The sequence below is a fragment of the Carica papaya genome, chromosome 6 (genome assembly GCF_054855325.1).
Source record: "Carica papaya isolate Zhongbai chromosome 6, ASM5485532v1, whole genome shotgun sequence".
NCBI lineage: Eukaryota > Viridiplantae > Streptophyta > Magnoliopsida > Brassicales > Caricaceae > Carica > Carica papaya.
The window spans coordinates 12,227,227-12,299,315 of NC_142314.1; the positions used below are offsets into that span (position 1 = coordinate 12,227,227).

Genomic DNA, 72,089 nt, shown 5'->3' on the forward strand with positions numbered 1-72,089 from the left:
AACAAAAAGGTGTCTTGATAAGTGGAAAATGTACCTTGACTTAAAAAGTGGAGAATTTTTCTGGTGGATCAAGTAACTTGTGCCAACACCACAGAATCTGGCTGTGGATCTGTTTCTTCAGCTCTCATAGACATTAATATGCTCATCCGGGAATCTAAATTCATCATCAGCATTCCTGCATTCCGTTTGCAGCGGCAAGCATGCAATTGGTGCTAACTAGAAAAAGACAGGACAAGAAGCCCCTGATATCGTTTCCTAATGTTACATGGAAACCACTCTTCTCTCTTGGATTTTGCTTTTTCTTTTTCTGGGCGCTGGGGTTTGATGAGAACTTGGAATGGGAGAAAATGGCACAAAAAAATTGACAGAATTGTGAAAGTGGTGATGAATATGCTCATGGCAATCATCAATTATATCGGAGAAAAAAAAAGGACCAACTGCACAAGATTAATTAATCTTTGATATATTACCACAAAATAATTAGAATATTTACAGGTGGCTCTAGTTGCCGTCTCTGCACTTGGATACAAAAATGCCCTCGTGGTCCTTAAAACCTCAAAAAACTTACCATCAAAATATGCAAACTCATATCGCCCAAGTTTAGCCACAGTAGGTAGGCATGACAAGTGCAGCCACAGATCTCTTCCTTATCAAAGTTAACAACCAGCCCTTCCAGACTTTCATCCTATACAAAGCGTGATCAAGTATTTGTGAGGGACTTGAAACAGAACAGGTGAAAATAGAGCAGTATATGGGTCCATAATGAACATTTGATATCTTCCAATGTTAGTCAAGTTACTGCTGAGTCCCCAAAAATAGATATCTGAGATCTTCCACAGTTAGTCGAGATGCTGAGCCCCCACTTTGATCTTCACCAAAAGCAGATGCAACCATTTTCCTTTTCTCTTCCTGAGAAGAGTTAAAATTGATCCTTCGATCAGTCAACGTATGCCTTTTCTAACATTAAAATCATTGCTAAAACTTGAAAAAAGCAAACAAATGGGTAACATAAAGAATGCAACAGTAAAAAGACAGAATTGATTAGTTAGCACCTGAAGAGCTAATATTCTATCTTCTACAGTATCTTTAATTGTCATCCGCGTTACAGTAACTGGGCGAGTCTGCCCAATTCTATGTGCTCGGTCAACAGCCTGATCTTCCGTTGTCGGATTCCACCAGAGATCCAAGAGGATAACATGACAAGCAGCAACCATGTTCAAACCAAGGTTTCCAGCTTTCAGCGACATCAGCATTACAGTAACCTGAAATAAGTGTCACTTGGTTAGATTTATAGAGTGAAGACCAGATACAGGCAGTAAAAGAACTCGATATCTTTAATGTAGATGCTACTCAATTCCTAAATATAATTCTTATGAATTTCTGCCCAAAATGGAAATTAAGAAACAGATTAATGCAGGCTAAAAATGACTGAAAAAATTCTTTTGATTGCTTCCTGATGTAGCTGACCAACCTCGGGATCATTATTGAAATCTTTGACAGCCCTGTCTCTTGCAGGTAGAGTCATTGTTCCGTCGAGCCTCCTGTACTCTATATAATTTTCATTCAATGACATCTCAACTAAGTCCAGCATGCCAGTCCACTGAGAGAAAACTATCGTTTTTATCGGCCCATCAACTGATGGGTTTGAATGCTCTGTTGAATGCTTCGCAGCATTAACATCAGAAGGGCGACTCTCTGTATTTGTCCTTTCAGAAGCAGACATTTGATTGAATTTGGAGGAATCATGTATATCTGAAATCGGACTCTTTGATTTACAATGTGACTGCAGAATCTCAATAACAGCTCTGATTTTAGACGAGCTGCACTCACTATAATGAACCACCGATTTTTCACTAGCCAGAGAATGTGCTGGACTGCAATGTAGATCATCGGCCATACAACTTCTGAGAGTAGCTTTGGAGAAAACATTATCAGTACCAAGCTGCTCTTTGCAACCAGGTGCAGGGCACATGTTATCGTCCCCTGTCAAATATTCTGATACACACTGATAGCAAAAAACATGACCGCACATGGTAACGACAGGGTCTTCAGGAGGATCCTGCACAAGCATAAAATATCAAAAAACTAGGTCATTCATGAGCAGGAAAAATTTGATGACTTTTTAACATAGAAGTACACAGAAATACCCAAACAGACATGCATGTCAGCATGTGCATATATACCGACCAACCAATCCACAGGCCATCTATCCTAGCATAATATTACCAGTTTATTGCCTCTAAAGCAAAGAACCATTCATATCAAGAACTTCCGTGATAACAGATTAAAAATGCAACCAATTCTCGAGTTGCAAACTATGTTGACATTTAACCATTTACCATAAACCAATCAAACAAAGCAGAAGTGACACTATCAGCTGACATGCATCAGCAAACCCCAAAAAGAAAATTAAATAAAGCTTCTACAAGCAAAATCCCGCAAGGAATGAGGATCCACTTTCTTGGAAACTTACATCACATACAAAACAGATTGCATAGGAAGCTTCCAAGCAACTCAACAGATTAACCACCATATCTCTGGGAAGTCTCTTTGCCATGTCTGTAGAAACTTTCTCAACAGAGTCTGAATTGTATCCTTTCACAAGAAGTGGGTGGTCACAAGCTTGACGAAGGCGCAAAAGCATCAAAAGAATATTTGCATAATTTTGGTTTACCGTGCCAGCAGCAGCATAAGCCTGGAAAACACAAACATATATGATAGATTCCTGTTGTTTCATGAGATTATCCAAAATCAGTAATTCATAATTCAAACTTCTTGATATTTTTTTGAAATAAAAAGTATGAATATATTAACAAAGCACCAAGGGGGTGCAACCCATGTACAAAAGTATTACATATTGGTTAGGCAATTAGTTATACACCCAAAATCATCCACCCTATACAAATCATACCCTAAAATTAAAGATCCAAATATATAGAACCATCTATCTCTAATCTTAGTGAAAAACTTGTCGAATATATAATCCACTAGGAAACAATAGAATGTACTAGAAAAATTAAATAAAATCCACCAGAAAATAAAGACATCTTGAAATCCATCACGAAAAGATATTATATACATATATATATTTGAAATAATGTTATTTATTGGAGAATCAAAATAAGTTACACTGAATTTATTTACAAGTCATGGAGCTTGCCTAGTTATACATAGAAAAAAATATCCAATAGAGGAAGGATATATTACTAACTATTACTTACAGATCCAAACAACAAACTTAATAAAAGGTTCAACCAGACCTTGAACCAAAATAACATTCCAACTAACTGTAGGCCCTTCCAACCTAAATTTAGCATTTGTGGATTCCATACCTATACTCTGTACCATGATCTGAACATAAAATATTTTAGGTTATTATGCACCAATTTCTTCTACCCTTTTTTTTCTTTCTCTATCTTTTCATGATCTGTTTCGACTTGATTGGTTCAAATTCTTCCCCTTTGTCCTCACCATTGCTTAAATTCTTCCGAAGTTCTCCCCTCTCTTCCTCATTTATCGCCCTTCTACCTCGATATTTTCCTAAAACAACATTGTCCACTACCTTTTTCTCAGTGATTGCATAATAGTGAGAATGTGTCAATTATTCATCTCCAGCCTTTATTCTTCACATCTACAAGTAGTAATTTGTATTACCTTCAATTTCCAATCTTCCCCACTAAATTGTGTTGGAGGTATTGCTCACCTTGTTCCTTGAACAAAGGGAGAGTGAAAGTACTCTCCTCTCTACCACATGATCACCAAGCAATTTTGTTCTCCTAGATCTCATCAAATTGGGTGTTTATGATCCTTAACTTCTTTACTCTCTCCCATTCATATACTCTCTCCCTTTCTCACCCAAACTAGACACCCTCTAGTTGCTTTCTAGTCCCCATAGCAAATCTAAGAATTTGCATGCTTCATTTTCTTAGCACTATGTTTAGGTGAAGGAAAATAAAGAAAAAGGAAATAAAAGCATGGGATACCACCATCCTTCTTTTGTTGGAATAAAAACTAATAAAGAATTAGAAAAAATTGATTGCGAGAATAGCTCACTTTTCCTTAAAAATATTTCCCATATCTCTAAATTGGGAAAAAATGACGAATTAAAATTTTCTTAAAGATAATGTATCTATTTTATTTTCAAATATCTATTTTCATTTTATTAACAGAAAGGATAAATGAGATATTCTTTAATTAATCATTTCTTTTCTTTTATGCATCTTAATTAAATAAAGAATTAAGATACTCTTTCCCTATACTTTCTCAATATGCAATCTAAACAAAGGAAATTAATTCATTTTTGTTCTTTTAAAAACCTCTCATATCCTTTCTTTTCCTCTTCTTTTCTCCACTAACTTTCATCCAAACATACTGTAAAAGTTACTATTCATGGATTCTACACATTCATAGACTTCTCAAGTCATTTAAGAAGAAAGCCATCTTAAAATCAATTTAAGCATAAACTAGAGTAGGGTTCCGGTAACAAAATGAAGATACCTTGAATTGAGAACGTGAGTCAGCTTCTAGCTGTCTATAGAAAGCTCGCTCCTCAGCTGAGAAGTCCACTTTTGTCAAGCGTATGCTCTTTGGTGGCAACTTAACAATAGGCTGCCCATCAATTTCCGTTCCTATTACCAAAAAAAATCACTATATTAGAACCAACCAGTAACAGAGATTTGCTTTTCAATCCAACATGGAACATACAAGCTAGGGCATGACACGAAAGTGATTAAATATGGACTACAAAGCCAACTTCTCTGAATAAAGTAAAAAATATATAAATAGAAAATTTTTATGCACAGATCAATATCAAAAGAAAGGAAAAAAAAAATTAGCTGCCTAAATAGTCAATCAGTGCTGTGCACATCGCATAAATAATAAAGAGGGTCAGGCACTTTCCATCATTCTTTGAGTCGTCTTCTTGCTAGCATTAGAGTTAGTAAGTGGATTAAGGGATAAGATGATTAAGGCTATTCTTAATAGCATCATTTAGAAGTAAGGACTGTCCTTCATCCATATATCGGACGTCAATGGGGTACTTGTTAATTGAGTTCTGCGTGAATAAGGGAGTAAGATTTATAGCATCTCAAAGTATATATAGGGAATAGGAGGAAGCACAGAGTTTGCATGCCGGTGGGAAATACAGGGGATGGAAAGAATTGGACATTCAGTTGGGCCAAATTTCAGACTGATGAAGTAAGCTGAGATTGGATGATAGCGCAGAAAGGGGAGCAGACAGAGATAAAGGTAACGGGACAGAGAGAGAGCCAAAGGTGCCATCCAACTCTCGGCAGAGAATGAAGAAGTTTCCCCAATTTGGAGGGAGTGCAGATTCCATTTCTCAAAGAGCTAGAATCTGACCTCAAAATATGATGTGGATTAATAATAGGAGGATAATGATGGAGGAAGCAATAAAGGAGGATCAGATTTTATTAGAGAAATATTCTCTTATTATTACAGTTGACCACAATGATTATACGAAAGTTAGGTGGATAACAAGGGGTTTGAAATTTCAAAATATTTCCTTCAAGAATGTTTTTCTCAATAGGCTGCCAAATTACAAAAATAACACAGGCTCAAGTCTCTTTAACAGGTCACTATTCGGCCCAAATTCTCGAGGCAGAACAGATCCCAAAAACAGAGCCATCCATCGGGTAGTCAAGAACTACAAAAAAGGCTTTGTAACAGTCCATAATGAGAGAGCTGGAACAGGCAATCCATCAGGGTTCGTGGCTCATAGGTGGAACAAGGTCAAGAACAAGGCAGGTAAAGATGACATTGCTGAACGATTTACAAAGAAAGGATTTTCGCAAGTGGAATTGACAAGGACAGACATCTGAAATTGATCATTATGTGGCCTGCATCATTAGTAGGAGGTAAAGAAACAAAAGGAATATATTATAGAGACCAAACAGAGTTGGAGAAGGAAAGGGAGAGGTCTGCAGTAGTCGTCTGGCACTAGAGAGAGTAGTGAAATTGGAAACAAATATGCCACTAGGCCAAGAAGGGAAGGCGCGTGATAAATTGGAGCTCAGGGATTAGGAGACAACAAGGCGCAAGAGGAGGATGAGGAGGTAGACTCAATTACTACAGTGTCTTTGCTTGATTTTCTGGAGGTGAAGAGGCTAAAAATTAATTCACGTTTGGGTATCACATATCTGAAAATGTGGAGAAGGCTGAAAGGAAAAAGAGGGAGAAGGAATTTAAAAGGAGTACAAAATATGTTCAAGGATCATATGGAGGGAGAAGAGCAAGCAAAGGCTACAAATGAGCAGCAATTACTTACCGACTATGTGACAAGATGTGGAAAGTTACAAGAGAAAAATCTTGAGCATTTCCACAAGTACATTGGTTGCCCACCAAGTTCTCTTGATAAAAACCCTAACCTATCTAATTACTTTTTTTAAAAAAAATAAAATTATAAAATTATTATTAAAAATTGGCAACAAAAAGGTGTCAACACATTTACAAAGAATTTACGAATCTACCAATATGCCAATAAGGTTAATAAAATCCTCCATTGAGTAAAAAAAATGACTCAAGAATAAAAAAAAATCAAGAGTCTGAAACCATTTATTTTTAATAATGTCAAAATTGATATCTTCATATAACCCCTAAAAAGCTCTTCTATTTCTCTCATTCATGACCGTCTAAAAGATGGTTGGCGGAATGAGATCCACATGTTTCCTTCGTCCGCTAATACCCTTCCACACCCAGATTTCATCTCTAATAGAACATCGTTATCATTCAATTGATACCCAGAAACTATAGTCTAATTACTACCAATCTAATTACCATGACCAAGATTTTGTTTACTCAATGACAGGCAACATGAGAGGTACGAAGCATTCTAGTGATAGAATCCTACCAATTTCACACGAATACAAAAAATTTAGCACTTTTCGGGTCACAAATAACCAAGTGTTGTGAGAAAATGTCATAGTTTTGAAGTTGATTTTGACAAAATCTAATCATGAAAACCCAACCTTCCAAAGTGCTTGGTCTTTAACAAGTCTACCCTAATTGACCTAGTATCCCATATTATTTACATCCCTCTGCATTGACTTTCCTATTCATATGTACATCTTTAGTGACATTTCTATTCTTATCTCCTTGACATTTTCTCTATCAGCTTTACTCAACGTGAATTAGAAAGGTAGATGGTGGTTCACATGTGTTTATGGTTGAAAAGACCCAAAAGCTCTTACTTTTCAGAAGAGTTGTCATATATCTCCAAATTCTCCAATGTGTTGTAATGCATGGGGTGATTTCAACATATATAGGTATCTCTGTTGATAAAAATTTCACGTTAAATAAAATATTATATTAGTTAAAGTTCTAATAATATAATTATATCTTATAATTAGAATCCAACTAGAATAAGGGTAATCATTTTATATATTTTTTAAATGTAAACACAAAATAAAAAATAAAATTAAAAATTTATTTTCTCCAAAAACTTCATAGTATCAGAGCCGAAGGAAAACTATTTTAGGATTTTGAAAAACTCTTAAAATAAACAAAATAGACCAAAGTTGGTACTCAATTACCAAAGAAATCAACCCAACATCACCTAGACGGAATCGCTGCTCAACCCTAGCCAGAACAGCCATAGTTCCGCGCACGTTTGCCACACGCGCCACTGGCAGCAGAGGTGCGTGAGCCACATGCGCTACCGGCTTCATCCCATTCGGTCAAAACAAACGGTGGAATACCGTCAGAAATGCCCGATTGAGACAAATCTGGTTCCTTTCCGCACAGAATCCGACTTGATCGCGATTATCCGGCCTTTTCTTCACGCGGCTGCGCGCGTTCAGAAGATCTGTCGTTCTGCGCCTTCCGCCGCTCCGATCCAGTCTATCCGCATCTAGAGACGGGTCGACTGATCCTCTTGCACACCATGCTGCTCTGGTCGCGTGCTGAGTCACGCTACATTGATCGGACAAAGCCCTCCCTCGCGCCAGTTCGCTTTTCCACGCACGGGACGTCTGGTGTGGCCATTCCACGCGCCATACCACTCCGACTTGGTCCGTCTGCGCTTGAGCAGAGTTGTCTGCGTCCGAGCCGTTGCCATGCCGAGTCGAGCCAAATCTGGTTCCGGTTTTTATGTCCTTTTTTCAATTTTTTTAAGATCCATTTTAACTCCTTAGTGTAGATAAGAGGTCCATTTTTCATTACTGGGTATTTTTTCTTCTTATTTTTAGCACTCTAAGATGACAGAAGCAAAAAAGATATGTTACTAGCTTTGATAACCCCTTCACTACAAATTAGTCCCGTAAAACTTGATGGAACTAATTATCTTACTTGGTCGACATCTTATTTATTATTCATCAAATTTAAAGGATTGCAGAATTACATTATTGGTGAGGTGAAGAAATCAGATATTGGTAATTTAGAATATAATAGATGAGACTCTGAGAGTTTATTTGTAATGTCATGGCTCATAAATTCCATGCAACCTCATATTACTAGAACATTTCTGCTGCTTAACACTGTCAAAAAAATATGGAATGCAGCATCTCTTACATATTCACAAATAAATAATGACGCTCAGATTTATGAACTCCGGATTAAAGTTCATGACACAAAGTATAGAGAGAGAATTATTTTTCAATATTTTTCTGAACTGAATGGATTATGACAGAAGTTAAATTACTACCAAGATTTTCAAGTACAGTGTCCTGCAGATGCAGTCAAATTTCAGAAATTGTTAGAAAAAAAATGAATCTATAATTTTTTAGCTGGTCTGAACACCAAATATAATCAAATACGAGTCCAAGTGCTTGGTAAGTATCCCTTTCCTTCATTAGAATAAATTTATACTTATGATCAACAAGAAGAGAGTAGAAGAAATATCATGTTTCATATTGCACCAGTTGAGAAGGCTGGATTAGTGGCTCAATCTGATCAATCTAGATATATATGAAAGTGTGATTATTGTAACAAGCCAAGACACACTAGGAAAATTTGTTGGAAGTTGCATAGAAGACCAATTATAGATCGGGGAGAAAGAAGAGGAGGAATCACAAGAGCTTAAGCAAATTTTATTAAAGTTAGGGAAACACCTGCTTCACCATCCGTTGGAGCCTTTTCTACAAAACAAATTCAAAATCTGAAATGACTTCGAAGTCAACTTAACTCTCCATCAACTGTTGGTACATCGAATATGGTAAAATCAGATATTGTTCATCTTATTTTCACTCCTATTAATTGGATTAAAAATTTTAAAGTTAACAGACATATGATAGGCTCTTGTACAAAATTTTTAACTTATTCTTCTTGTACTGAAAGGGATAATGTCCGCATAGCAGATGGGTCATACACCCCCGTGTCGGGAACAAGTTCCATTAATTGTACTCCTCCTATTACACTGTCTTCAGTTTTACATGTGTCTAGTTTTTCTGACAATTTTTTATCTATTAGTGTCATAACTAGAGATCTCAATTGTAAAATTAAATTTTTTCTTAATCATTGTATCTTTTAGGATCTTCAACCGGGAAGAGCATTGGCACTGGTAGACTGCAAAATGGCTTATATGTCTTAAATAAACATCTGAACTTAATTGGAAATCAAGCAACCATTGAGAATAAAGAATTTAATATAGAGAAACTACAATGGCACCGACGATTGGGACATCCTTCCTTTTTTGTTTTAGAAAAATTATATCCTAACTTATTTAAAATAACTTTTATAAAGTGTTTATTTTGTTATGCATGCGAACTTACTAAATATAAGAGGAGCTCTTATCATTTAAGTAATAATAGAAGTATTGATCCTTTTATGACTATTCACTCTTATGTGTGGGGACCTATTCAGAATATTTTTCTTTTTGGTTATAGATGATTTATTATTTTTATTGGCTATTGTACTAGATTAATATAGATTTATCTGTTAAAAGCAAAAAGTGATGTATTTTTATGTTTTCAATCTTTCCACAAAATGATATGTACACAGTTTGATGCTAAAATTAAAATTTCATAAACTTACAATGATACAAAATATATGAATAGTGGGTTCCGTGCTTACTTGGAGTCAAATGGGATAATTCATCAGATAAGTTGTGCCTACACCAGTAAACAAAATAGGATTTCTGAAAGAAAAAACAGACAAGTACTATAGGTAGTTCAGAAAAAACAGACAAGTACTATAGGTAGCTCGGTCACTAATGTTCACCATGAATCTACCAAATAATTACTGAGGAGATGCAATTCTCTCAGCTATCTATCTTATTAATAGAATGCCTTTGCGGGTCCTGAATTTTAGAAGTTCTATGGAAGTTTTGCAAGGAAAAAATTTCTACATTGTTCCCACAAAAGTGTTTAGATAGGTGTACTTTGTTCATGCTAAAAATGTGGGTAAACTAGAACCTAAATCTCTTAAGTGTGTATTTGTTGGATATTCTTCCACCCAAAAAGCCTACAAGAATTATCATCCACCATTTAAAAAATATTTTATAACTACAGATGTTACCTTTAGGGAGAATGAGTCTTACTTCAACTCAAACCCAACACTTCTTCAAGGGGAGAGTGAGAAGGAAGAAATAATACCTAATTGGGTAACAATTAAGAGTCATACTCAGGGGAAGAATTTTATTGCAGAAAGTCTTAATCAAGAAGATAATGTTGGACGTCTACATAAACCAGACTTGAAAAGGTATTCAAAAAAAGAGAAGTCCGAAAAAGCCATCATGCAGTCTATCTCAGGTCAAGAATCTTCTCTAGTTCCAGAAGATACTGGTGAGTTCTCTTCCTTTTGTAATTTATCAAACAAACCTATTGCTGTTAGAAAAGAAACGAGAACTTGAACAAAGCACCCTATATTTAACTTTGTTTCCTTGACTTTCTATCTCATTCCTATAGAGTATTTGTCTTGTCTGTTTCCTCTGTGTCTATTCCACATGATTGGAGAGAAACTCTAGGAGATCCCAAGCGGAAGAAATCCATGATTGAAGAAATGAGAGCATTGACAAAGAATGAAACACGAGAACTTGTTTCATCTCCACAGGAAAAAAAGATAATTCGTTGCAAATTGGTGTTCACCGTAAAACACCAAACAGACGGATCGATCGAAAGGTACAACGCTAGATTAGTGGCTAAAAGATTTACTCAGACCTATGAGATTGACTATCAGGAGACATTTGTACCTGTTGTAAAGATAAATACAATTAGCATACTTTTGTCTTGCACAGCTAACCTTGATTGGGATCTACAGCAGTTTGATGTAAAAAATGCATTCCTATATGAAGACTTAGAGGAAGAGGTGTACATGCAAATTCCACCTAAATTTGAAGATGAGAGAATGCAAGAAAAAGTTTGCCAATTAATAAATGCCTTATACGAATTGAAGCAGTTTCTAAGAGTATGGTTTGAACGGTTTAGAAGAGTTATAATCTCTTTTATATATCAACAAAGCAATGCGAATCATACCTTATTTATCAAACATCATGAGGGTAAAATCACTATTCTCATTGTTTATGTGGATGATATTGTAGTGACTGCAGATGACACAAAGGAGATGACTCGATTGAAGGAACTTTTCACTAAAATATTTAGGAAAATTGTAATACTTGTTGGGAATTAAAGTTGTCAGATCTAATAAAGGGATCTTCATTTCTCAAAGAAAGTATATCATATACTTATTAGAAGAGACTGGTATGATGAGTTGCAAGCCGACAGAATCACCTATTAAGAACAACCACAAATTGCAAGCAGGTAATAGTACGTCAGTTAACTTGGGGATATACTAGAAACTAGTGGGAACGCTCATTTAACTCTCACATACCAGACCTGATATAACATATACAGTTAGTCTTGTGAGCCAGTATATGCATGATCCTTGTGAAACTTATTTACATGTTGTCTTTTGCATCTTACGATACCTGAAATCTGCACCAGGAAAAGATTTGTTCTTTTCTAAGAATGATCACCATAAAATAGAAACATTTACAGATACCGATTGGATTGACTCTCTAGATGATAGAAGATCAACTATAGGTTACTGCACACTTGTAAAAGACAACTTAATTACATGGAAAAGTAAGAAAAAAAACATGGTTGCTCACTCCAGTGCTGAGGCACAATATAGAGCAATGACATAAGAAGTATGTGAATTACTATGGTTGCAAAAACTAATGAAGGAGTTAAAACTGCTTAAAGACGGAAAACTACCCATGGTTTGTGACAATAAAGCAACAATAAACATTGCTCATAGTCCAATTCAACATGATAGAACAAAACACATTGAGATTGATCGACACTTCATAAAAGAGAAGGTGGTTAGCCGCTCTCTATACTTATATCATGTATCTTCTAACGACTAGGTAGCTGACATTTTTACTAAAGGATTATGCAACAAATCTCTTTAGAACCTGATTTGTAAGTTGGGCATGAGTGATATCTTTACGCCAACTTAAGGGGGAGTGTTGATAAAGATTTCATGCTAAGTAGAATACTATACTAGTTAAGAGTTCTTATGGTATAATTATATCCTACAATTAAAGTGTAACTAGAATAAAAATAACTACTGTATATATATCTTTTAAATGTAAACATAAGAAATAAACAATAAAATTAAAAGTTTATTTTCTCTAAAAACTTCAATCTCCAAAAGAGATTATGAGGGACATGATCCAAAAAATTAGTGAGGAGCATCAATGATCTTATCCAAGGCCATGAGTTGACAGATATGCACCTAGCAAATGCACAACATACATGGTATGTGGTTAAGAAAGGGACATGTTCATCAAGCATAGAGCGTTCCTAGTCTCTACATCCTGGGAGAATAGATTTTCAAATTTGATACAAGAGATTCTTCGTTATCTTATGTTAGATCATTTTACCATCATGCTTGTATTCCAGCATGTTACGTTGGCTTGATGAAAACGTGTGGCCACAACAACAAAATTTTGCATCGAGAGTGACGGAATGGTGACAAGAATGAGTGATGGAGGGATACAAATTTGTGAAGAAGTTGCAATATATATAGGAGAAATAAAAAACATAGAACAAGGAGGTATAGAACATAGGTCTAAGGAAAGCAAGGACACTGGAAGAGATGAAAGAGTTGAATAGATTGGCTTCTAAGGATGACATTTTGCAAGCACAAGAGAGTAGCTTATCTAAGTTAAAACCTGACTTGAGGAAGTGCTCTTAGTGGACAGGAGTTTGGAGGCTAAAAACAATAATCAAATGAGTTAAGGAAGGAGACGCTGATACAAGATCATATCATAGAATAGCAATGCTGAAAGGAGAAAGAGTAATATTAAGAAGTTGGATCGACAGAATGGGATGCTAGAAAAGGGGAAATAGTACAATAGGGAGAGAGACTACCCAATGCAATCAGCAGTGGTCCGCAGATAAGGAGTTTGGATTATTCATAGAAGTGACTTATTAGAAGTCGATTCTAGTCAGAAAGACCCTTTGAAGGAGTCCAGAGAGCAAGTTTTTCTATGGGTACTGACAAAAGCACTAAGTCGGAGTAGTTTATCTGTAGCCTTTTTCAAACATGTTGGGATATTGTCAAGGTAGAGTTAATAAAGGTATTTAAGGAATTTATTTTGAATGGAGTAATATGTAGATATTTCCAAAAAAAAAAAAAAGAATGGAGTAATATGTAGAAACATGAACTTGACTTCATAACCCTAGTTCCTTAAAACGATAAATCAAAGAAGGTATCGAACCATCATTCTATTAGTCTAGTGACAAGTGTGTACAAGAAAATCACTAAAGTATTATCCTTGAGACTTAGTGATGTTCTAGATGACACAGTGTCACTTAACCAGAGTGTCTTCATGGACAACTTTTGGATGCCTCTCTTGCAACTGTATTGGTTGAACATCCCAAAAATCCTAGGAAAAAGCATTAGTCCTTAAGCTAGAATTTGTGAGGGCTTATATTATTGGAGAAAAAAGGGTTTGCGGAGAGATGGACAAGGTGGATTAAGAGATGTCTATCATCAACCTCTTAGCTACAATTGCCAATAACATGCCACAAGCGTGGTTTGAAACTCTATAGAGATAAGGCAAAAGATTTGTTGTCACCTTTTACGTTTACATTAGTAGTGGATATATTAAGTAGAATAACACGCAAAGAGAGAAGTGGCCCAGGATTCTATTGTGGGGAATGATAGAATAGAGGCGTTCTATCTGCAATTTGCGGATGATACAATCTTATTCATAGCACATAATAGTAGTTTGATTTCAAATGCGCTTACACTTGTTCAAGTGTTTGAGCATATCCCAAGATATATGTATCAACTTAGCAAAGAGTTGGTTGGTAAGAACTAACATGACTGGAAATATGCTGACGGATCTAGCACAGATAATAGGATGCACTAGACTCACATGGCTAATTATTTACTTAGAGGTTTAGTTGGGTGGTAATCCTAGGAGGCAATCATTTTGGGACAGAATTGTTAGTAACGTTTCTGAAAGACAAGAATGTCCAAAAGGGGGAATTTGTTTTCTCTGGGGGGAAGAGTCGGGTTAATATAAGCATGTCTATCTAGCATACCACTTTGTTATTAATTTTTGTTTTAATCGTTAAATGAAAAATTTGAAGGAGAAAATTAAAAATTAGATTTATTCACAGCACTTAGCCTTTCAATTATGTTTCTTTCTTACTTTTCCTTCGCTTCTTTGGGTTCACTTTCTTCTTTTATTTACTGAGAAGGATGTCTTATTCTCCTTTTCTGTAATTCATTCACTCAATTTCAATAAAGTCTCCTTTTATCCGGAAAAAAAGAAAAGATCAATTGGGTGGCAGAAAGTACAGAAGGGGTGTATGAGGAGGTTTTACGGGCAGAGCCAAGGGAGAGAAATAGGGATCATTTGGTAAATTAGGAGATTGTTGTTGGTCAAAGAAAAATGGTGGCTTGGGAATTGGGAACCTTGTAGCAAAAAAGTTCCTTTACATTGGCTAAATGACACTGGCATTTTTTGTAGGAATTCTTAAATATGAGACTATAGGGGCGCATTCAATCGTCAAAAAAGAGGATGTGATTAAGTATCGAGGAGTCAAAAAAATTAAGACAAAATACCAAATGAAAGTAGATCGCTTTTTTTTCATTCCTGAGGAAGTGCATAGTTTACCCGAATCTTCTTCCATAATAGTACGGAACAATAGTATCATTGAAGTAGATACATGGATCACTTTAAAGATAAGAAGCCAAGTAGGCGGATTGGTCCGAATGGAAAGAAAAAAAAAATATTGAACTTCAAATCTTTTTTGAAGATATTTATTTTCCGGGAAAAACAGATAAGATATCAGGACACAGTGGCATCTTGATACCGCCAGGAAGGGAAAAAACAAACTCTAAGGAATCAAAAAAATGGAAAAATTAGATCTATGTCCAACGGATCACACCTACCAAGAAAAAGTATTTTGTTTTGGTGCGATCCGTAACCACATATGAGATAGAAGACGGTATAAATTTAGCGACACTCTTCCCACAAGACCTATTTCGGGAAAAGGATAATATATGCAACTTCGAGTTGTCAATTATATCCTTTATGGAAATGGCAAACCGGTTTGGGGAATTTTTGACACAAGTATTCAATTGGTTCGAACTTGTTTAGTCTTGAATTGGGACCAAGACAACAAAAGTTCTTCCGTCGAAGAGGTCTATACTTTCTTTGGAAGTGAGTACAAATAGTCTGATTCGAGATTTCCTAAGAATCGACTTAGTGAAATCCCAATCCCATATTTCATATATCAGAAAAGGAATGATCCATCTGGTTCAGGATTGATCTCTGATAATGGGTCAGATCGCATCAATTTGTTTTATTACAAGGAAAGGATTCAACAATCACTTAGCAAAAATCACGGAACTATTCGTACGTTGTTGACTAGAAATAAGGAATGCCAATCGTTGATAATTTTGTCATCATCTAATTGTTTTCAAATGGGTCCATTCAATCATGTAAAATCTCACAATGTAATAAAACAATCAATTAAAAAGGATCATCTAATTCCAATTAGAAATTCGTTGGGCCCTGTAGGAACAATAATTCAAATTGCAAATTTTTATTCAATTTACCATTTAATAACTCATAATCAGATCTCCGTAACGAAATATTTTCAACTTGACAATTTAAACCAGATTTATGAAGTAATTAAGTATTACTTAATGGATGAAACCAGGAGAGTTTATAATCCCGATCCATGTCGTAACATCATTTTGAATCCATTCAATTTGAATTGGTATTTTCTCTATCAAAATTATCATTATTATTATTGTGAAGAAACATCCACAATAATTAGTCTTGAGCAATTTATTTGTGAAAATGTATGTCTAGCCAAAAATGGACCGCACCTAAAATCGGGTTAAATTTTAATTGTTCAAGTTGACTCTGTAGTAATAAGATCAGCTAAGCCTTATTTGGCTACTCTAGGAGTAACTGTTCATTGGCATTATGGAAAAATCCTTTACGAATGAGATACATTAGTTACATTTATATATGAAAAATCGAGATCTGGTGATATAACACAAGGTCTTCCAAAAATGGAACAAGTGCTAGAAATGCGTTCGATTGATTCAATATCTCTAAACCTAGAAAAGAGAGTTGAGAGTTGGAACAAATGTATAACAAGAATTCTTGGAATTCCTTGGAATTCTTGATTGGTGCTGAGCTAACTATAGTCCAAAGTCGTATCTCTTTGGTTAATAAGATCCAAAAGGTTTATCGATCCCAGGGGGTGCAGATCCATAATAGGCATATGGAAATTATTGTGCGTCAAATAACATCAAAAGTGTTGGTTTCAAAAGAGGGAATGTCTAATGTTTTTTTACCTGGAGAACTAATTGGATTGTTACGAGCAGAACGAATGGGGCGTGCTTTAGAAGAAGTGATCTGTTATCGAGCCATCTTATTAGGAATAACAAGAGCATCTCTGAATACTCAAAGTTTTATATTTGAAGCAAATTTTCAAGAAGCTGCTCGAGTTTTAGCAAAAGCTGCTCTCCGGGGTCGTATCGATTGGTTGAAAGGCTTGAAAGAGAACGTTGTTCTAGGGGAGATGATTCCCGCGGGTACAGGATTCAAAGGATTAGTCCACTGTTCAAGACAACATACCAGCATTATTTTGGAAACAAAAAAAAAAAAAGAATTTATATTTATTCGAGGGGGAAATGAGAGATATTTTCTTCCATCACAGAAAATCATTTGACTCTTGCATTTCAAAAAATTTACATAATACATCCAAACGATCTTTTATAAGATTAAATGATTCCTAAAAGCGAATTCATCGTTTTAATTTAACTATTTCTTGTTTACTGTAGTCATTTGATTTGTTAATTTATTAAAAGCGATAAAGATAATAACGAATAGAAAGTAACGAATAGAAAGTAATGGCTTGGGTCGTATATAAACGGCCAATCTCCGGTAGAAGAGAAGGTTCCATCGGAACAATTATTTATTTCAAGGTACCTCGTCTCTCTTTTTTCAAAGGAAGTGTGAGGAGAAATGGCAAAAAGATATTGGAACATCAATTTGGAAGAGATGATGGAAGCAGGAGTTCATTTTGGTCATGGTACTAGAAAATGGAATCCTAAAATGACACCTTATATCTCCGCAAAGCGTAAAGGTATTCATATTACAAATCTGACTAGAACTGCTCGTTTTTTATCAGAAGCTTGTGATTTAGTGTTTGATGCAGCAAGTAGGGGAAAACAATTCTTAATTGTTGGGACCAAAAATAAAGCAGTTGATTCAGTGGCGCGGGCTGCAATAAGGGCTCGGTGTCATTATGTTAATAAAAAATGGCTTGGTGGTATGTTAACAAATTGGTCCACTACAAAAACAAGACTCCATAAGTTTAGATATGGGACTATAGGGGCACATTCAATCGTCAAAAAAGAGGATGTGATTGAGTATCGAGGAATCAAAAAAATTAAGACAAAATATCAAATGAAAGTAGATTGTGCAAGATCGGTAGCAATGTTGTAGCATTAAGCTCATTAACTCATAAAATACACAAAAAATCTTATTCCATGTCGAACATATTTCCTATCTTTATTCGTTTAAAATTGGGAGATAGCTCAAGAGCCTTTTCTGGAAGGATCATTTAATTGGCAAGCTAACCAATTTCCTTACTTTGACAATCTCATCAAGAGATAAAGCACCCATGGCAGTTTTTGTCTCCAACTTCATTCCTCATTAATCAACACCAAATCTAGCTCATCATTTAGCTCTAAATAATTTGAACTTTGACACGTTAAGGGGACCAAGATAGATCATTCTTGACTCGGGAATTCACAGGAGAGGAGATCTATGAGGGGCTCGTAAAATGTAGAGGGGATAAAGCCCCATCTGGACAATTTCAATATAAGTTTTTTCCATCATAAATAAGGAATCATGAAAGAGGATCCACCAGCTCTGTTTAAGGAATTTATAGCTCAAGTTCTTTTATTAAAGGCCTAACTTCAAGCCCTCTGGTCATAATTCCAAAAGTTGAAGGTGCCTCAGATGTTAAAGATGCCAGACCAATTAGTTTGGTTGGGGGGGTATGAGATAAAAGCAGAAGTATTGGCGAAGAGAATGAATGTATGGGCGAGGAAAGTGATAGACGACTGTTAGCACATATTTGTGGGGGGTAAACAAATCCTAGATGCGGTCTTAATTGCTGACGAGATTGTTGACAGTCTCTTGAACAATGTGGAGAAACGGGCTTCGTCCAATTTGATATGGGAAAGTTGATAATCTCTTTTACATGCTGAATAGATTAGATTCTGAAGATAAATGGTGCAATTGGATAAAGGCATGTATTACCTTGATGATTTTCACAGTTATGATTCATGGTTGACCTTTCAGTTTCTTTACACCCTCAAGACATTTGAGGCAAGGAGACCTTCTTTCTCCTATGTTATTTATTATGATGACAGAGGCTCTAAACAAACTCCTACTAAGAGCCAGAGATGTGCAGTGTTAAGGGGCTTGTTGATATGGGAGAGAAAGGGGAAAGTGGAGATTACCCATCTATTTTTTGCAGATGACATCTTATTATTCTATTACCCAGAGGACGTGGCATCGCATAATATAAGGTGTATATTGCTTTGCTTTGAGGTAGAGTCGAGGCTCAGGATAAATTTGGAAAAGTCAGAACTTGTGATTATCGAGAATAATAGGGAAGCAAGCCAAAAGGCATATATTTGCAGTAGAGAACATGAACCTTCCAATAAAGTACCTGGGGCTACCATTTGTAGCAAAATTCAAGGAGATTTCAACATGGACCCTGTAATGAGTATATTTGAATCAAGATTGGCCAACTAAAAGAGGGATTTGCTATCTAAATGAGGGAGGGTTGACGCTCACAAAGAGCACATTAGTCAGCATCAATACTGTCTTTGTCCACTATTCCCTTCAGTTTGGTAAAGAGATAGAAGAAGATGCAGTACAATTTCCTGTGGGGTGACAGTATGAAGAGAAGAAGATATCATTTAAGTGGTATGGCGACAAGGTGAGACAACTTTTGCAAAGAAAAGGATTGGGATTGAGGTATTTGGATGGGCTTAATAGAACTCTTAATGGGAAGTGACTATCGTGGTTTAGGAGGGAGCAGGCAAGTTGTCTTGGAGGAGCGTGATTGAGGTGAAACATGGGGTGGATGAACTAAGATGGTTCTCTAATTTTCCTAAGGGCTCTCATGGGGTGGGATTGTGAAAGAAAAATAAATATAGTGTTACTCGTAGCTCCGTCAAGGAGTTAGTACAAAATTGTTGCTAATACAACCACATAATTAGTATTGATTTAATCCCTAAGAATTTCCAATTTTATGGTGTGTAATATTGGTGCTCTTAAACTGATAACAATCCTATTTTCCATGCTTCCACTGAGCATATTAAGTTTGATTATCACTTTAGACGACAGCATAACGAAAAAATTGTGAACTCCTCCAATGAGCAAATCGGTGATATTTTAACTAAGCTTTTGTCTCTACGTCAATTTGATCATTTGTGTGACAAGCTTCAATTTCACAAGGTTCCTCCATTAGCTTTCCCGAGGAATACCCCAATCAAATTTCATAATTATCTCCTTCCTGAACTAAGCGAAGGTGTGTGCTTTATAGTCATAGTAGAACCCTTTCTCAAAAATTCTTTGTGCCGAAGTAGTCACGCCTAAAGTCTTGTTCATGTAGGACTCTGCTGCTTCTCTTGCGTGTGTAAAATTTACTTGTGTTCAACTAGGAGGGTCTTGGCTCTACCAATGATTCTATCTATTAAGTCTTAATGGCCTACACAACACCCAACTCTTTTTTCTACTTAATCATAATAGCGTTATTTGATCTGTTTTCAACAATTTGTATTACACTAAGTGTACAAAACTTATTTGTATATTTACAAATCTGAACATTGATAATCTACAAAGAAAATACTTTTCCTAATATAAGTTTTGTTCACTCCTTATACCATGCAAAGGATAGAGCAAAACTTGGCTATCACTCTCACAATTGTAGAAATACATCAAAAAAATGCCAAGAGAAGTGCTTTCAGGGTTCTCTGGATTTGAAATTATCATTTCCATTCAAACAAGCATTCCGGATGAAAGCCATTACCTAAGAGAGAACTTCCATCTTCCAAAAGGTATGAAACAAAGCATTGATATGATTACTAGAACTCCAGGTAAGAAACTTGAATATGAAGTTACAAGTCTAAACACCTGAAGACTCTAGGCACCAAATTCAGCAATCATGATTAGGGGCAGAACAAAAGCCATGAAGTAAGGAAACCAGAGAGGTCAACTCTATCAATTTCAATCGGTCAGGTAATGCAAGAAAAAGAAATACCATCCACCTGGCCATCAAGACAGTTCAAAAGATCAGAAGGGGCAAAATGGCTAGGTGAAGTCAATAAAGGCAAGGAAAGTAGAGAGAGAAAGGTCTCCCAACCAATGGATCCCTAAAAGAAGAGAAGTCAAGAACCGTCACCAACATTGAAACAAATATAAGAAAAATGAACTTCCAGAGGCTTGTAGGAGTGATATTAGAAGTTTTAGTATCCTAGCTGTTCAGAAGTAGCTCAAACTTTCCCTTCCCCATCCTGTACCACAAAGAAGAAGATTCCAAAGTAAGCACTATAGCCATTTAGCCACCAAAAATGAGATTCTTGGTCACAAGATTCCCTATGCTAATGCCTCCATCCTTTATGGACTTACAAGACATCCTAGCTAACCAAGTGATCTTTTAGATTTTCATCCACCCCATACCAAACATCTCATAATTTTCTATCTTCTGCCAGCTATGCCAACTGGAATCCTAAAAACAGAGATAAAAAGTATATAGAGAGAGAAAGGGATACTCTGTTTTTTTTAAAGAAAAGTACAGAAATGTATTTACATATCGATAAATGTATTTACAATAGAAGAAAAATCAATATTACTATTAAAATTATGCTCTAGTATGGTAGAGGCAAAATAGTGAAACCAATTGTCTTTTAAAGTGTTGAAATCTAATTCTTTTCTGTCAAAACAACACTTATTTCTTTCCTTCCAAATGACCCTAAATATTGTGAGGGGGATGAGTTTAAAAAGCTTATTTCTTTTGTTAAAACGTTCCCAAGCGAGTAGTTTCCCCGAGACGGTGTTTGCCATGACCCAAGATAGCCCCAATAGGCCAATAACCATCATCCAAAGTTTGTGAGAGATTGTGCACCGAAGAAGAAGATGATTACATGATTCTGGTCCCCTTTTACAGAGGTAGCATCTGTTTGCAATGGGCATTCCTTTTCATAAGATTATCCAGGGTGAGAATTTTTTCTTTAGCAGCTTCTCATGCGGAAAAAGAAATTCTGGGTGGGGCTTCCGATTTTCAAATGATTTTAGCTGGGAATTTCATTTGGTTACTGTTACTCCGGCCATCTAGGAAGTCGTAAAATGAGCTGACAATAAATTTGCCACTGTTTTTGTGTTTCCAGCGCAGCTTGTCATCATGATTTTTAATATGAATATGCGACAAATAGAGAAGTAAGGCTTCATATTCTTCAATTCCCCAATCTTGAAGGTTCCTCATTACAGTAATGTTCCAAGAAAGGGATACTCTAAAGGCAAGCCTGAAAGAGACCCCTAAGCCTTAAAGAAAAGAAAGAACTTTCTAACTCTCAAGACACAGTATCCTAAAAAGGGATATATCAGGGCGCCGAGGCACCTCAAGATAGGTAATAAGCCAATCGTCAACAGAGCACCCAACTGAGTTGGGTAGACCATGAATGACACAATTCTGAACATAATACTGGCCAGACCACTATTGCCCAAATTAGTACACAAACCAAAAATAATCAGAAACACATGTAAAAGGGTTATAACAACAAGGAAGATATTTCCATGTTAAGGCATAAAAAGAAAAGTATCATCCCTCAAACTATAAATGGGAGACTCCACAGCCCCCTTTTCCACAAGCAAACCCTCATTAAGTGCCTCTCAACACCCCTGGAAAGCATACGGTTAATTTATTAATTAGTATAATAATGTTACTTGTTACTTCTATATTACTATTGGTAATTTATACTAATATCAACTAACTTCAGTTAATTATATAATCTATGCATAGCACTGCTAGAAATCTAGTTGAAATAGAAAAAGAATATGCTCTTCCCAAGAAAGGAAATATGTTTTTTTTTTTATTTCAAAAAAAAAAAAGAAAGGAAAAATGTTTTTGGGCATCTCCACAAAGGTGGGAGAGCAATAGACAAAACAAAGCTGCCTCCAGAAATAGATGGATGAAACCTAATTAAAATTAATACAGCAGTAGAAGTGTGGTAGGGCACATCTTTTTTTAGCACAGAAAATTATTATTTTATTCATTATAATCTCATGAAATGCATACTATCTCATTGAGAAGAAAGAAATGTAAAAAATAATAATATGGACAGGTCTCGACCATATACAAAATTATGTATCTATGGACACATTAGTATTGCTTCGAGATACAAAAAGTAGATTTTCTGGTCTATAAGTGCATTAGGACACATCAAATAATATAACTTAAAACATGCATAACATATATGACTTCATTTCATCCAACAACTCAAGGCAAGAGAACCAAAACATTTACCTTTTGTACGACGCAGCATTATAGCCCTCAGTACGGCTTGAAGCTTCTTGTAACCCTGGACAGAGTTTCTGGAAATCGGGACTTTTATTGTATTGTAAAATGATTTGTACACAGCATACGGGTCATATCTTAGAAATCTGAAATAGCTGTACAGATCATCAATTGCATTTTGTATAGGAGTTCCAGACAAACACCACCTTCTTTTGGCTCGAAGTGTGCAGCAAGCTCTAGCCACTTGAGTTCGATGGTTTTTTATTGTTTGAGCTTCATCTAATATAACCCTAGACCAACCTACCCTGGCCAGTGGACCACAATCGTAATCAAAAGAGGAATTCTCAATTCCTTTCCTACCCCTTTTACCTTTCTTAGTAGCATTGGATGTCTTTTTCCTCTTCTTATTAACTGAAATTTCAGCAGATAAACCATACTTTTCCCCGTTTCTTTCATCAGCTTCGTCCTCATCAACAAGAGGTTGCTTTGGAACTTCATTAGTTACAATCGAATAAGTCGTCAAAACCACATCATGTTTTGCCAATTCATCAGGATCCTTTGTCCTACTGCCTCCATGATAGACCAGAACAGAAAGTCTAGATTCGTCAGCAACTTTATCACACAACTCCCTGGCCCACTGACGAAGAACACTTGCCGGACACACAACCAACGTACCAGCTGCTGGCCTCCGCCTGCTAAATGCCTTTGAAGAAGTACTAACCTCTGGAACTGTTTTAACATCATCAGATTCTCCATCTTGCTTCTCTTTATCCAAAATCGTGCTGCCATTTTCATCGTCATCATCCAAATTCAGTGCTTCGGTTTTGCGATCACACTGTTCCTCCAACCTTGATTTTGACTCCAATGACTTCTGAACTAGTATAAGGGCGATCATCGAGACAGTTTTACCAAGGCCCTGTGAGATAAAAGGCTAATGAATCTAGAAAGACAAGTCAAATTAAATCCCAGGACACATCAAGCATGAAGATTCTTAAAGAATAACCTGATCATCTGCTAATATTCCACCCAAACAGTGAACACATTTTGTTTCCTTCTGCAGCATCCATGCCAATGCAATTTTCTGCAAAGTAAAATGATTTGAACAAAGCTGTTCAATTCACACAAATGAAACAATAGAAAATGACAGACAGTAGACCTGATGCCGTAATAGAGGAACAGACAAAAGACCATCAGGTGGAGTAACTTCAATCTTGGGTTGGTTGAGACCCTGCGAGAAATAGAATCCATCAAATAAACTTTTTAAGCACTTAAAACACCAACTAATTCATCCCAAACTTAACATGCAGGCCAGTTGTAATCTGCTAGCACCAGAATTATAAAATAACAAAAGAAAAGGGGGAGGAACTCCCTTCACTACATTGTAAGCTGACTTAGGTATAAGGTTACATTCATGTCATTCATTTCTCTCCTCCTATAATTCTAAATTAGTAATCAAAATTTCTAAATGCAGGCGGCATCCCCTTGATGCTTTGCATATCTTACTAGACAAAAAGATAGAGCTGAGAAAATTTATATTTTAGATGCCATCTAAAAAATTTAAGGAAAAAAAAAATCATCCATGTCACAACAGGTCCAACATGGAGAAAAACTTATCCAGCAACATGCTAAGAAAGATCCTGATTATTGAAGAACCATTGAGAGCTCCGAAGAGCAATCGATTAGACAATTACTCAACCCATGTCAATTCACTGCATTCTAAATTCGGAAACATGGTATTCTAAAAACTAGACTAGACATTACTATTAAACAATCAAGACTATCGACTAAATATACTTCATATAATCATATGAAATTGCCTAATTACCATCTGATGATAAATAATCTTCAGATTGCCGCGTCCTTATAGCACATAGCCCAAGAACTATTCTGCACCAATGCAGATAAATTGTTCTCTTCAAATATAATCTAGTGATGTCTTCCTCATGTATTACAACCAAAAACAACTGTTTTTTAGGAAAAAAAAAGTTAAGGTGTATATTAGTTTCATGGTTATGTAGTAACAGACTACTGCTATTATACTTCAATTCCCCTCACCAACCTCCTCCTAAACAAAGGAAGGTTTCATCCAGTAGAATGAACTGAAAGAAGGCAACCTTAATTATTTGTTTCAAACAAATTTAGAATTCCATCTGAAATAATTAAAGTAAGCTTTTATTTAAAACTAGGAGGTCTTCTATCTTCGAATATAAACTATAGTAGCTTTCTCCTCATTTTTCCTGCTTTATATAACAAATAAGTGCCATTACATAACATATCATGTAAACACAAGCATTACATATAATACACATAAAAAAGTATATTCCAAAGAAACTTATTTTTTAGTAAAAAGATAAAGAATAACTTAAATGATGATACAAGGTGGTAAACATTGATTCTGTCCATTAACATGTCCAATTCACCAGCAAAGGATAGACCTCTTTTATTCACTGGCAAATCCAATTCCATAGCCATTCGAGCTTCACCACTTTATAAATATCTTGACTGCCAATAAGTATCGTATAATACTTGAGATACCACAGAGAGTACTCATATGCTACCCAGTTCAAAAGGAAGGAGGAAAGTGCAATAATGCATCAAGCACCAATATGTTACTGCGGATTGATTTTTTTTTATAGAATTTATAAAAAGAGAAGATGATCCAAAGTAATACCTCCAGTGCTGCTTGATAAATCAGTCTCTCATCATTCCCAGAAATTCTTTCTTCGCCTGCCGCATATCGATTCATGGAATCACCTGAGCCAACAATTTGCGCAGATGAGGCAGAGGCCCCATGCACCAAGGACGGAGGTAGGATCCTACTCCTATTGTTTTCATACATCATGATGTCGTCATTATTATTCCAGCTGTAATGATCTTTCATATAGCCCTTGAAATTGCCTGAAGCTAGCCCATGGGAGTGGTGAGGGTTACCATGTGTATCATGGACCCAACTACTTTCAGTTGAACTTATCCCAGCTGAATGATAAGGACTTTCATGGGTATCACGAATCTCACTGCTGCTTCCCTTGCCCACCGAATTGTTCACTTTAGGACCTGGAATATGGGAGTGAAGAGATGCCGGAAGGGTCCTCTTCAAAGCCTGCTGAGATGAAAGTTTCTCATAATCTGCACCTGAAACATTAGCAATTCGGGAATTAACAGACCAAGGCTGATCCAAATTCCCATTCTTAGAAAAATACTTAGGGTCTTCCCAGGAATGCTGATTTAATGCTCCTCTATCGCCATTAGGAGAAGAATGCAACTGCTGTTTCATTTGTGAATGGTTATTTACATTTGAAGAGCTTCCATTAGAAGCATATACTCCTTTAGGAGAAGGGGCCCTCCAAGAAGGAGCACCATTACCTGCAATTTCATAACCCAGATCCATGATTAGCAGTAAATCTAGTTTCTAATACACCTAAAAAGTCCTTGACAATTTGAAAGTAAGTCCAACCTGCACCTGAATTTGTTTTACTCCCACTTGCCCATGCAGGGAGAATCCCAGAAACACCTTCCCTGGGAATAGACTCTTCTATCTCAAGATCACTATCAGATGAACTAATGTCTATAGGATCCATCCAACGTAAATGGTGATTTTCACTTCCTTCAACTGAATCAGATGGAGAATTCCTTATAAATGAGCCTAACTGCAATGTAATAGCCTGATCAACACTCCGAGAAGCAGCAATATGACCAGAGTAACACCAGTTCTAACAGAGCATTACACACAACTACAAGTATATCTCACTTACCAGGTTCGTGCAATGTCTTAAAATTAAGCTGAAAATCCATCCACGTGAATAAGACCATGACTTTGTAGCTGAGTCAACAAAATCACATAGATCATCTTGATTTTCATGCATCTAATTTAGCCGCATCCAACTTTGGAAAATTGCATTAACCACAAACATCTCTATCCAAATGCTTCACCACATGATTAGAATTTACAACTGAAGTCAGATTTATTCCCATTTCCACATAAAACTGTACCTTGAATGGAAAAATAGAGAGAAACAAAAAGGGGCAGTTAAGATGCTTGTTAAAAGGGAGCCATTACACGGTCAGAAAATTTTCATATATTTTTACGTTTAGTACAATCACTCTTCAGGTTTAGAACCGATCGTTAATCACTGCAATTTAACCCTCCAAATGAAGAGAAAACCATTAACTAGAAATGCAGTAAACAACAACAGACAATTTCATATATTCAAGGAGAGACACTCCAACTATCTCTCAACTTAAGCAGTCGCCCGAATCAAAATGCGTAATTTTCATACTCAACTATTAAGTGGGCAAAATTAAGTAAACAATAAGGCCCATTACGAAACCCAAATAATCATTTGCAATAGAAAATCTCAAATTTTCAAATACTAAAATATGAGCCAAACAAAATTTTTATCTAAAAACAATAAAGAAAGAGAAAAAAAAAAAACACCTAAGAGGCGATTAATTTAGCACAACAAAGCAGAGAAAATCACTGAAAGAAATATCCAGTGTTGAAGAATACTCTTCAATAACAGGAGTTCAACGTAAAGTAAATTCAAAATCTATGGACTAACATACGTGTATTTGAAGAAAAAGTAATCAAAAACCTTTAGTTATTTGGGCAAGGGAAGGAGATAAAATTGGGGCGAGGTTGAATCCCGACAATTGAGAGAGAAAAGAAATCCCAACCGATGAGAGAAGGATCGTCAATGCGTTATGCTGCTACTGTTCATAGGGCTTGCAGGGGAGAAGTCGGAGAAAGAAAAAAGTGATTAACAAACAGCGACTTACCTGGTGCAGCCGCCTGTAGGGAGAGGGAGGAGGAGAGTAAGACGCTTAACGGTGACGTTTTGAACAAGGAGGAGATCTTTTAAATATCCAATTAGCATAAATCAAATTTATTGACTTTAATCCTAGTAATATATTGATGTGCACTCTAATGGAGTCCCTTCTCACTCACAACGGTTTAGTTGCAGTTTTTATTTCAATTCCGGATCATAACAATCTAACTATAGTTTTTTGTCACAATTTTTATTTCAATTCCCGTTCTTTAATGATCAAAATCAAATAGAAGTAATCAAATTAAAATTCATTAAAACAGAAGTAAAGTAAAAATATTTTTAATCAAAGTCAAAATTAAAATTTATCTTTAAATATATGATTATAAAAGTAGATTTTATATATTTTTAAAATACATTTTTATTTTAATAAAATACAAAAATATAATGTTTAAAGCTATACTCACATAAGCTTATTATAAATATATTTTATTTTTAAAATAAAAATATTAATATTTAGTAATTTAAATTTTTTGAAATTTTAACTTTAATTTATTAAAATATTAAAATTTTATTAGTATTTGGCAACATTATTTTTAAATGTACATAAAATTTTAATATTTTTAATATTAATATAGGGTAATTTATATTTTACAAAATATATTCTCAAAAATAATTCAATTAATATTTATTTTTAAAAAATAAATAATTTTTTATTTTTTATTTTAATATTTGCAGATATTTCTATAAACACAAAAAAAATATTATTTATCATATGTCAACACTTTCTACAATTATTTTTATTAAATATTGTAACGATACTAAAAATTCAAAAGGAAATATATAATAATTTAAATGCAGAAGCGAAATAAAAGGTTAAGTTTTACATTCCTTACACGATAACTTAAAAGTACTAACATTATGGAATAAATTCTTTGAAAGAAATACGAGAAATGAGAAAAGTAAAGGAAAATATAAAGTATCTAACATCTACTCGCAATCTTCTTACGGATCAGGCTTGTGAACCAGGTCCTCTTGATCTGAAATGGTTAAATAAGGGGGTGAGTTACACTACCTCAGTAAAGACATTACACTATATCACCGGTACAGAAGCAAAGGTTGGTAGAAAATAAAAAATAACAAATGAAGCACTAAATTTAAACTAATACATTCATTAAAAGTAAAACCATTTATCACTTTACTTACCATTGGAGAATTTATGAAAATAAATTATAGAAGCAATAATATCATACAGATCACAACTTCATGTACGATCAGTAACATAGAACAGATCATAAATTCACATTCATTAACAATAAACTAAATCATAACCATTTCTCGTTTCACTAGCCTAGTAGTATCCGTGGGGATCCATAGGGGTGTCTCCGCTACACGTGAATAATTTTCCTTAACAATCTTAATTACAGAGCCGTCCCCATACCCTACTGCTATTACTACTGCATTATATGTGACATCGCAAAAAATATAGTTTATTTTAATAGTATTATTAACTATCCAACATTTTTTTAACTTTTCTTACTTGAATTAATTAATTAATTTAAATGAGGAAAAAGAAGTTTTGTTGTCATCTTAATTCAATTGAAGAAGATTTTTAATGTATAAATAAACCTATAAATAGAAAAATGATCAATTAGGTGTCATTTATTTTTGTTAGAAAGAATAAAGATATAGACTAGTTGAATATAATAATTTAATGAAATATGAGAGGAAGAACTAAGAGAGACTAATTGAGAAACTCAAGTTTTGATTTATGGTTGATGCTAAAATCTTTTAAGTACATGTGTATTTATAGATAGTACTACTACTACTACTATTACTATTACTACTAATACTACTACTGTTATTACTATTGTTACTTTTATTGCTGTTATTACTGCTATTATTACTACAGCAGGTATTACTACTACTGTTATTTTTACTGTTGTTATTATTATTATTATTACTACTGCTACTATTTTTACTACTGCTACTAGTATTACTACCACTACTACTACTATTATTACTGCTACTGCTATTGTTGCTACTGCTGCTACTACTACTGTTACTACTACAGTATTATATGTAACTGTAACACCAAAAAAAAAATTCCTTTTCATTTTTATTATTATTATATTATTTTATTTTATTTAAATTTAATTTATTCTATATAAATATAACTTAGTATTAATAGAATTTAATTTAATTTAATTTATTTTAATAGAAAAAATAATAATAATAATAATAAAAATGGGTAAAAATTATTTAGGGATTTAATTGAAAATAATTTTGGAGAAAAGAGGTGAAAATTTGGGTTCTGGGAGTATTTTTAAAAGAAAAATCAGAAACTGGGGGTCAAGACACAATTAAGAAAAGTTGTGCCACGCCAGCTGCCCGGTCAGCAGCCCCGGCCAACCAAGACGCGCCAGGTGGCAGAGACGCTGATGCGGGAGGCCACGTGGGAGGGAGCCATGTGGGCGATCCGCGTGCGCGCGATCGAACGGCTGAGATCCATTTCCGCGCGCATGGACTGCCCAGATAAAAAACGCACACGGACGGCCCATATCAAAAATGCAGCGGAGCCGCTGTGCCGAAATTCCAAAATTGGTCGAGTAGGCCCTGGGTCTTATTTTGAGTTATTTGGGACATGTGTAGGTACCGTAAGCACGTTTCAGTTTCTGAGAAAAAATTCAAGAAACCTAGGGACCGCCCGTAGGCATAGTGAAAATCTAGTTTTCGGCGTCAAATCAAGTAAGGACCTCTCACTCTATTTTCTACCATGGAATTAAAGTTCGAATAAATAGAAATACTATATTTTGTGCAATTAATAAATATGCATAATTAATTAAGGTTGCTAATGGAGTCCGAAATCGGACATTATTCCCTGTCGATTCCTGCTTGATTTATTTTACAGTTTAAATGCATTATGGTATCTGGTTTATCTATTCTGTGGTTTTAAATGTATGAATCACTGCTTACTTCACTACTGTTTGATTTTGGAAATCTATGATATGCTTGCTTTGTTGGATGCACGTTACTTATTTATGTATTTTATGTTTGAGTTGGTAACGGAGACTAAGGACAAATAGAAATGGGATATGATTTGATAAATGTATAAGATGACAGCCTCACTAGATATCCTGAGAGATGGTGGACGGACCGGATTCATAGGGAACTCTACCGTGAACGTTGTCTCATACCGGACGGGGTATGGAGACTTGGTCATTTGACGCTCATACCGGACGGGGTATGAGGATGGCCCGCTTCACCCTCATACCGGACGGAGTATTGAGGTTTATTATTTTGGCACTCATACCAGACAGAGTATGGAGACGACCCTAGAATTAAGATTGTTAAGGGGAATGGTTCATGTGTAGGAGGGACCCCTATGGATCTCCATGGATACTAGTAGGCTGGTGAAAACGAGAAACAGTGATAATCAGTTATTGTTAATGAATACAGATTTATGATATGTTTTATGTTACTGATTATGTATGAAATTGTAATCTGTATGATATTACTGCTTCTGTAATTTGTTTCCATAAATTTCCCGATGGTAAGAAAAAAGGGTAAATAGTTTTATTTTAAATAAATGTATTGGTTTAAATCTACTGCTCTATTAGTTGTTTTGATTTTCTACCAATCTTTGCTTCTGTGACGGTGATTAGTGTGATGTCCTTACTGGGCTAGTGTAGCTTATTCCTTATTTAACTATTTTAGATCATGAAGACTTGGTTCCCAAGCCCGATCCACAAGAAGACGGCGAGTGGATGCTAGATACTTTATAGTTTCCTTCATTTTTCTTATTTCTCGTATTTGTTTTAGAGAACTTATTCCGTGATATTATTTAGTACTTTTAAGTTATTGTGTAGGGGATATTAACCTTAATCTTTTATTTTGCTTCCGCACTCAAATTATTATATGTATTTCTTTTTGAATTTTCGGGGTTGTTACAAGAATACTATAAAAAAATTAGTTTATTTTAATAGTATTATTAGCTATCAAGTTTTTTTTAGATTTTCTTACTTGAGTTAATTAATTAATTTAAATAAAGAAAAAAAAGTTTTGTTGCCATATTAATTTAATTGAAGAGAATTTGAATGTACAAATCAACCTATAAATGGTAAAATGATCAATTAGGTTTGATTTATTTTTGTTACAAAAAATAAAGAGATAAACTAGCTGAATATAATAATTTATTGAAATATGGGAGGAAGAAATAAGAGAGACTAATTTAGAAGCTCTAGTTTTGATTTGTGATTGATGCTAAAAGCTTTCAAGTACATGGCTATTTATAGGTACTACTAGTACTAATACTACTGTTACTGTTACTACTGTTACTTTTATTGCAGCTACTACTGCTACTGCCGCCACTGCTCCTATTGCTACTCCTGTTATAATTTCTACTACTGCTACTATCAATATTACTACTACTGCTACTGCTGCTACTACTACTATCACTACCACTGATATGTAACACCATAAAAAATTTAGTTTATTTTAATAATATTATTAATTATCCAGCATTTTTTTTTTCAAATTTCTTTACTTGAATTAATTAATTAATTTAAATGAGAAAAAAAGTTCCATTGTAATATTAATTCAATTGAAGAAGATTTTGAATGTATAAATCAACCTACAAATGGCAAAATGATCAATTAGGCTTCATTTATTTTTATTAGAAAAAATGAAGAGATAAGCTAGCTAAATATAATAATTTGTTGAAATATTAGAGGAGGAAGTAAGAGAGACTGATTGAGAAACTCAAGTTTTGATTTGTAATTGATGCTAAAAATGTTCAAGTACATGAGTATTTGTAGGTACTAGTATTACTACTATTACTAATGTTACTACTACTACTAATACTACTGCTACCACTATTACTATTATTACTTTTACTACTATTATACTGCTGCTACTAGTACAACAGGTATCACTGTTATTGTTATTATTTCTATTACTGCTATTATTATTATTTTTAGTACTGCTACTATTACTACTGCTAATACTACTACTGCTACTACCACTGCTATTACTGCTGCTATTACTATTACTGATACTATCACAGTTACTACTGCTGCTATTACTACTACTAATACTACTGCTAGTGTTACTACTATTATTATTTCTACTACTGCTACTACTATTACTATTGCTACTACTGTTACTGTTGCTACTACTATTGTCACTACTATTGCATTATATATAACACCATAAAAAATTTAGTTTATTTTAATAGTATTATTAACTATCAACCATTTTTTTTCATATTTATTTACTTTAATTAATTAATTAATTTAAATGAAGAAAAAAAGTTTCGTTATCATATTAATTCAATTAAAGAAGATTTTCAATGTAAAAAGCAACCTACAAATGACAAAAATGATCAATTAGGCTTGATTTGTTTCTGTTAGAGAAAATGAAGAGATAGGCTAGCTGAATATACTAATTTTTTGAAATATGAAAGGAAGAAGTAAGAGAAACTAATTGAGAAACTCGAGTTTTGATTTGTAGTTGATGCTAAAAGCCTTCAAGTACATTGTTATTTATAGGTACTAGTACTAGAACTGGTACTACTACTAATGCTAATACTACTACTATTACTACTACAACTGTTACTTTTTCCGATGCTACTACTACTATTATTAAAGGTGCTACTACTACTGCAGCTGTTACTACTACTGCAGCTGCTACTGGTAGTATTGCTGCTACCGCTACTATTAATATTACTGCTACCGCTACTATTAATATTACTGCTACTACTGCTACTACTATAGGTACTAATACTACTACTAATACTGCTACTGCTACTGTTGTTACTTCTGCTACTGAAACTACTACTGTTGGTACTACTATTACTACTGGTACTGCTGCTACTATTACTGCCCTGCATGTAACATCACAAAAAATCTAGTTTATTTTAATAGTATTATTAATAATCTAGAATTTTTTTTTTCAGATTTCCTTACTCTAATTAATTAATTAATTTAAGTGAGGAAAAAAAAAGTTTTGTTGTCATATTAATTCAATTGAAAAAAAAAATTGAATGTACAAATTAACCTACAAATGACAAAATCATCAATTAAGCTTGATTTGTTTTTATTAGAAAAACTGAAGAGATATGTTAGTTGAATATAACAATTTGTTGAAATATAAGAGGAAGAAATAAGAGAGACTAATTGAGAAACTCAAGCTTTGATTTGCGGTTGATGCTAAAAGTCTTCAAGTATATAGGTATTTATAGGTAGTAGTTTATTTTAATAGTATTATTAATTATCCAACATTTTTTTTTTAGATTTCCTTACTCGAATTAATTAATTAATTCAAATGAGAATTTTTTTTTTGTCATATTAATTCAATTAAAAAAGAATTTGAATATACAAATCAACCTAAAAATAAAAAAAATCATCAATTAGTCTTGATTTATTTTTGTTAGAAAAAATAAAGTGATATGCTAGCTTAAATATAATAATTTGTTAAAATATGAGAGGAAGAAGTAAGAGAGACTAATTGAGAAACTCAAGCTTTGATTTGTGGTTGATGCTAAAAGCCTTCAAGTACGTTGTTATTTATAGGTACTAGTTTATTTTAATAGTATTATTAATTATCCAGTATTTTTTTTAGATTTCCTTACTTGAATTAATTAGTTAATTTAAATGAGGAAAAAAAAAGTTTTGTTGTCATATTAATTCAATTAAAGAATAATTTAAATGTACAAATCAACCTACAAATAGCAAAATCATAAATTAGGCTGGATTTGTTTTTGTTAGAAAAAATGAAGAGATACGCTAACTTAATATAATAATTTGTTGAAATATGAGAGGAAGAAGTAAAAAGGACTAATTGAGAAACTCAAGCTTTGATTTGTGGTTGATACTAAAACCCTTCAAGTACATGAGTATTTATAGGTACTAGTACTCCTCCTCCTACTACTACTACTATCAATAATATTATTACTATTGCTACTACTACTGTTACTGCTACTCTGCTACTACTGTTGTTATTACTACTATTAGTACAGCTACTACTACTGCTACACTCATACTGTTGCTACTTCTACTACTACTAATATTGTTACCACTTCTACTGCTACTATGACTATTACTACTACTGTTACTGCTATTGTTACTGCTAATATTGCTACTGCTGCTTTTAGTTCTACTGTTACTAATAGTGCTACTACTACTACTCAACCGCTACTGCTATGCTACTACTACTATTACTACTTATTCTTCTTTTTCTTATTCTTTTTATTCTTCTTGTTCTTTTCTTTTGCTGCATTTTAGAGTGCAACTAGGTAAGCGCTCCTCTTACAGCTACAGGCCTGGTCCATTTATTTTTTTTTTGTCTTCTTCAATTTTTTGCATATTATTATTTTCATGTACAACTTAATTTTTTTACTTCTTCTTGTTGATTTTTAATAATAAGTTGTTAAGTATTATTTTATTTTTAATAATAAATAAGCTAATTAATCTTTGTTAATAATTAATTAATTCATGAAAATAGTAGATTATCCAATTTAATAAATATTTTGATATTCTTTAGAATTATAATATTTAGGATGTTTCCAAATAGAAAGACCATCAATTTCTTTCTAGTAACCTAATCAAATAGCAAACTAAAAAGTAGTTTTATAACTTTTATTTATAAAATATATTGATGTGTATTCGTGTTTCTATTATAAAATTTATATATTTATGAAATAAGCAAATGTATTGATGTATGTACGTGTTTTTATTATAAAGTTTATATATTATGAAATAAGCAAAGTAAAATAAAATAATTGACTCCTTCATAAAAGGCAAAATATTTTCCGAAAGAAAATTACTTCAAAAATAATTAATTTCACTATATTTTTTTATTATTAACTAATATATAATCTTGTGAATTTAAATTTACACAAATTTAAAAATAAAAAAATATTTTAAAATCATGCATCACTCCAGACAGTGTAATGATCTAGCCTGGAAACCCATATACAAGTGCTCATAAACTTGCATATCAAGAAAATATATATATCAAATAAATAAAATTTGAGAAGATCCAAAACATGTGTTCATATATTCAAATAGTTCTGAAATCCTACCAACTAAATGTATAAATTTTCATTATCTATCCTACTGCCTCTTGTTGTTTTTTTTTTCTTCTCTTTTTCAGAAGCATTGTTCTTGTATTCATATTCGCCATATGAACCTCTATTTAATCTCACTTCTACACAGCTTTAGTTTTCCCTTTTCTTGTTTCCTCCATGCTTCCAGAACTAGGTTGATTTGATTAGAATCACCCTTCTATTTTATTTGATTTGGAAAAATAATATTAAATAATAGGATGAGCATAAATTGCTTAGTAAGCCCAGATCAGCGCCTCAAGCAATTAAAATATGCATTACAGTGCAGTAACTCATTCACCCTAGTGGGTGTTTTCCTCAACTCAAATCACTTACCTGTACTTTTCTCTTATCCTGTAACGCCCTGCAACCTCTAATAGTCAAGGCATCCTATTTTAAATTACCGGTAGTACATACTTCTCAAATTCATCATCATCTAATTCAACACAGTCAAAATATTCCTTAGCTTCCTATCAACATACGCTATACCATAGTGAATAATAAAGATGTTCTTATACATATGTTAATTTTAACTATTATGTCCATATGAGTATAATGGTTAAAATCTCACTTATTCTCTTCTTGTATCCCCTAATATTGGATTCCGCTGATGGTGAATCGTATCTTGATTCTTGCTTCACTGCGTCTGTAAATAAATATGAATGAGCCTACACATGCCCATGAAGTCAAATTTAAATTTAAACAATGTATTAAAATCAATAAAATTTCTAAATCAGAGTCACCCTCAACTCTCTATCTCACTCTAGATAGTCCTCTTTTTCCCTCTAAAGGAAAATTCTAGATATCTTAGACTCTCCCCAAAGCTCACAAGTACAAATAGCCCATTATCCACTTTCTTGACTTGTCCCCAATAGTCTTTCTACTCTTTGTCATCACTCTCCCACTCAAATAGCCCACTTACGCAACACATTTAATAACCTAAGGTAGGTTAATGTATTCCATAGTAAATAAAATCAGTAGATAATGTGACAAGGAAATAATGTAAAATCCAACCCATATTTGGCCACTCATACACATACAACTATTAACACAACATACAACTTACAAATGCAATACACAATTGTTAATAATACAGCATATGAGGTACACTATTTTCACACACTTTTCGGCCACCAACTGACCACACACCCATACAAAGTTAATCCACACACCAGAAACAACGACCCATGTTTCCTTAGGAAGATTTTTAGTTTAACACCACAGTCCCCTAGAAGGCTATTTAATTCTTCTCCCTTTATCTGCCTTGTAACAATTTCCATTTATTCCCATATCTCTCCATCTATTCTCTTCCTCAAACTCCTATCATTTATTCACAATTCTGTTTCTAAATCATTACAAACAAAACCTATATTATGTTATTTCCTCTCCTAGGCTCTCCCTTAAAATAGGCCCTGATTTCCCATCTATTTTGTTTCTTCAGTGTTCATTCATACTTTTTTCATTTTTTTATCCTTAAATTAATTTACATTCTGCTATCCCTTTCTCTTTAACAGATCTGATTTACTTTTAGCCATTCATCCTATTTTTTGGTTTTTAAGACCCTAATTGATTTTCTCCAAAATTTCAGCCTTCTATCATGAAAAACCTTTCACCCTTGATTCTCTGACCTTGTTGTTGCATCATCACATATCTATATACACTTTCAGGTTTAGCCTTTTATGATGCACAATCTAACATTCTACTAAAAGTTCAAATATCTTCCCTTCTGTTTTTTAACCCCAATCATGCATACATCCTCCGAAATAAGGAATTTAAAAATATAAATCTCAATTTTGGTGTTTGAAACCCAAATTTTTCGTACCTCCTATCACTGCGTGGATGTTTACTTGCAATGTCGGTTCTGTGTCAAGTCCTCCTTGGCGACGCCATAACGCAACGACATCAGTTCCTCTTTAGATCTTCGTACTCTTTTCGCCCATCCTTCTCTCGATTAGGCTAGCTATTATAAGATCCTACTTCCTCTCTAAAATCTCATACTCATTCGGCTTGCTCTCCTCTGAGTCAGTCTCACTATCTCTCTCTCACAATCGACCCTCCCTTTTCTATTAGGGTCCCCCCCCCTAAATGGCTGAGAAGAAGAAGTTTTTATAAGGGTTATGAGGACTGTTCAATGTCAAGGGTAGATATGCATCGTTGGTTTTATTTTTTATTTTTTTAATTCCCAAATTTCCCTTCTTTTTTGAAATCCTTATTAACTAGCCCCTATATCATCTCCATATTGCTCCTATTTTTTTAAACCTTTGAGATTTGGTCCTTTCTTTTCACCTCTTATAGTATTTTAAAATTTTGTTTCTACTGCATCTTTCCAATATACTTTGAGGGTCGCTATTTGATTTTTGGGATGTTACGTACCTCATCCTGCAAGTTTTTTTTAAACACTTTCAAGACATTCAATTATGACTTAGATTATGCACATTTAACAAAATGATCCACATTTAAATTACTTACCTCTTTACCCATTCTACAGAACTATACTCATTTACCTGTACTATTATGTTTCATCAATTCTAGAATTTAGATATATGCAACAATTTTTCTAGCAAGTTAGAACATTATAACAAGACATACATATCACTAAGATCATTCAACACAACCACTGAACTTACCTAATTATATTTCCAAATTTCATTCTCATCATTACACCTCTTTTATATATGTTTTCTTTAATTTCTTTCCCACTAGATATCACACTCGACTACACAAGCCCAACTCCCTATTTGCATTGGTCACACCAGAATGTAATGCATGCATATACACAAAGCTTGTACTTTACACATCGAACCAAGCCCTTCAGAGCCTTCTCTTTCTTGACTATATCTCTAGCCTCATTTATCACATGCATTTGGGAGATTCACTCCTATTTGAACCCTCTGATATTCAGTCCACTCTGCTGATTGATCACGGGTCAGCTGTTCCATATCACATGGCCGACATAACCCACAAATGTACAACAACGAGAGATCATCAACAAAAAAAAATGTGTTTTAGTTCCAGCTCAATCCCATCCTACATCTAGCCTCTAGTTTGGATCATCTAACCCTCCCAATTTTTTCTCATTTCTACTCAACATATTCTAGATTCAACACTCAAATCCCTTCAAGGCTTACATTCAGCAGTCCTAGTCTAGTATCATTCCCAGTAATAAATCTTTAAATTAATTTGTGAGTCGTCTGAGAGTTTCCTTCAACCTAACTTTATTTGCTTCACTATTCTCCATCACCCTAAACACCTTCTCTTATTATTCTTCCTTATATGTGTTTGGTTTGTCAGGTTTTTATCTCCAATTTACTTTCAGAATTTATTTGGTTGAATGTGCCTACCCGAAATCCCTTCTCCCACTCTTGGTCATTACCTATCTTTTCCTCAATGACTCTTGTGTACTTCCAGATTTTTCTTTTCCTCTTTTTTTTTTCTTATTTTCCTCTCTTGAACCATTACTTGATGAAACTCACCTCATTATCTTAGCCATATCTCACAAGATTTATGCACGGAATACTCAAACCACCAACACATCTAAATCCTCTTCTTCAAACACTAACACACCCATATTTAACATTTATTTCAAAGATAAGGATATACACATGTATGTACGCCCATTTATAAATTCATATGATGTTATACGTTATTTGCTTTTCTAGATTTCCATTCTAAATCTTCCTCATGCGATTTAAATGAATTAACATGCACTTTAAACTCAAATTCAAATCGAAAAGGGTTGAAAGGATCTTACCTCTTGCTCCCAACAACAATGTTGATTTGATTGTTGTTTCCCTCATTCGCTCTTCTTTCTCTTTGCCTTCCTCGCCATCCGTCGACAGCCTCTCTCTCTCTCTTACACCCTATTTAGATAAATTTTAATAATGGTTAATTAATGTATGGTAATAGCAGTGATTAGAAGGCATTGGCACAAGATGAGAATGACAAAATTTTTTTATGTTTGGATGATTGTATATTAATGTATGTTAATGACATATTTTTGTTTGAATGATAGGATGATATGATTGTATTTTTAGTTAAATTACTAATTTATCCCTACCTATTATATACAATAGTAAATGGTATATAAGAAGTATGTAATAAAAAAAATAAATTGTTTACCAATATAATTACATTTGTATTTAAATAAAAAATTATTACACATAATCAAATTAAATTTTTATATTTAATAAAATAAATAATAATTTGTGAGGATAAAAATAGAATTAAGTATATTATATCAGGATATAAGGGGAAAAAAAGTAACCTGTTGGTCACATACCATTGATTCGATAGTTTTAAAATTTATCCGAAATTTTTAATCTTTTTTTATGTCATCTGAAAAGTTAATTTAAGCTTGACCCAAACAATTGCTTCAAATTGGCCCCTAACAGAAAAGCCCAACACAGGTGGGTCATATTTTGTCCACTATCTATATAAAGTTTTTCGTATATTAATGTAATATTATGTATGAATCACAAAATAAATATTTTAATAAATAAATTGTATTATTTTTATAAATTTTAAGTTTAATTATTTAAATAAATTTTTAATTGTAATAAGAATTTTAATTAAACAGTTAATTTACTTAAATATTAAAATATTACAAAATTAATAGAAATCTTCATATATAATTCTAAATCTCCTAATGTATGTCATAGATCTTCTTTTTATTTTAAATATATTATCTTCAAAAATAAATGAATCTATTTTGCATATTCAAATTTATTTGAAATCTTTCTTTACCTTTATCGATACTTAAAGTTTTTGGATTTTTTATTTAAATTACTTTAAATCCTTATATCTATCTATTTTTAGCGGTTTTAATCATTTAAAAAAATTAAAAAAAATTTAATATAATACACAATTACTAGTACAAAAATATGGATCAAAATTTTGATAGTAAAAATATTATTTTGTCCTTAATGTAATATTTACATTGTAAAAAAGACCGATAAAACCTTAATTATCAACCACATAATAAAATTAAAATAATATAATTAACTCAAAAAAAATTCCAAATACAATATCTTCAAGAAACATAGAAAAAATAAATTTTATTTACAAATATATAATAATATACATGATTAATTAATAAAGCGATGAAGAAAAAAGAGAAAAAAGACAAGTTAGCAAATGATCCTTCAAAATTATAATTAGCAACTCATTGAACAATATTTATAATAGTAATATTGGGTATTTTCCTTTTTAATTGCATTATTAATTTTTTCTGGTGCTTTTGTTTCCTTGCAAAATTATTTAATACTTTACATAATTTTTCTAAAATAAATTTAAATTTAAATGATTAAGTAATTAGCTACTAATTTTGATTATATATAATTTTATAAATATAATTAAATAATAAATAATTAATTATTTAAATAATAGCTTGGAGGGGCCTTTAACTACTTCAATAAGATCCAAACTTAAATTTTTATTGTAACATTTTATTGAGAATTTTTTTTCAATATCAAAATAAATTTTAAATAATAAAAATTAATAAGCAAGTTATTAATAATATATAATGTTAAATCTTATAATGTTTGTAAAATTTAGATTAATTATTTCAAAAAAATATGTTACCTACATTAATTTTTTGTCTCTTCTTCAAGTTTTTGCTTTAAATTTTGTCATTATTTCATTGCTTGTTTAGATATTATTCTATTTTAAAAAATATTTTCAATTACATTTCTAAGGAATTCTATTCGTAAAGGTACCTTGGCAACACTAAGCCACTGAGTAATTCATCTGGAAACTAGAAGATGAAATGAAACCTAAGTTCAATTTAGAGGACCAAATTCATTTTTAAGGAGGAAAAAATGTAAAACTTAGATTTTTTGAATTCTAGTTTCACGCATTTGGTATGGTTGATTAATTGTGTATATGTATCTAGGAAGATGTAGTAAGGATAAGAACTAGGTTTACTGATAAATAGGAAGGAAATAGTAAAATTAGGTTAAGGAAAATCCCTTAATAGTGAGAATATTCCCTCAAAGGGAAATCATTCGGCCAAAAAATATTTCTCAAGGCTGAAACCACATCTTAAGAAGATGTAAAACATTTCAAGACTATGAGAAAATTGTTCGAGGTGAAATTCAAAAGAGAAGGGGAAGTTAGGTTACGTATGAAAACCCTAATTCCTGAAAAATGGGAGAGAATGATCTTTTATGATTGAAACATTTTCTGAGACAAAAATACATAGAATTTGAAGCCCAAATTTTGTAGGAGGCAGGCTAAGACATGAAAGAAGAGAGATGTTTAAAAAAATTTAGTAGAAGACAATTTGGGATAAAATTAAGAAAAATCGATAGACATATAGAGAAGTTTATAACGGCTTTCTATTTAGGGCTTATGGGCTTAGGTGGGCATAAAGGAGTCTATTGGGCTATATTTCAGCTCAATTTTGGAGTTAAATGGAAAAAATGATGGATAACATGAGGAAGCAAATGGAAGATTATGGAAGAATCTAGAATAAGAATGAAATAACATGATAAAAGATTGTAACTTTTTAGATGAAGTGATATCATAAAAAGTGATAACTTTTAGATAAAATTACATAACGAAATGTGGCAACCTTTTGATGAAGTTGCATAATGGAAGGATGGGAACTTTTCTCTCGTGGCTCCCAAGTCCTATAAATAGGAGATGGGGGAATGGAGGAAGAGACATTATGGATGAGAGAAAAATAGTGAGCAACATAGAGATGATGGAAGAAGAAAGAGTATGAAGTGTATGGTTTTTTTAAAGTATTGTGAGGATTATAGATAAAAACCTTGGAGAAACTCTCATTGCATGCTCTAATTATGACAAACCAAGTGAAGAACAAATAAAAAATTAAGTGCTAATGGGTTATATATACATATATATATAGTAATAATATATTTAACAGATCAAACGTATAAAAGAAAAAATGAGATAGTGTTGCTACACATTGGAGCTTATAGTAGAAATTCAGTAAAGAAGGTTACCGTTGTTTCTATACTAAATTTTTTTTATGTAAACCATGTTTAGCTTTGTAATGGAAGCTATATTTTAGAGAATGATGAGATAGTTATTATTGATAGTTTACAGAGGTTTTTTGGGTCTCTTGGGATAAGTCCTTCCCATAGTTTTAATCATAACGATCTTTTTTTCTATAAATCAATTTTTTTTGAATAAGAGCTATAAAATGATGTATAAAATGATAGGATACTTTAAAGTGGTTCCCTCTTAAATAATAAGTTCAAAATTATCAAAGTTCTCTTCATTCGAAAGTACCAATGAACCATCAAGAGAGGAACAAATTAAAGAGAGAATCGTGAAAAGCTTCTTATAAAGTTTTAATTTGCAGGTTCAACCAAAATTTGTGGTTAAATTATTTCTTTGTAAACTTGATATCTGTGAATCACTTATAAGAAAAGAACTTATGAGCCTAGTAGGAATAAGTTTAGAGATTGTATTTAAAATATTAAAAAGGTGTTATTATAAGTTTGAAGAGAGACTTAGTTTAGAAAAATTGTTCCATATAAGCTAATAAAAATATAGTAAGTAGTTTTTATATAAGCCATTAAAAATGTAGTTTTTTTACTTTTATCTTAGCAATTGAAAAAGTGATAAAAGACTATTTTTGAGAAAGAAAGTAAATCTAATATAACTCGGCAATGGTATCAATAATTACTTTATGTTTGAGCCATAAATAGGGCATTTCTTTACCATTAATGATACCAAAAGGTCTAGAAAATTCATAAAACTAATTTCATTTATATCCAGAAAATGTCGTTCTCTCTCATCTCTTCCACTCGATTCCTCTCAAATGGGAGGACTTGGGTTTATAATTTATTTATATATCTTAAACATAAGTTGTACGATCGGTTTCAATGAAGATCAGACCGTTGGATTGATCGGGGCCATTTTTGTCTTTGTATGTGCGAAAATAACCCTTAACAATTCAGTTTTGCCCCTTTGAACTGTATCCGTCTAATATGTGGTTTCACTAATGGCTTTTTGGTCTTTTTATATTTCCTTAAATTTTGGCTGTTAGATCATTTTATGCAGGATGCAATCTGGACTATCCATTTGATTCTTAGTCATGAAAAGATTTGGGTCGTTCAATAAGATGATATGTGTGCGAACGGGTTTTGGTCATTCAATCTAGCCCACGAACGACAGGGGTGAACTTTGCTTCAGATACTATTTATTTTTTCTTCCTTGAAGAGGGCTCTAATGTTTTTCCCCACAAATAGTCTTCTCCAACTACAGTAATTTTTTTATAACAGGGACCTGAATCACATTAGAAAAATAGCCCCAGAAAATGATATAACCATAAATGAACTTCAGTAAAGTAGTCATTAAACCACTATTATGACAACTCTATCCACGGTAGGCAAGAAAGTTGCCACTACAGACTCATATTTTTCCTATTTCTAGTGAATATCTTGTATATATGTATACATACACACACACACACATGCCAAGCAATCTTTATTATGTAGTATATATGTGCTTCTGTGTGTGTGTGCATATATAAGTAACCTACCAAACACATACCACCGATTCAGTCGTTTTAAAATTTATCTCAAATTTGCCGATCAGATATCATTTTCTACCATTGAAAGTTGAAACAAACATGATTTTCTCACACCCTTGGAGTACCATACATTAAAATTTTATCATTAACAATGATCCAAACAAAGTGTTAGGGTTTCTTCCTTTTTTGTGTAGAAATAATACCTTTTATATAGTAGCTAAAATTAAATCCTAGCCTTCCATTATGGAATGAGATCTGGACTGTTGATCTCTTATTTCCTTTTAAAATTTTCAAGTTTCTTCCCCCTTTTTTTTATTGGGATGATACACACGTACTTGGATTTGAGATGGAAATATAGAAATATATATAATTGTAAACCGTTGAACTTTTCTGAGTTTTTTTTTTCCTTTTTTTTATGTAATCTGAATAGCTAATTTAAGCTTGACCCAAACATTTGCTTCAAATTGGCCCCTAACAGAAAAGGCCAACATAGATGGGGCATATTTTGTCCACTATCTATATAAATTTTTTTATATTGATATAATATTATATATGAATAACATAATAAATATTTTAATAAATAAATTATATTATTTTTATAAATTTTAAATTTAATTATTTATATAAATTTTTAATTGTAATAAGAATTTTAATTAAACAATTAATTTACTTAAATATTAAAATGTTACTTTAGTTACAAAATTAATAGAAATCTTCATATATAATTCTAAATCTCTTAATGTAAGTCATAGAACTTCTTTTTATTTTAAATATATTATCTTCAAAAATAAATGAATCTATTTTGCATATTCAAATTTATTTGAAATCTTTCTTTACCTTTATCGATACTTAACTTTTTTGGATTTTTTATTTAAATTACTTTAAATCCTTATATCTATCTATTTTTAGCAATTTTAATCATTTAAAAAAATTAAAAATTTTAATAAAATACACAATTACAAGTACAACAAAAAATGGATCAAATTTTGAACAGTAAAAATATTATTTTATCCTTAATATAATTTTTACACTGATAAAACCTTAATTATGAATCACATAATGAAATATAAATAATATAATTAACCCAAAATAAATTCCAAATACAATATCTTCAAGAAACATAAAAAAATAAATTTTATTTATATATATATGATAATATACATGATTAATTAATAAATCAATGAAGAAAAAAGAGACAAAAGACAAGTTAGGAAATGATCTTTCAAAATTATAATTAGCAACTCGTTAAACAATATTTATAATAGTAATATTTGGTATTTTCCTTTTTAATTCCATTATTAATTTTTTTTGGGTGCTTTTGTTTCCTTACAAATTTATTTAATATTTTATATAATTTTTCTAAAATAAATTTAAATTTAAATGATTCAATAATTTGTTGTTAATTATGATTATAAATAATTTTATAAAGATAATTAAATAATAATTAAATAAATATTCAAATAATAGCTTGGAGGAGCCTTTAACTACTTCAATAAGATCCAAACTTAAATTTTTGTTGTAACATTTTATTGAGAATTTTTTTCAATTACAAAATAAATTTTAAATAATAAAAAATAACAAGCAAGTTATTAATAATATATAATGTTAAATCTTTTAATGTTTGTAAAATTTAGATTAATTTTCTCAAAAAAATATGTTACCTACATTAATTTTCTGTCTCTTCTTCAATTTTTTGCTTTAAATTATGCCATCATTTCATTGCTTTAGATATTATTCTATTTTAGAGAATATTTTCAATTATATTTCTAAGGAATTCTATTCGTAAAGGTACTTTGGAAACACCAAGCCACTGAGTAATTCATTTGGAAACTAGAAGATGAAATGAAACCTAAGAACCTTCATCTGTTTGTAATACCTGATAAGTTCAGTTTGGAGGACCAAATTCCTTTTTAAGGAGGGGAGAATGTAATAGTTTAGATTTTTTGAATTCTAGTGTCTTGCATCTAGTATGGTTTATTAAGTGTGTGTATGTATCTAGGAAGATGTAGTAAGGATAAGAATTGGGTTTAATGATAAATAGGAAGGAAATAGTAAAATTAAGTTAAGAAAAATCCCTTAGTAGTGAGAATATTCCCTCAAAGGGGAAATCATTCGGCCAATAAATGTTTCTCAAGGCTGAAACGACATCTTAAGAAGATACAAAGCATTCGAGACTATGAGAAAATTTTTCGAAGCAAAATTCAAAAGAGAATGGGAAGTTAGATTACGTATGAAAACCCTAATTCCTGAATAATGGGAGAGAATGATCTTTTATGATTGAAACATTTTTCGAGACCAAAATACATAGAATTTGAAGCCCAAATTTGGTAGAAGATAAGCTAAGACATGAAAGAAGAGAGATGTTAAAAAGGAAAAAATTTAGTAGAAGAAAATTTGGGATAAAATTAAGGAAAACCGATAGACATATAGAGAAGTTTATAATAGCTTGCTATTTAGGGCTTATGGGCTTAGATGGGCCTAAAGGAGTCTAATGCGCTCTATTTCAGCTCAATTTTGGAGTAAAATGGAAAAAAGGATTGATAAGGATGAGGAAGCAAATGGAAGATTGTCGAAGAATCTAGAATAAGAATGAAATAACATAATGAAATATGGCAACCTTTTGATGAAGTTGCATGGTGGAAGGGTGGGAACTTTTCTCTCGTGGCTCCCCAGTCCTATAAATAGGGGATGGGGGAATGGAGGAAGAGATATTGTGGATTAGAGAAAAATAGTGAGGAACATAGAGACGAAGGAAGGACTATGAAGTGTATGATTTTTTGAGAGTATTGTGAGGATTATAGTTAAAAACCTTGGAGAAACTCTCCTTGTATGCTCTAATTATGACAAACCAAATGAAGAACAAACAAAAAATTAAGTGCCAATGGATTATATATACATATATATTGTAATAAAATATTCAACAGACCAAACATATAAAAGAAAGAATGAGATAGTGTTGCTACACATTGGAGTTTATAGTGAAAATTCAGTAAAGAAGGTTACTGTTGTTTCTATACTGAGAAATTTTGTCTCTTGGGGTAAGTCCTTTCCATAGTTTTGATAATAAAGATCTCTTTTTTCAAATCAAAATTTTTTGAATAAGAGCTACAAAATGAGGAATAAAATGAGAGTATACTCTAAAGTGATTCCCTTTTAAATAATAAGTTCAAAAATATCAAAGGTCTCTTCATCCAAAAGTACCAATGAATCATCAAGAAAGGAAAAAAATTAAAGAGAGAATCGTGAAAAGCTACTTATAAAGTTTTAACTTGTAGGTTCAACCAAAATTTGTGGTTAACTTGTAGGTTCAACCAAAATTTGTGATTAAATTATTTCCTTGTAAACCTGATATCAGTGATCACTTGTAAGAAAAGAACTTATGAGCCTAGTAGGAATAAGTTTAGTGGTTGTATTTAAAATATTAAAAAGGTGCTATTCTAAGTTTGATGAGAGACTTAGTTTAGGAAAATTGTTCTATCTAAGCTATTGAAAATATAGTAAGTAGTTTTTATATAAGCCATTGAAAATATAGTTTTTTTACTTTTATCTTAGCAATTGAAAAAGTAATAAAGACCATTTTCAAGAAAGAAAGTAAATCTAATATAACTAAGCAATGGTATCAATAATTACTTTATGTTTGAGCCATAATAGGGCATTTCTTTACCATTAATGATACCAAAAGTTTTAGAAAATTCATAAAACTAATTTTATTTATATTCAGAACATGTCATTCTCTCTCATCTCTTCTACTCAACTCCTCTCAAATGGGAGGACTTGGGTTTATGATTTATTTATATATCTTAAACATAAGTCATATGATCGGTTTCAATGAAGATCAGTATGTTGGATTGGTCGGGCCATTTTTGTCTTTGTATGTGTGAAAATAACCCTTAGCCATTCAGTTTTGCACTTTTGAACTTTGACCGTCTAATCTACGATTTCATTAATGGCTTTTTGGTCTTTTTATATTTCCTTAAATTTTGGCTGTTAGATCATTTTAGGTAGGTCTGGACCGTCCATTTGACTTTTAGTCATGAAAGGATTTAGGTCGTTCAATTAGACATATGTGCGTGAATGGGTTTTGGTCACTCGATCTAGCCCACGAACGACAGGGGTGAACTTTACTTCAGACACTGCCTATTTTTTCTTCCTTGATGAGGGCTTTGATGCTTTTCCACAAAAAGTCTTCTCTAACTGCAGTAATTTTCTATAACAGGGACCTGAATCACATTAGAAAAATAGCCCTAGAAAATGATATAACCATAAATGAACTTTAGTAAAATAGTCATTAAACCACTATTATGACAACTTTATCCACGGTAGGTAAGAACCTTGCCACTACAAACTCATATTTTTCCTATTTCTAGTGATTATCCTGTATATATGTATACATATATATACACACACACACACATGCCAGGCAGTCTTTACTATGTAGTATATATGTGCTTATGTGTGTGTGTTTGTATGTATGCATATATAAATATGACCATGTTTATTTATGGACTTTAGAATTCTCAGACCCAGTATTGGATGCCATCCCAAGATATCCTTATTATGAAAGACATGATAATACAGATAAATGTGTTATATGCTATGATGAGTTTGCACTAGGAGAAATTTTGCAAAGACTTCCTATTTGTGACCGTACTTATCATTCTAGATTCATTAGTATATGGCTCTCAAGTTGCATATACTCATGCCCAGTTTCTAGGGAAGACTATACTAATTAGAGAACATAATTATATGGTTTTGTAGATATAGGAACTACTTGGTGTGTACATATAGTGAGAGTAAAGTTGATAACTTAACAAATGATGTACTGCATCTTAAAATGTTTAGCTCGCTCTAATATATTGTCTGTGTGATATATAAATGTATAATTATAAACCAAGCTTTCTTTTTATTATGTACAAGATCAAATAGGTCCTGATTTTTTATTTAACTCAAACCCATTAAAAATGTTTAGTCCATTCTTATGTATTGTGGGTGTGATATATAATATATAAATGTATTGTGAGTATATGTATACATTCTATATGTGCGTGGTTTCTGCATATATATATATATATATATATATATACTAAGTGTGTGTTGGTTCATAAATATACATATAATCAATACATATATATATAGCTATATAAGTGTGTGTGCATGACTGTATGCATGAAAATATTATGTATGCGTACAAATACCTATGTACATAAACGAAGTAAAAATCCAGAATAGAAAATGGGTCGAACTAAAAAAAATACTCCAAAATTAGTAGTGGGCAGAAACCAGAGTATGTAACTTATGAAATAAAATAAAGGAAAAAATGTACATAATAATAATAATAAGAAGGTATGTTTAATAGGAGTTTGGGCTACCGGCCCAATTAAAGAATGAGCTGGGTGGTTAAGAACTTACAATGGTAAAATAAAAGAGCACTGGTTGGTTTGGGCTTGTGGCGCAGGGGAACACTACATTTAATTATGAAGTTTGGTAACGGACTAAATATAAAAATCTATAAGGGGCTTTATAAGGGTATTAATACACTAAGCAAAAAAAAAGGGGAAAATGTTATAAATACTTCTAATCAAATAAAAAAACAGAACCTGTACGTCTGATAAAAATTAGTTAGAGTGATTTTATAAATTTAAATTGGATTATACCGTAAAAAATAAAAAGAAAATACGTGAATAACTATTAGACAAAGTAAAGAAAATTTACAATGCTTAAGGAGAGTACATGGGAAAAACTTAATTGAGAATACGAAGATTAAGACTTTTCATAAGGTCAAAAGTTTAGAGAAAAAATTAATAAAATTCAAATAAAATAAGAGCAAGAAGATACATTCACAAAGTCAAATCATAGTAGTAAACTTAAGAAAAATTTAATAAAGACTATTGAGTGAAAATTTGGGTCATATAAGGAAAATTTTAAATAGTACCAAACTGTGTGATACATCTAACTGTTTAGTCAAATATCAAGATGTGAGGGTGTGTATGTGATCAAAATCTCGTCTATCTAAGTGATAGTGAACCCTATTACATGGACTATAAGGTTATCATACACTTTTCCTCTTGTATGATTATTGCATATGAGAATAATGTTATTGTGCATTGTAGTTGCCGTGTGATCTTATACCAATGTGATGTTGTTCTTGTGAATTGTATCTACTGTGTGATTTTGTACAAATGTGATGCTATTATTGTGAATTGTACCTGTTGTGTGTTCTAGTACATATGTGATTAATGTTATTATGCATTGTATTTGCTGTGTGATATAGTACAAATATGATTATTTTTACTATGCATTGTATTTATTGTGTGATAAAGTAAAAATATGATCATTGTTACCGTAATTGTATCCACATTGATAGTGGTGTCCCGATAACTCTTCGTGATAGTAAACTATAGTAAATTATATTAATTATTTAAATTAATTTTCTAAAGAATACTGTTTCCTAAATCAAATTCTTATATTTACTTTTAGCTCTTTTAGTCATTTAAAAGAATTTAAAAACTTGTTACTATTTTTTAATAAAATACACAATTACAATAATAAAAGAAAACGGATCAAAATTTGAACAGTAAAATATTATGTCTGTATGAGTATAATGGCATAAATCTCGCTTATTCTCTCTTTGTATCCCCTATGTGTTGGATTCCATTGGTGGTGAATCATCTCCTGATTCCTGCTTCACTGCATCTGTAAATAAATAGGAATGAGCCTACACATGCCCATAAGTTTAAGCAATGTATTAAAATCAATAAAATTCCTAAACCAGAGTCGCCCTCAACTCTCTCTCTCACTCCACACAATCCCCTTTTTCCCTCTATGGGAAAATTCTAGATATCTTAGACTCTCCCCAAAGCTCACAGGTACAAATAGCCCGTTATCCACTTCCCTAACTTGTCCCCAATAGTCTCTCTACCCTTTGTCATCACTCTCCCACTTAAATAGCCATTTATCCCTCTGCTTATATGGTTCCCATCACACTAGTTCCTAAATTTCCCTTGAATTTCAGCATAATTACAATGACATCTCCTATTTCATAACCCACATGTTACCTCATCCTTGGTCTACCCAGTCACCCCTTTTAGCCACTCCTTTGTAGGTTAAAGCACCCTCCCAACACAATAACCATCTACTACATATTTTCAGTTTTTAACCTTACCATTTGCAATTCCATCTTTCACATTCTGGTTTATCTATTTCAGAATGATAATATCAACAACCATCCATGCACATTCTATTTTCACATACCTGCAATCCTTTGGTGTTTTCCACCACTTTATTTTCCAATTCAGCATATACCATTTTATCTTGAATGTTAAATACATATTTAAACTGTAATAGTTTGAACTCTCATGTAGAGTCCTGACCGTACGCATACCATATCATGATAAAATAATCTATAAGAATACTTCATGCAACAAATTTTAAAATAATAAAAAGTACATCCCTTGCATACTTAGCTCAAAATATCCAATATCCATGAGGCATGCCTAAACTCTAAAATAAATACTCACTAAAAATGAAATCATTAACATTAAGTACTATTCGAATTAAAATACGATCTTCTAACAAGTCTTTCACTGTTCAGGAGCAGGGTTCTGAATATCCTGATCTAAAAAAATGAATAATAAATAAGGTGAACTTAATATGCTCAATAAGCATGTAAGCACCAACAAATAATAGGATAATTTATCCATGTTGGTAGAAAACATTAAACTACCGACAAAGATGGTTTAACACTTTTCTCTTTTATTCAGAAAGCACGTGGTATCTACACCCAAATTCATTAACCAAATCTTATAAATCATTTTATTATTACATATTCAAAATTCATTATTTCAGTATCATAACTCAAGGTATAAATAGTTCAATAAATAGCATAATTTAGTATTTAGTATCACAATTTAGATAATAAGTAGATCAATAGATATTAATTTAGTATTTCAGTATTATGAATGTTACACATGACTCTCTATTTATTTTTATTGATTTATATCCTATTAACAATAGTTTTATCGTGAGATGCCATTTTTGCCGGTATCAACGAGAGCAGTAAAGATCCCCTCTACGATGTGAATACGTTATAATTCAGTTCATAGTTTACAATTTGCAATATACAGTATTCAGTTTACAGTTTCACAATACTTATCACTTCGCGATGTCTAGCTAAAGTCGTATCTTCGGGTAGAGTTCACCATAGTCACACGACAAAAGGATATAACACAGCCACCCCTCGGTGATACCAGTTAAATGAGTTTCCCAAATCTTTTAATGTCTATTTATTTATTTCAACTCTCTAATAAATCTTTTAATTTTTATTCTTTAATATTCTATACCTATTATATGTATACTGGAACTATTCACCAACCTAGACTCGTCTACATATCCTTAATATATTCTCAATTACATAGTAACTAGTAGATATACGAATTCGATTACCAAAACATAGATAAACAATTCATTAGCAATTTTAGTAGTAAAAGTAAATAGGAACATAGCAATCAATAGTAAAATATGGTCAGAATCCTGTGCCTAATTACCAATTATTAAACATCACAGTTTTAGTATCTTGGAAAGATTAAACTACATTTGTAATCGCTTACGCACTTACCTGATTTCCATTTAAATCTTGTTCATGAAATTATCTCTGATGTATATGATCAACTTGTTACAGTGATATCCGTATCGGGTTAGTAATGAATTGGTTATCCCCTAATTTCAAACATTCGTGTCAACACTTATCCCTAATTCTAAACTGAATAAACAATTTATTGCATTAAAATTAAATAAGATTAATTAACCATTAATATAAAACAGTAAATCATCAGGATTTTTTGAACTCACCTACCTGAACCGGGTTCCTAGGACTCACTACGCACAACAATCAAAAGTCCCCGCGCCTCCACACGCACCTCCACCGGATCACCATGCACCGCTACTATTCGCTGTCAATCGCTGTTATGGATTGGACAAAATTCAATGTAGAGCACTTCGCGCCATCAGATCCAACATAGATTTGGTGGAATCGCGCCAAAAAGAGCCGCATAATAGCAAAACACACGTCGAGCTGCCGCACAAATCGTCTTCTTCTCATGTGCACCTTCGCGCGGCGCACCGAAATCTCCTCTACCTTTTTCTTCTTTTTCTTCTTCCTCTCCTATCTCAGTTGCCAATTGATGGTAACCATAGCCCCTCTCTCTCTATCTTCATCTCTCTCTCTCTCTCTTTCTCTCTCTTTCTGCACCGATTTCCTTCCCTCCCTTCATGTTTTATAGGGAGGGGCAGAAGGAGTCTTGTACGACCCTTCTTCCTTGGTGTGCAAGTCTCCTCTTCTTTCTTTTCGGCTGGTGGCAGAGGCATACACACCTCTGCCTCTTCACCTTTCTCAACCATAGGTAAACATGCCTATGTTTTTTTTGCCTAAAATAGTGCCATTTTGGGTCTCCTAAAATGACGTTGTTTTAATCTGTTACATAGACGATTGTTGTCCACCACTAACACAACCAATCACAAAATTTAGTTTTATGGAAGCTTTGTCCAGGTCAGTAAATAAGCAGTAGTATATTTAATATCCTAGTGTCACACCCATTCTGGCCACATATTTTCCATCCACTTATGCAACACATTTAATCATCTACAGCAGCTTAATGCATTACACAATAAACAAAATCAGCAGATAATGTGACAAGGAAATGATGTGAAATCTAACCCATATTTGGCCACTCACACATATATAACTATTAACACAACATACAGCTCACAAATGTAATACACAATTGTTAATACAGCAGATGAGGTACACTATTTTCACACATTTTCTGACCACCAACTGGCCACACACCAGAAACAGTAACCCATGTTTCCTTAGGAAGGTTTTCAGTTTAACACCATAGTCCCCTAAAAGGCCGTCTAATTCCTCTCCCTTTTTATGCCTTGTAAACCTTTCCATTTATTCCCATATCTCTCTATCCGTTCTCTCCCTCAAACACCTATCACTTATTTAAAAATTTAATTTCTAAATCATTGCAAACAAAACCTACATTCTATTGTTTCCTCCCCTTGACTCTCCCTCAAAACAGGCCCTGACTTCCCATCTACTTTTCATCTCCAATGTTCATTCATACTTTTCCATTTTTTTATTTTTAAATTAATTTACATTCATTCGTCCCCCTCTTTTTATCAGATATGATTTATTCTTCTAGGTTACTCTTAGCCATTCATCCTATTTTCTTGTTTTTAGGACCCTAATTGATTTTCTATAAAATGTCAGCCTTTTATCATGAAAACCCTTTTAGTAAACGATATTGTATTAGAGTCGATGTATGAAGTGTGTTGTTCTGTGACCGTAAGTGTAAACCATACTGTATTATTGAATATCGTATTGATGTTACTGTAGTACCTTGTGAAAACAATGGGTGTGCATTGTCATTGTAAATAGAAAAAATAAAACTATAATTGTAATTGTAACCATTTAACAATACTATCAGCTATGACCACTACAAATAAAAGATTGAGGAAGTATGAGATAAAAGAAAAATGAGAAGAGAGGTATTCGATTATCAGTCTTAGAGGTTAGGGTATTAAATTATTTTTATTGAGCATGTGTAGTTCATTTATTCCCATTTTTTAGAGTACAAAAACCAAAGAAAAAACTCAAGATTAGCTGAAATAATGAGATCTATAGGGTGTGGAGGATATATGTTAACATCAGTTAGTGTCAACTTAATTTTTCAAACTCTAAATCGTTATCTACCTGTCTAAAAGTGTTAACATCTCATGTTACGGGCTAACTATTTTAAGTTTCACCAATGTTGTAAGGGGAGAAGTCATAGACAAAGTTAATTTTTCTGCATTTTATGTTAATTCAACTTAGCATCAATTTGTGGTTGGTATGCATGGATACTCGTGACTCCATCTAGAGTACAGATCATTCAAGTATATGTTACTATGAATACATATATTTATATGGGTGAAGTTACATGTACAAAAAAATTTTAAGTATATAAACTTGTGTGTTGTGGATATATATATACATATATATACAAGCATATATATATGTATATATGGAAAAATAAAAGAAATGAAGTAAATAACTAACAATTGAATATAAAAAATGATTTTGAAATTTTAATCACAAGCTTAGTAATTTAAAAAAAATTAAAGTCAAGAACTTGGTAGACCAAGAGAAACACATAGGTAAGTAGAAGTCTGCCATTAAACTTGTTTAAACACTTATAAAATTAATCAACAAAAAAGGCCAAAAGAACAATAAATTAAAAATAAAAGAATAGTAAAATAATAATAATACCTTAATAAAGCAAATGGAGAACCAAAGTAAGTATATTTAGAAATTATATTATTAAAATAAATAGACAATTAAATTATGAATCATTGACCAAAGTGATAAAGGGATATGATGATAAAGTTTTTGGAATAACAAATAAAATTGAGAATAAAAGAAGATATTAAGTTAAATTACAAACAAAAGAAACACTAACTAAAAAAATAAAAAAGAAACCAAATAAGCAATAAAATTAGAATAATATAAATAAGTTAAGGAATATTACAATAGGGGATAAAAAAATTCAAAATAACAACAAATAAAAGTAAAAGGATTACTGAAAGACTATGAAACCGTTTAGTATGTATTAGAGAAGGAGGGTGCGCGTGTAGCCATTTTTGGTAACAAATGTGCTTCAGTCAGACAAGTTGCGAAGCGCATATTGAACATATTTGAGAAAGTGTTCAGTGATATCCATATTGAACTACAGGTGGAACGGGGATTTAAGTGTTAAGTGATTAGTATTTTCTATCCATATTGTTGAAGGAATCCTTAATAACCTAAATGGTACTAGTAAAAACAACATCTTCATATGAAACTCTTTAATAAATAAAAATAAATGCCAATGGAATTGTTAGGGGTCTATTGTGGATGAAGAAGTCGATGTCATTATGAGTATTCCTATAAGCTTCAGAAGAAGGGCTAATAAATGTATTTGGTGTCACTCGAAGGATCGCAAATAGATCATAAAATTGGCATACCAGCATTTGATGGGTTTCCATGCCAACCATTCCCAACGATCATTTAACATGTGGAAGTATTTGTGGCAGTCAGAAGTCCTCCCCCCCCCCCCCCCCAAAGTTAAGAATTTCACATGAAGATTGTTGAATAATATTCCCATGGAAAAATCTAAACTGCAAGAGAAAGGGATTGGAATTGTGAATGTGTGCCCTAGATGTGACAAGGAGGAAACCACTGAGCATGTCTTATTTGATTGTGAAAAAAACTAGGGCTTACTAGTGAAAACTGGGTATACACTTCCAGGCAAGACATACTAATGACGTATTCAGAAGGATGGAACATCAAGCTAAAATAATGGCAAAACGGGAGTTAACGGAGATACTTTGCTGCTTATGGAACCTCTGACTTGAGCGGAATAAATTTCTATGGACTTGAAGGATGTTTGCTGATTAGACCTCCTTCTTTCTAGCGAGGAAGTTTTCGCATGAACGGAGATAGGTAAATTAAGTTAGAGACAGAGGCAAGGTAAACTCTCGCGCACCAAGTCAAGGTCCCTACTGTGGGAAGCTCCATCGCCTAGGGTCTTGAAATGCAATGTGGATGGTAAACTTTTTGACGCAGGTTATGAGGCAGGATAGGGAGCAGTCATCTGAGACTCGGCAGAAAGAGTATTGACGGTTTTCTCTGACAGGTTATGAGGGTGCTGATCTCCCTATCTAACTGAACTACTTGGCTATCGTAATTCACTGGAATATATAATCTCCTATATTACTAGGTCGGGCGTTGTTGAAGTGGATGCACAAATGGTAAAATATGCTTTGATGACCAATGGGAAAGATTGTTTTGAGTTCAGATTTATTATTGAAGATTGTAGGACTCTGCTGGCACTTCAAGCTGATGTAACCATAAGTTTCGAAGGCAAGGCAAGGGTAGCCCATAACATTGCGCAGACAGCTTGTTCCCATTCTTGTTTGTATGTTTCAGAGAGTTTACCTCCCAATATTGCTGTAATGTTTTCCTAACTCTTAATGAATTGATTACTTTAAAAAAACTGAACACACTAGACTTTTTATTATTTGTGAATTAATCTTATTTGATATATATATATGTATACATACAGTTAGTGAAGTACGCACTACACTAAGACACATCATAAAGTAATATCAATTTTTTACGCAATTAATTAAAAGATGAATTTAATCCATTAATTAGATGAATATGTGTAATTTTATGAAGTCAAGTGATATGAAATGAATATATAAAAGAATATATATTTTTATTAATAGATAAAAAATTTGAATGTATATAAGAATATATATATTCTTATATGTATGAATATAAGAATATAAAATGAAATAAATCAAACCAAAAAATTATAACAATATTGGTTGTCAGTCTATATTAGAATTGATCGGACTAGATCCAGTCATACCATAAAAATGTTTAATTTAATGTTTTACAAAATTTGGATTTTTCCAACATAATTTTTTTTTATTCTCATGTTTAATTTACTTGCTTTATGCTTGCTTTGCTTATTTCTTAATGATATTAATGAAATTCAAAAAAATATAATTATCTACTACATCTCACCCCAAAATAAAACTAAAGATGGGATGGAGGCTTGGGAAATATACTTTACCATATTTATTTCTTCCTACCACCCCTCAATATTATATACATATACATAAAACAAATATGTATATTATACATATAACATTTAAAAATTTCTTTCAAGAGAAAAGATAATACATTATCAAGTAATTTTAAGAAAGATTAATTTCATTTTAACTTTCCAAGACCACCATAAAAAAAATGCAAGACAAAACTCTTTAGATCTCCCTAAATTCAAAGCATAATTTTGATATCCTTTGTGTCCGCAAATCAATAAGATGATGATTAGTTTCATCAACAATTCTAACTTTATAACATATTGCATTTATTCCATTACTGAGGCCCAATGGAAAGTGATTATTTTCCATTGGACGGCTAGGTATGTTATGTGGACTAAATACTTATCTTCCCCAACTCATGTAAGTAGCGAAAATCCAATTTCCTCATCTTCATATGCTGACCATCCTAATTTAACATCAATAAAAAAAATTTCTCAATCAAAAAATAAAAATAAATTTTACATAATTAGTAAATTAATATATTCATATTTTTACCCAAAAAATTGTGAATTTATAAGAATATATTTCTAAACTACGTCTAGAAATTTTTGGAAGAGAAAAATAAAGAGATATATCTTTTCGAGCAGAGCAAAGTGAATTAAAATATTGACAAAAATACACATTTTAATAAAATAATTTTTTTTAATGACATATGCATATTAACCTTAAAAAAAATACAAATATCTCTATAAAAATAGGAAAAAATAATAATAACCGTTGCTAACATTCCATTATAGTTTTAATTAAGTTTGAGAATAAATTTAACCCAACATCTGAAAAGAAAAAGAACCAAAAGGTCATATGACTTACTTTCCAACCGACTTCTATGTATTCATCGTTATTTTGGATGTGAATTTGCCTTGAAGTAAATTTGGATGATCCATTAATAAGATTATATGCACAATCAAACACTTTAGCTCAATTATACTTCTTACTATTTTTTGTCTAAGTGACAACATATTATGTAAAGATTTTTGTATAAGCGACAACATATTCCTATTATTTCCAACTTTAAAAGAATTCTTACATTTACTTTTAGCTGTTTTAGTCATTTAAAAAAATTTAAAAACTGGATCAGTTTGTTATTGTGTTCATTGATGACATCTTGGTTTATTCAAAAAGCAGAGAGGAACACACTCACCATCTGACTCAAGTTTTGCAGATTTTTAGAGAAAAGAAGTTGTACGCAAAGTTGAGTAAGTGTGGGTTCTGGCTTGAGTAGACTACCTTCCTGGGACACATCATATCAAAGGATGAAGTGTCAGTGAACCTCGAAAAGGTGAAAGCCGTGCTTGGCTAGAAAAAATTGACATCGGTTAAGGAGATCCGTAGCTTTCTGGGGATGGCATGTTATTACCGCAGGTTCGTAGAATAGTTTTCTAGTCTAGCTGCTCCCCTGACTTGGCTCACAAAGAAGAATGTCAAGTTTGAGAGGAACGAGAATTTTGAAAGAAGTTTTTTAGAACTAAAAAAGCGGCTGACTACTGCACCTATGTTGGCTTTGCCGAGTGAATCGGGTGGATATACAGTTTATAGTGATGCCTCCTACCTAAGTTTGGGTTGTGTTTTAATGCAACATGGGAAGGTCATAGCTTATGGGTCCAGACAATTGAGTCATGAGAAAAACTATCCCACCCATGACTTAGAGCTTGCCGCAATTATACATGCCTTAAAGACTTGGCGCCATTATTTGTATGGGGAGACCTTTTAGATCTATACCGATCATAAGAGTTTGAAACACATATTCACTCAAAAGGATCTCAACATACGTTAGAGAAGGTAGATAGAACTTCCCAATGACTATGATTGCGACATCTTGTATCACCCGGGTAAGGGCAACGTGGTAGTCGACACGCTCAGCAAGAAAAGGGCAAGTACATTAGCCCATTTGATGGTTTCATAATACAGGCAGATAGGGGTCGCACAGCAGGCGGCTTCAGGACCTGAAGAGAGTCATATGTTTGGGCCACCTGATTGTTCAACCTAAGTTAATCGAGAGAATAAAGGAAGCTTAGTTTGCCGACTCCACCCTAGTGGCCGTAAAAAAAGATGCAGAACAAAGAGTTAACTCAGAATTCTGAGTCTTCACTGGTGGGTTGCTTAGATTCCAGGATAGAGTGTGTGTTCTAACTGATAGTGAGTTACAAAGGGGCATTATGACAGAGGCTCATAACTCAAAATTTACCATATATCCCAAAAGTACTAAGATGTACTAAAGTATGCGACCTCGATTTCAGTAGAACGGGATGAAAAGAGATATAGCTGAATTTGTTTCTTTGTGTTTGGTATGTCAGCAGGTCAAGGCAGAGTATCAGCGCCTAGGTGGGCTATTTCAGCCATTACCAATCCCAGAGTGGAAGTTGAAATATATCAATATGGACTTTGTGATAGGATTACCTAAGGCATGTTCAGGACATGATGTCATCTGGGTAATTATTGACCAGCTTATCAAGTCTTCCTACTTCTTGATCATCAGGATGACCGATTCCTTGGACAAGTTGGCAAGAATGTATATCTGGAAAGTAGTCAGATTACATGGAGTGCCAATGACAGTAGTGTCTGATAGGGACCCTAGGTTCACTTCTCGATTTTGGTCTAGCCTTCAGCAAGGCATAGGAACGAAATTGTCCTTTAGTACTGCATTCCACCCTCAGACCAATGGGCAGTTAGAAAGGACAATCTGCACACTTGAGGATATGCTCTGAGCTTGTGTTCTTGACTTCGGGGACCATTGGGATGACTATATACTCCTAATAGAGTTCGCCTACAACAACAGCTACCAAGCAAGTATTGGCATGGCTCTATATGAGGCGTTATATGGGTGCCCATGCAGATCATTGATTTGTTGGGAGGAAGTGGGTGATAGAAAACTGTTTAGCTCAAATCTAGTAGAGGAGACTACATCCAAAATAGTTAAGATCAGGAAAAACATTCAGACAACTTAAAGCAAGCAGAAGAGTTATGCAAACACCTAGAGGAGAGATTTGAAATTTGAGAAAGGTGATCGGGTGTTCCTTAAAGTCACTCATTTCAAGGGAATCAGTAGGTTCGACAAGGGAAAAACTGAATCTCTGATTTATTGGAGCATTCAAAATCTTAGACATAATTGGTACTATCGCCTACAGACTTGCATTACCTCCAGAACTTTTCAGGGTCCATAATGTGTTTCATGTGTCCATGCTACACAAGTACAACCTGGACCCCTCTCATGTCTTGGCCCACGAGTCTCTTTCACTCCAGGAGGATTTGTCCTACGAAGAAGTACCAGTCGACATTGTGAACTGAAAGAGCATATTACTCCGCAATTGGGAAATTCCTTTTGTTAAGGTCCTATGGTAGAATCACACACCGAGAGAGGCCACATGGGAGTTAGAATTAGACTTCAGAGCCAAATATCCCCAGCTGTTTGATTGAGAGTGAGAGAAACAAATTTGAGGGATCAAATTTCTTTTAAAGGGGGGAGAGTTGTAATACTCTAAATTAATTTTTTCTAATTTAGGATTTAATTATAAATATAATTTCTTAATTTTTCAATTTTTTAATTTTAATTTAGAGTAAAAATGGAGTAAAATTGATAGAGGATTAAATTAAAAACAATTTTGGAGAAAAGGGTTGAAAATTTGGGTTTTGGGGGTATTTTTGAAAGAAAAATCAGAAACTAGGGGTCAAAATACAATTTAGAGAAGTTTTGCCACGTGAGACGCCCGATTAGCAGCCCCGATGAATCAGGACACACTGTGTGGCAGCAGACACTGACACGGTGCCATGCGGGAGGCCACGCGGGTGATTTGCATGCCCGCAATCGAACGGTCCAGATGCGTTCCCTCCCCAAACGCGATCGGACGGTCATATTTAAACGAGATCGGACAGTCCAGATTAGATTGTGATGGACAGTCCAGATTGGATCGCGATGAACGATCGATATCAAATACGATGGATGGCCCAAATCAAAAGCAGATGGATATAAATAACCCTCATCCACACAAAACCCTAACCCTAGCCACAGACCCCCTCGTCGGAAAAGAAGATCCGGCCGCTGGGAAGGAGACTGCCGCAACCCGCTGCCACACTAGAGCCCTTTCCGACTGCCAAAAAAGGTAAAAATTTCTCATTTTTCTCGGAATTCAATTTTAAACACACTCACGGAAAAATCAAAGCAAAAATATTGGCCGATTGGTTGAAAAAATGTGGGCAAAACCTGAAGGCGCTGCCGCGGGGAATTTCATAAAATGCCTCCGATGAGGCCCATCCTAATTCATGTTCTACGTGATTTTTCCACCATTGTGATCATCGTTTCCTTCTGTACAGGTTGACTAGAATAAAACATCCGACCACAATGTGAGCCAGAGGAGCCGTCGTACCAGAGAGCCCCACTGCTGGTGAATTTTGGTTTTTTGTATTTTTTTGGCCAACCGAGGCCCCTTAACATGTTTCCTCGCAGGGATTGATGTGCAATCGGCTAAAAACAGTCGACTCAAGGCAGACAACCGCTGCGGGTAGCAGCACCGTCTCCGAAGCACGGCGGAGCCACCATGCCGAAATTTTGAAATATGCCAAAATGGGCCCTGAGACTGATTTTTGGTTTGTTTAGGACATTTGTAGATACTTATAGTGCGTTTTGATTCATGAAAGAAAATTCAGAGAACTCAAAAATCGCCTGTAGGCTCAGTGAACGGCTTAGCTTTTCGAGCACCAAATTGATTAAGAATCCCTCACCCTATTCTCTGTTATAAAATTAAAGTCTAATTAAAATAAATACGGTATTTTTTACAATTTAGAAAATGGTCATAATTAATTATGGATTACTAATGACAAAAACCAAAAATTATATACTGTTATTCTGTTGATTATTTTTAAAGTTTAAATGCATGATAGTGCCTTATTGCTTGAGTTTATAGCCTTGAATGCATTTATTGTTGATTTATGTGTTTACGGTTGAATTGGAATAATGGAGGTTAAAGGTAAATGAAATTTTTTGTGATTAAGTGAATGGATGAAACGACAACCTTACTAGATATCCTGAGAGATGGTGGACGGACCAGGTACATAGGAAACCCTAACATAAATGTTGTTTCATACTGGGCGGAGTATGGAGACTTGGTAAATTGGCGCTCATACCGGTCGGGGGTATGGGGATGACCTGTTTCACTCTCATACCTGATGGGGTATTGAGGTTTAGAAATTTGGTGCTCATATAAGACAGGGTATGGGGATGGTCCGTAATTGAAAATGTTAAAGAAAAAGGTTCATACGTAGCAGGGACATCCCTATGAACCCCTATGGATACCAGCAGGGGCAATTGTTGTTTGATTTATTGAATATGGATTGATAATGTATGCCTATCACCAATTGCATATGAAATCATGATAAGTGCTATATTATTATCTCTATAAGTTGCTTTTATAAATCTCATTGCGGTAAATGGTCCGTAAATGGTTTTATTTTTAATAAATGTATTGGTTTAAATTAGAAGGAAGAAGTAGCCCTGGTATTTGAGGCGAGTGAGGTAGCGACCCTCATACCCTCCTTCGTGTGGGGTGTATATGGCAAGGGCTTTGTGTTCTTCCACGTCTGATAGCCAATGCCCCAGATCCAACTTAAGCAAATCTCCTCATATGAAGTCTCCTATTCCTATCTCGCTACTACACCTCACCCTCCCAACACTTTTGCTAAAGGAGGATGCAATTTTACTGTATTTACCTCCTAATCCCATCATCATTTTTCTGGGTTGTAGCTGCATGATCTGCTGAAGATGGAGTAATGGTTGTGCCCCATGTTGTAAGCAGCTTGCAAAAGCTGCCATTTTTTCTCTTCTTTCTCTCTCTATAGAGTATGAAGAAATAAGTGGAAGGCAATGAACATGGAGAGGAGGCTTCTTGTTTTGTGGAAGCAGCAAGTATGAAAGTTAAATGGTGGAGAAACGAGATAAGAAACTCTGCCGATTGACAAGTGCCAAGTGCTAAGTGCCAACCAACAGTCCTTTATCATGTCACAGTCACCAGACTACATGTATATATATATATTTTGAGTGGTTATATATAGAGTTATATATTTATAATGTGCACATTTTCTGGGTGTTTTGAATTGAAGGCAATCATTTGATGTGCGGTTAAGAAAACATATTGAACAATGGTTGTGGTCCCTCATATTGCTTGGACTGTCTTTGAGGTCTTCAAGTCATGATTTTTCTACTATTTTCTTTGTGTATGTCCGAAATTAAAGGGAAAAAAAGGTACTTGTTTACGAAGGAAAAGAAACCAAAATAAAATAATAAATTAATAATTAAAAAAGAAAGCTACTTGTTCGATGAAAAAGTGCTTCATTAATTATTTTAATTTTCTACCAACCTTCATTTCTGTATCGGTGATATAGTGTGATATTTTTACTAGGCTAGTGTAGCTCATCCCTTATTTAACCATTTTAGATCAAGAAGACCAGGATCCAGAGCCCGATCCGCAAGAGGGTTGCGAGTAGAATGCTAGTTTTCTTTATTTTTCGTTCATTTTCTTATTTCATTATATTTCTTTCAAAAGGGTGAATTCTGGAACACTAATTGGTACTTTAAGTTATTGTGTAAGGAATGTAAACCTTGAACATTTATTTCACTTCTGCACTTTAACTATCATTTATTTCCTTTGAATATTTTCGGGGTCGTTACACCATATGTTACGTCATCCTTGGTCTACCTTTCAGCCACTCCTTTGTAGGTTAAAACACCCTCCTAACACAATAACTGTAGCAGCCCCGGAAATTTAAAATGGAATTTATATTCAAAAATATCAAATGCGGAAGCGAGATCAAAATTTCAGTTAACATCCCTTACACGAAAACCAAAAACGTGCTCAAAATATAAAAGATTAAACTAACAAAAAAAAAAAACTCGAAAGTAAAGCTATGAGTATGACTATGGAGTCTCTAGGCATCCCCTTCGTCATCCTCTTGCGGAACGGGCTCGGGAACCATGTCTTCCTGATATGAAATGATTAAATAAGGAATGAGCTACACTAGCCCAGTAAGGACATCACGATATCTCACCGTCACGGATGTAAAGGTGGGTAGAAAACACAAAAGACCAATGGAGCATGATTTACGACAAATCCTTTTATTAATAATAAAACCTTTACCATCTACTTACCTCGGTGGAATTTATAAAACAATATACGAAAGCAATGACATTATCATAATCATGGAATCATATAAACTGTAAAACATAACACTTATCACGCCTTTTGTAATTCAATCATTATACAACATATCTTTTCCTCATTTACCAGCCTACTAGTATCCGTGGGGGTCCATAGGGGTCCCGCTACCCGTTAACCTTTAACATTCGTCATCAGATTCCAGGGCCGTCCCCATACCCCGTCCGGTATGGGCGCCAAAACCATAAACCTCAATACCCCGTCCGGTATGAGGGTGAAACGAGCCGTCCCCATACCCCGTCTGGTATGGGCGCCAAAACCATAAATTTCAATACCCCGTCCGGTATGAGGGTGAAACGGGCCGTCCCCATACCCCGTCCGGTATGGGCGCCAAAACACATAAGATCTCCATACCCCGTCCGGTATGGGAGACCACAATCCCGGTAGGGTTCCCTACGGACCCGGTCCGTCCACCATCTCCCAGGATATCTAGTCAGGCTGAACACATTATACAATTTTCGTTTACATAATCTTTCATTCTCCTTTTCCCTCAGTCAGCATTATCAATCACATACAAACAAGCAAAACGATAATTTATGCCAAACAGACAACATACAACATCAATATCCCGGTCATTTAATTCATAATCAATAAAACAGTAAAATATGCACACGAAACTATAAAATAAAAACATCGAACCTCATGCTGCATTTAAAACTGTAAAACAGGCCAAATAACAGTTAACCGACAAACACACTAGACTCGGGCTCCATTAGCGACCTTAAGCAATTTCACACATTCGTTGATTCATGAAATACCGTTTTATCATTTATTGGACTTTAAAACCGTGATAGGAAATAGGGTGAGGGGTCCTTACTCGTTTCGGGGTCCGAACACGGCTTCACAGTGCACTTGCAGGCTGTCCCTAATTTTCCCTGAATTTTCCTCGGGGAACTGAAACGCACTATTGGTACCTGCACGTGTTCCAAAAAAAATCCCAAATTAGGCCCAGGGCCCCTTTCGGCCCAAATCGCACTCCGGTACGGCGGCTCCGCCGTGCTCCGGCGACGGCGCCGCCGCTGGCGGCGGCGATTCGCCTTGGGTTGGCTGTTTTCGGCCGTTTCCGGCCGAATTCGGCCACACTCGCATCGGTCCCTGCGAGAAAACAACCCTAGGGCCCTCGGGGGGCCAAAAAATCACGGAAAAATGGAGCTTACCGGCGGCGGTGCTCTCGGGTGCGGCGGCTCTCCAGCGAGGTTCGTGTTTTGGTGATTCGGCTCCGGTCAACCTGTAGAGAAAAGAATGGTGATCACGGTGATATAAAAATTGCATCAAACGGAGGCCGGGAAGGGCCTCATCGGAGGCAAAAATCGAGAAGGGGCGCGGCGACGCTGCTGGGCTCCGGCCGTGTATTTCGGCCGTTTGGCCGGGATTTTGGCTCCGATTTGGCCACAGGAGGAATCAGCGTGGAAAAATGAGTCGGGGGTACGAAATTTACCTCGATCGGCGGTCGGAAATTCCTCCGGTGCGGCGGCGGGTGGCGGCGGCCGGCTTCTGGTTCGTCTTCTCCGGCGAGCGGCAGGCGGCTAGGGTTTATGGTCTGGTGTGGGGGTTCTATTTATAACCCTTTTCCTTTTGATCTCAGCCGTCCATTTTGTTTTAATCTGGGCCGTCCGTTTTTGATTAAATCTGGGCCGTCCGTGCATTTAAATCTGGGTCGTCCGATCACACGCTTGATCTGGGCCGCCCGATCGCGCCTACGCGGATCGCCAATGTGGCCCTTTTTGGAACGACGTGGTCTTGCCACGTGGCAGGTCCCGGTTGGCCGGGACTGCTGACGTGGCTGCCGACGTGGCTTTTTTTTTTTTTTTTTTTTTTTTTTTTTTTTTTTCGGCCCCTTTACGGGCGCTACAATAACCATATGCTATATATTCTAAGTTTTTAACCTTACCATTTGCAATTCCATCTTTCACATTCTAGTTTATCTATTTCAGAATGATAATATCAACAACCATTCTATGCACATTCTATTTTCACATAGCTGCAATCCTTTAGTGTTTTCCACCACTCTATTTTCTAACTCAGCATATACCATTTTATATTGAATGTTAAACACATATTTAAATTGTAATAGTTCGAACTTTCATGTAGAGTCCTAACCGTACGCAAACCATATCATGATAAAATAATCTATAAGAATACTTCATGCAACAAATTTTAAAATAATAAAAAGTACATCCCTTACGTACTTAGCTCAAAATATCCAATATCCATGAGGCATGTCTAAACTCTAAAATAAGTACTCACTAAAAACGAAATTATTAACATTAAGTACTGTTCGAATTAAAATAAAAATTAAACGAACTTCGAGCAAGTCTTTCACTGTTTGGGAACGGGGTTTTAAATATCCTAATCTAAAAAAATGAATAATAAATAAGGTGAGCTTAATATGCTCAATAAGCATGTTAAGTACCAACAAATAATAGGATAATTTGTCTATGTTGGTAGAAAACATAAAACTACCGACAGAGATGGTTTAACACTTTCCTCTTTAATTTAGAAAGCACGTGGTATCTTACACCCAAATTCATTAACCAAATCTTATAAATCATTTTATTTAGTAAACATTCAAAATTCATTATTTGAGTATCATAACTTAAGTATAAATAGTTCAATAAATAGCATAATTTAGTATTTAGTATCACAATTTAGACAATAAGCAAATCAATATATATTAATTTAGTATTTCAGTATTATAAATGTTACACATGACTCTCTATTTATTCTTATCGATTTATATCCTATTAACAATAGTTTTATCGCAAGATGCCATTTCTGCCGGTATCAACGAGAGCAGTAAATATCCCCTCTATGATGTGAATACATTATAGTTCAGTTCATAGTTTACAGTTTACAATATACAATATTAAGTTTACAATTTCACAGTACTTATCAATTCATGATATCTGGCTAAAGTCGTATCCACGGGTAGGGTTCACCATAGTCACACGACAAAAGGATATAACACATCCACCCCTCGGTGATATGGGTTAAATGAGTTTTCCAAACCTTTTAATGTCTATTTATGTAACGACCCCCGAAATTAAAAGGAAATGTATATGTTTATTCTAAGTGCAGAAGCGAAATAAAATAGATTATGATTAACATCCCTTACAAATTAATCAAAACGTATTAAAGATATGAAAGAATAAACTAACTAAAGGAAATACTATGAATGAATACTATAAGGAAAACTAATAAATCTTTAGGCTTCTATTCGCCGTTTTCCTATAGAACTGGCTCGGGAACCAAGTCCTCCTGATCTGAAATGGTTAAGTAAGGAATGAGCTACACTAGCCCAGTAAAGATGTCACATTATCTTACTATCACAGAAGTAAAGATTGGTAGAAAATAAAAACGACCAATGGAGCATAAGTTATAACAAATCCATTTATCAATAATAAAACCCTTTACTATCCACTTACCTCGGTGAAATTCATGAAAACAACTTATGAAAACAATAACATTATAAACATCATAAGATCATGCACACTCTATAACATAACACATCTCATACTCTTGTATTTCAATCATCAGGCAACAAATTTCCTATTTTATAAGCCTACTAGTATCCGTGGGGATCCACAGGGATCTCTGCTACACGTTAACCATTCACCATAATTCCAGGGCTGTCTCCATACCCCGTCCGGTATGAGCGTCAAAACCATAAACCTCAATACCCCGTCCGGTATGAGGGTGAAGTGGGCCATACCCATACCCCGTCTGGTATGAGCACCAAAACATTTAAAGTCTCCATACCTCGTCCGATACGAGAGACCCTGTTCCAGGTAGGGTTCCTTATGGTCCCGGTCCGTCCACCATCTCCCAGGATATCTAGTGAGGCTGTCCATTTATCCATTTATAAATTCACATACCCTTTTTATTCTTCTTAATCTCAATTACCCAATCAACATGAATACGTAACCCAGTAACGCACACCAAACAAGGCAACACAACATCGGGTTCACAATAATTCAAACCATAATAGATTAAACAGTGATTTATGCATACGAAACCACAGAATAAAAAATCAAATACTATACTGCATTTAGACTGTAAAATACATCAAACAGGAACATACCGACAAATACATCAGGTTCGAGCTCCATTAGCAATCTTAATTAATTATACATATCTATTAATTCATAAAATACCATTTTATCATTTATTAAGCTTTAATGCCGTGATAGAAAATAGGGTGAGGGATCCTTACTTGTTTCGAAGTCTGAAATCGGGTTCTCACTGCGCCTACGGGTAGTTCCTGGATTCCCTGAATTTTTCTCTGGAAACTGAAACACACTTCCGGTACTTGCACATGTCCCCAAAAAACCCCAAATTAGACCCAGGGCCTATTCGGCCAATTTTGAAATTCTGACGACAGTGCCGCCGCTTGCGGCGGCGATCCGCTTTAGGCTGGCCGTTTCTAGCCATTTTCGACTGAATTCGGCCAAACTTGCATTGGTTCATGTGATAAAACACCCCTAGGGCCCTCAGTGGGATGAAAAAATTTAGAAAATTGAGACTTACCGGTGGCAGAGCTCTCGGGTGCGGCGGCTCTTCCGACGCGGGTCGCGGTTTGATGTTTTGCTCCAGTCAACCTGTAGAGAAAAGGACGGTGGTCACAGTGGTGTAAAAATTACATCGAACGGGAACTGAGAAGGGACTCATCGGAGGCAAAAACTAAGGGAACCTGCGACGGTGCCGCTAGGCTTCGGCGGTATTTTTCGGCCAATTGACCGGTGCTTTGGCTCCGATTTGGCCACAGGGAGGTTCAGCATCGAAAAACAAACCAAGGGGAGAAATTTTACCTCGTTTGGCAGTCAGAAAATCCTCCGGTGCGGCAGCGGGTGGTGGCAGTCGGTTCCTCCGGTGGCTGGGTCGTCTTCTCTGGCGAGGGGTCTAGCGGCTAGGGTTTGGATTTGGGTGTGGGTGAGGTTATTTATAATCTTTCCCTTTTAATCTGAGCCGTCCATCACGATTTTATCTGGGCCGTCCAATCGCGATTAAATTGGGAATAAATATGGGTCGTCCGTGCGTGATTCAATTTAGGCCGTCCGCACACGTGAGATCTGGGCTGTCCATGCGTGCTTTCGATTTGGGTCGTCTGTGCGCGCGGGAAAGGATCTGGGCTGTTTGATCGCGCGCACGGGGATTGCCCATGTGTCTCCGTCCTGCATGGCTTCCCACGTCAGCGTCCCTGCCACGCGGCGTGTCTTGGTTGGCCGGGGCTGCTGACTGGGCTGCTGACGTGGTGTAATTTTTTTAAATTATATTTTGATCCCCAGTTTTCGATTTTCTTTCCAAAAAATACCCCCATAATCCAAAATTTCACCCCTTTTTCCCAAAATCATTTTCAATTAAATCCCAAAAATAATTTTACTCCATTTTATCATTATTATTATTTTTATTTCTATTAAATTAAATTAAATTAAATTAAAACCTTATAAATTAATTATTAAAATAAAATAAAATAAAATAAAATTCAAATAATAATAAAATAAAAAGTTTTGGGAGTTATAACTCTCCCCCCTTAAAGAAATTTGGTCCCCCAAATTTGCCTCTTACTCTTGGTTGAACATATGTGGATACTGGGCTCTAAAGTCTGATTCTAGCTCCCAGGTAGCCTCCCTTGGCGAGTTGTTCTGCCACACTACCTTTACAAATGATATTTCCCAGTTGCGGAGTATTCTGCTCTTTCGGTCCGTGATACCGACTGGTACTTCCTCATAAGATAAGTCGTATTGGAGTGGAAGCGGTTCATGAGCCAAAACATGAGAGGGGTCTAGGTTGTACTTATGTAGCATGGATACATGGAACACATTGTGGACCATGGAGAGCTCTGGAGGCAGTGCTAGTCTATAGGCGGTAGTATCAATCCCGTCTAAGACTTCAAATGGTCCAATAAATCGGGGGGTTCAGTTTTTCCCTCATGCCAAACCTACTAATTCCCTTGAAAGGAGTGACCTTAAAGAACACCCAGTCGCCTTGTTCAAACGCTAAATCTCTCCTCTGAGTGTCCGCATAACTCTTCTACCTGCTCTGAGCCGTCTGAATGTTCTTTCTGATTTTAACTATTTTAGACGTGGTCTCCTCCACCAACTCCGGGCCGAACAATTTTCTGTCGCCCACTTCTTCCCAACAAATTGGCGATCTGTATGGGCGCCCATATAACGCCTCATACGGAGTCATGCCAATACTCGCTTGGTAGCTGTTGTTGTAGGCAAATTCTATCAGGGGTAGATGGTCGTCCCAATGGCCCCTAGAGTCAAGGACACAAGCTCGGAGCATATCCTCAAGTGTACGGATTGTCCTTTCTGACTGTCCATCAGTATGAGGATGGAAAGCAGTACTGAGAGACAGCTTTGTTCCCATTGCCTGTTGAAAGCTACTCAAAAACCGAGAAGTGAACCTGGGGTCCCTGTCGGATACCACTGTCACTGGAACTCCATGCAATCTGACTATTTTCCGGATACATATTCTTGCCAACTTGTCCAAGGGATCGGTTATCCTGATGGCTAAGAAGTGGGAAGAGTTAGTAAGCCGGTCAACAATTACCCAGATGACGTCATGTCCTGAACGTGCCTTGGGTAATCCCATTACGAAGTCCATGGTGATATGTTTCCACTTTCACTCCGAGATCGGTAAGGGCTGAAGTAACCCGCCTAGGCGTTGATGCTCTGCCTTGACCTGTTGGCATACCAAGCATTTAGATACAAAGTCAGCTATATCCCTCTTCATCCCATTCCACCAAAACTGGAGTCGTATACTTTGGTACATTTTGGTGCTTCT

General features: G+C 34.1%; 1 protein-coding gene across 7 annotated transcripts; it reads right to left on the reverse strand.

Annotated features, from left to right (window-relative positions):
• Positions 1-447: 447 nt before the first annotated feature.
• Positions 448-27,947, reverse strand: LOC110806414 (helicase-like transcription factor CHR28). Of its 7 annotated transcripts, none has more exons than XM_088206380.1 (12): positions 27,810-27,947; positions 26,786-27,023; positions 26,488-26,680; positions 25,705-26,396; positions 24,190-24,261; positions 24,037-24,114; positions 23,043-23,949; positions 4,498-4,628; positions 2,474-2,725; positions 1,472-2,059; positions 1,053-1,262; positions 448-909 (listed from the first exon to the last, which is right to left on the reverse strand). In XM_088206380.1, exons 2-12 carry the CDS (start codon positions 26,894-26,896, stop codon positions 796-798), a joined length of 3,348 nt encoding a protein of 1,115 aa, XP_088062506.1. In that variant the 5' UTR covers positions 26,897-27,023; positions 27,810-27,947; the 3' UTR covers positions 448-795. The 7 variants fall into 7 exon arrangements, with proteins under 7 accessions (XP_088062506.1, XP_088062507.1, XP_088062508.1 ...); XM_088206381.1 differs by having other exon boundaries at positions 26,786-27,017; positions 27,810-27,919; XM_088206382.1 differs by having other exon boundaries at positions 26,786-26,957; positions 27,626-27,892.
• Positions 27,948-72,089: the final 44,142 nt, after the last annotated feature.

Bases quoted from the DNA above. Each gene is read 5' to 3' on its own strand.
- LOC110806414 (XM_088206380.1), bottom strand. From the start codon at position 26,896: ATGCATGAAAATCAAGATGATCTATGTGATTTTGTTGACTCAGCTACA. The intron at 4,629-23,042 runs GTAAATGTTTTG...TTTTGGTAATAG, and splicing joins AATGCTGCGTCGTACAAAAG to GAACGGAAATTGATGGGCAG. The intron at 1,263-1,471 runs GTTGGTCAGCTA...CACTTATTTCAG, and splicing joins ATTTCAATAATGATCCCGAG to GTTACTGTAATGCTGATGTC.